Raw genomic sequence first — 68,505 nt, 5'->3', positions numbered from 1 at the left:
GTAGCTGCATCCCCAGGCACCGAGAGCTCCTCCGCCGCGCTCCCACCTTGGCTGCCCACCTGCCGGTAGCGGACGACCACGCGGTCTGCGTGACCCCGCAAGCCGTCCAGCGAGATCACGACGGTGTCAGGGGAGCTGGCCACAACCCGTGGCTTGGTGTGCGTCTGCCGCCCCCCATCCAGCTGGGAGTAGCCCTCGGAGTAGATGCTGCCCACCTCCCTGCCCAGGGGAAAGGCACTAGGGGCCCTCGTGGGCACTATGTCTGCCAGTCCCTCTGTGTGCTCGCTCAGGCGGCTGAACACCATGTCGCGGATATCCACGGGCTTCCTCCGCGTGAGGTAGAAGAAGATGGCCTGGGCCACGCTGGGGATGGTCTGGTTGCCACGGAGCGGGAAGCCTGTGGCTCGCAGGTAGCTCTCCAGGCGCTGCAAAAAGGTCCCGTTGTAGGGGGACAGCTTGGCTGTGATGTTCTGCACCACGGTGCGGAGGAAGACATGGCTGGACAGCGGGGAGGCGTCGGGAAAGGAGGGCCGGGGGCTGGACCGCACTGCTGGGGGGGCAGGGGCGGGTGGACGGGTGCGGGAGGCCTCAGGGCGCGTGGACTCAGGGGGTGGCCCCATGGGTGGGGGTGGGGCTGCCGTTGATGCTGCCGGGAGCAAATGTCAGTTCAGCTGTGAGAGAGGGGCCTCATAAGGCTTCCCCCCCACCCTGTCCCCAGCCTTGGACTGGACCAGCACCTCCATGAGGTGCCCATCTCCCACCCCCAGAGCCAGCTGGTGCCCCTGGGCAGGCATCCCCTGGAGGGGTCAGACCCCTTGCCCCTTCCCCCGCCACCTCCTCTGGTGCCTTCACCCCAGCTGCAAAGGGAAGAGGACTAGGTTATTTCTGGCTTCTCTGGAGGCAAGAGACCTGTGGACCCTAAACGGAGAGACGGCTGGATGAACACATGGCTAAGCAAGAAGGACGGATGACAGGGAGAGGGAGAGGGGGGTTGTCCTGGCTCGCCGACGGGCTGGTGGTGGGTGGTAAAGAGGAGAGGGAAACAATTCCTGGAACATATGAGCGAGAAAAAATGAAGGGCAGGATAAGGGCCAATCTCTAGATCCCCGAAAGAGCTGTGGACAAATGCACAGAAAGAGAGGTGGGCCAGTGGGGAGGCGGATGGATGGATAGACAGGTAAGCCAATGGAAAAATGGATGGATGTATACATGGGCCCATAAAAAAGGAGGATGGGCGTATGGATGGCCTGGTGGAGAGAAGGATGGACGCGTGGATGGATGCATGGAGAAATAGACCAATGAAAGCACATCTGGACAGACACAGTGGTGTTCTCGGCCCCCATGTATCCCTCCCTGCTCCCCGACTCCTCCCCACCCCACCCTGTGTGGGAGCACCCACCGGTGGCAGCGGTGACGATAGCGGGTGGGCTGGCCTCGCGGTCCCGATGGGCCTTCAGGGTGATGCGGTAGCGGGTGTCACTCTCCAGGCCACTCAGGGTGACATGCTGGCGGTCGGGGGGCAGGTCCAGATGGCTGGGCGGGCCCCTACCCACACGGCTGACAGGGGTGTACTGCAGGGTGTAGCGCTCAGGAGCAGCAGCCGGGGGGTCCCAGCGGAGGCTCAGCGAGGTGGGGGTGGTGCCTGTGGGGCGCAGGCCATGGGGTGCATCGATGCCTAGGGGAGGGAAGGGCAGGGATGAGAGGTGCCAGGGATGGGCCTCATCCATGTGTCCATGCCTCCATCCCGCCCTTCAGTGGTCTGCGCATCCACCTCTGTGTTGGCTCATCCATTCATCCAGCCACTTTTCTATTGGCCCTTCCACACATCTACCCCTCCCTCCACTGGCCCAGCCATATGCCCCTTCATCTCTCCACTGGCCCGACCATATGCCCAGCCGTTGCTTCTTTGGTCCATACATACACTCATATATACCCCCACTCTTTCCCCTGGGCCATTCAGCACAGAGACCTTCTCTTTCCCCAACATGGACACCTACCCCCAGAGCTGCCCCCCGCCCCAGCCCCGGTACCCCTCAGAACTCACGGGTGCCGACGGTTAGGGTGGTGGGGGGACCGAGGTGCTGGTCCCGCAGGGCCTGGACCGTGACGCTGAACTCCTGCCCTGGCACCAGGCCTGAGGGCGCGAAGACCGTGGCCGAGCCGGGCAGCTGGAGCAAGGACACCCCCTGGGGGTTGCCCTGGGGGAGGGAAGCAGGAGTCAGGACCCCTCCATTCTTCCCCTCTCCTCTTCCAGAACCCCGAGCCCCCCAAATGTGCCCCCACCCTTCCTGCTGCCCCTCCTGCACTATCTCCCTGCCCAGGAGGAGTGATTAATAACCCCCACCCCATCGAGGGGGATCCCTTTACCATAGGGACAAGGCGAATCTCATAGCCATCCACGGGAGTCTTGGGGCGACGCCACTCCAGCCGGAAGCTCGTCTCCTCCCTGCTCACCACGCGCACATCCACAGAAGGGATCTCTGATGGGGGCAAGATGGGGGGGGTGAGGCATTCGTCCCTGCCCCCTCCTGGATCCAGTCAGCACCTTCCCGTGGCCTGGAGCTGGTTTGGGATCGGTCCCCCCACCGCCCCCTGCTCCCCCCTCACCTCTCCCCACTCCCTGTTCTCTGCCTGCCTGAGGTCTTTGATGGGCATCCAGGCCGGGCGCGGTGGAAAGCAAACACTTTGGGGAACAGATGCAGCTCTGATCCACTGCCCCCTTCCCCCCCGCAGCAGCGCCTGGCCCCTGCAGCCACGATGAATGGGGCCGATTCTACAGGGGGTTACCCGAGCTGGCGTGGGCAGGGTGCCATGTGGATCTTGGCTGGGCTGGTGCAGGGATCGGGCAGGACTGAACAGGGGGTCTCTGTGCCCGAGGAAGTCCCCCCTTCACCTCCCCTACTGCTCCTGGCCCCACCCCGCTCCCAACGGCCCTGGCCTGGGGTCAAGACTGGATTAGGCAGCACAAAGGGCAGCTTCATCCCTGGGCTGCCCCATGTAGCAGGGAGGAATTGAGAAGGGGGAGATCCTAGCTCACCCCATGGCGGGGAGGCATATGGGGGCCCAGGGGGATTGTGGGTACTGAATGAGCTGTCCCCTGGGGCATTCTGAGTAGGCAAGGCACAGGAGGGAGTAGGACCGTGTGGCTTCATGCTTTTATGGGTTAGGAGCAGCTGAATACCGCGGGGGATTGTGGCCAGGTGGGATTATGGGCTAGGAGCAAATTGCCCAGGAGGACTGTGGATAGGGAGCAAGGGCAGTCCAGGAGGATTCTGGGTAGGGAGCCAGAAGGGCAAAAAGGGGGTCATTGAGAGGGGAGGCAAATGCCACTGAAGGTGAGTGTGGGTGGGCAGCGAGGGCAACTCAGGGGGATTGCGGGTAGGGGGCAAGAGAGGCACAAAGGGACTGTGGGTAGGGAGTGCGGATGGTCCAGGGGATGGTCCAGCTCTAGAGCATTGTGGGTAGGGAGTGAGGGTAGGCCAAGGGGACCAAGGGCTGGGGCATGAGCTAGTCCCAGGGGATTCTGGGTAGGTTAGCAAGCTAATCCCAGGGTACTGTGGGTAAATTAATACTCTGGCTCCAGGGGATTGTGGGTATTTTAGCAAGCCAGCCCAGGGTGATTGTAAGATAGCAAGCCAGGAAATGGCAGCTCAGCAAGCCAACACTGGGGGGTTGTGGGTAGGTTAGCAAGCCAGCCCCCCGGTACTGAGGGTAATTTAGGGAACCAGCCCCAAGGGACCGTGGCTAAATCAGTAAGCCAGCCTCAGGGGATTGTGGGTAAACTAGCAAGATGGCCCCCAGGGATTGTGGGTAAGCTAGTAACGTGGCCCCAGGGGACTGTGGGCAAGCTAGTGAGCTAGCTCTGGGGGACTGTGGATAAGCTAGCAGACCAGCCCTATGGGATTATGGGTAGGCTAGCAAGCTGGCCCCTGGCCATACCTAGAGCGCAGTCCTCGCCGGCATAGCCCGGGCGGCAGTGACACCGGCCTTGGCGGCACTCACCGCGGCCCCAACAGTCCCCGGGGCAGGCCCGGGTCCCGCAGTCGGGGCCACTGTAGCCAGGATGGCAGACACAGCGCCCAGCCACGCAGCGCCCGCGGGCCCGGCACCCCTGGGGGCAGGCGGGGGTCTCACAGGCAGGGCCTGAGTAGCCCTCGAAGCAGACACAGCGACCACCCAGGCACCGGCCCTGGTCGTTGCAGTCATCGGGGCAGGTGGGGACCTGGCAGTGCCCATCCACGCAGACCCCGGCTGGGCCACAACCACCTGGGCACTGGGGCTCAGCACACGTGGGGCCACCCCAGCCCTTCTCGCACACACAGCTACAGGCCGACAGGTCGAAAGTGCCGTGCTGGCTGCACAGGCTCCGCGTGTCCGTCTGGCCTGCATTGGGATGGGAGGGGAGGGGTTAATGCTTCACTCTGGCCCTGCCCCCGGCCCCTTTGTGTGGCTCCACCCACCCATTTAGCCCAACCCTCCTCCACCAAGACTCTACCCCTCCATGCCCACACCTCTTTTTGACCCCCTAGGTTGGCTTTTGGCCCTGCCCACCTATTTAGCCCTACCCTCTTCCCCAAAGCTCCACCCCCTGTGGCCACACCCCTCCCAACCACAGCCCCACCCCACCCCCTTGTCCTGCTCCACCTCCTTTTGACGCCCTTGGCTGGCTCCCAGCTCGACCCATGCATTTAGCCACACCCGTGTTCATACCCCTCCCTGCCACAGCCGCACCCCCTTCTCCAGCCCCCCACCTCTGGCACCCTGAACTGTTTTTTGGCACCACACGCCCAATCAGCCCCACCCCCACCCTGAAGTTCCTCCCATCACTCTAGCCACACCCTTTTCTGACACCCTTTGTTGGCTTCCGGCCTCAGCCAGTCATGTAGCTCTACCCACCCCCTGCCGAGGCTCCACCCCTTACTGCAGTCATGTCCCTTCTATGCCACCCCAACACCCCTTCTGCCCTGCCCCTTTTCAACAGCTTCAGCTGCTGCTGGGTCCCCACCTACTCATGTGGTTCCCCCCACCACACCAACCCCACCCAAGGCTCCAGCCCTTTCCATGGCCATGCCCCCTCCCTGCCGCCACCACACCCCTCCGGCCCACCCCTTTTTTACACCCCACCTGGAGCTGGGTTCCACCCCCATGCCCAGACTCCACCCACTCCTCTGCTTGCTCCACCCCTACTCCTCCCCGCACCCTGTCTCACCCGTGCCAGCTTGGGTAGTGGCAGCAGCAGTCGGGCTGCACTGGTCTCGCAGGGACCGGACCTGGGCCTCGAGGGCACGAAGCCGGGCGAGGACGTCCCTCAGGGCAGCAGTGTCAGCCTCACAGCCACAGCCGGGGCCGGCCAGGTTGATGCGGTGGGTCAGTACCACCTGCTTCTCGGCCTCCCCCATCCCTGGCTCTCCCATTGGGACTGCTGTGGCCGTCGACCCCTGCGCTTCCTGGGGGTCCCCGCAAGCTGAGCAGGGGGGTACGCGGATGTTGTAGACATGGGAGAAGATGGTGGCATTGGCTGGGGGAGGGAGTGGAGCAGCTCGGCGGGATCGGGGCCTGGGGGGCCTGGGTGATGCCCCCTGGAACAGTGGTAGGAGCAGCAGCAGCAGTGGCACCAGCACCTGGTGACCCATGGTGCAGTGGGGACCTGTGGGAGGGAGAGAGTGAGGGATGGATGGGGATCCTCCCCAGGTGGGGGTCCTCCCCTCCCCCTCCTCAGACGGACCCACTGGCCCCCCACAAGCAGCCAAGACCTCCCCTCCATAACAGAGCCCTCTCCCCTTCCCGGTACAGCCCAGCTCCCCTTAGTGAACTAGGCTCACCCCTCTCCCACTGCAGGATACCTGGGCTCTCTGGGAGGTGAGTAGGGCCTGGGGGGCAGAGAAGCCAGGGGCTGGGGGCCCAGATGCCTGGGTTTTACCCTGTCTCTGGGAAGGGAGTGGGGTGTGACGGGGGTTAGAGCAGGGGGGTGGGGGCCAGGATGCCTGGGTTCTCTGGGAGGGGAGTGGGGGCTGCTGGGATGGAGCCCGGATGCCTGGGCTCCCCAGGATGGGAGTGGGGTCCGGGGGGTTACAACCTGGGGTCTGGCACGCTAGTCGCCCAGGCTCTTTCCTAGGTCCGGGAGGGGAGTGAGGACTTGTGGGATGGAGCCTGGATGCCTGGGTTTGCTCCAGGCCTGGAAGGGGAGTGGGGGCTGGAGCAGGGGTGGCCGGGAGCCCGGATGCCTGTGCTCTCTCCAGCTCTGGAGGAGGAGTGGGGGCCGGGGGGCTGGAGCAGGGGTGGCTGGGAGCCCAGATGCCTGGGTTCGATCCTGTCTCTGGGAGGGGAGTGGGGTCTTAGGGGGTTAGAAAAAGTTGGCAGGGGGAGGGCGGGGGAGGACCAGATGTCTGGGTTCCTTCCTGGGTCTGGGAGGGGAGCAGGGTGCAAGGGGCCAGAGCCCAGGTGCCCGGGTCCCATCCTGGCTCTAGGAGGGGAGCTGGGGCTGGGGGTCAAAGCGGCTGTGGGGCCGATTCCGGGTGCCCGGGCTCTCTTCTGGCCCCAAGAGGCAGCTGGTGTGCCAGAGGCCGGGGTCTGCCCCGCCCTGTGAAGGGTGTGGGAGCCGGGGGGCCAGGGCAGACTGCCTGGGTTCTCCCAGCCCTGGCGTCGGCGCCCCACAGAAGAGTCGGCCTGTTCCCACATGCCCTGGGGAAGCCCCGGCAGCCTCCTGTTTTCACAGCTGGTGGCCTGAATTCCTGCTTCCTGGCATGCTCCCGGCACCCACTTCACCCGCCCCCCTCAGGCTGGGCCGGCTCAGGCAGCCTGCCAAGGTCTCTGTCCCTGCCAAGGCCAAGAATGGAGGGATGGACAGACAGAGAGATGGAGGGTGCATGTGGATGGGTGGGTGGATGTGCATGGGGAAGGAGGGCTAGATGGATGGATGTAGCTGGGGAGGGTTGGAGGGGTGGATAGAAGATGTGCGTGGAGATGGATGGATGGACAGCGAGATAGGCGGATACATTGCCAGGTAGATAGAGAGGCACAGGGGCAAGATGGATGTATGGGGGGAGGGACACAGAGACGGGGTGGAAATGGATGGATGGGAAAGGAGGGGTGGAAGATGTGTGTGGAGACAGATGGGTAGCTGAGTGGACAAGTGTAAGGGAAGATGGATGGATGGATGACATGGACGTGGGGGAAAGACGGAGAGGAGATGAGGTGAGAATGTCTCCATCTGTCCGTCTGTCCGTCCATCTAACCTGCCAGGGGGTCTAGGGGGTAGACGGCTGGGCAGCTGGCAGAAAGACAATGTACGGGGATAGAAAAAGAGAGAGACGGGGTGTGGGGATGGGGATGGACGGACACACAGAAGATAGATGGGCACGGGGACAGACGGCGATGGGAGCGGGAGGTGGGCTGCAGGGATGGAGGGACAGACAGACGGACAGAGGAGGTGCCTGGGGATAGCAAGATGGACAGACAGACGGACGGACGGATGGAAGGAGAGATGGATCTGTAATGGGGTGGCAGGAGACTCAGGAACATCAAGAAGCAGATAAGGCAGATCAGTCGGCAGGAGGTGGGGGTGGGGGGTGGAGGCAGGCGCGGACAGACAGACGGATGGACAGGAGGCTGGCTGGATTAACCCCATAGCAGGTCTGGCTTTGAACAGGGGTAAGCCCGTGGGTGCTGCTCTGGCCCTGGCAGCAGGGGGCTGGGGGGGGCTCGGTAACCCTTGTGAGGTCCTCTGCTGCCGGTGCCCCTCACTCCTGACCTACAGCCTCCTCCCCACCAGTGCCCCTGACTTCTGACCTGCAGCCCCCCGCTCCCGCCCCGCAGCCCGCCGTGCCCCCCGGGGCGCGGGAACAGGTGTCCGCGGGGCTGGAGGGCAGCCAGGCCTGGCCCAGCCCGGTGCTGTTTACTGCTCGAATTCCTTGGCGCAGAGATGGGAGTCCCACCCTGCGCCCCGTGCCTGGCTGCGGGGGAGGGACAGGCGGGGGGGCGGCCAGGGCCCTCTTGCCCCCGGTCCTCTTCGGCCACCCGTGCAGCGAGTTGCCTGGGTCTCAGCCCAGGCTCCGGGAGCCCACAAAGCCGCGGGTCTGGCTTCCCCCCCGGCACACACAGGGCCTCTGTCTGCCTTGCCCCTTCCCTTCCGCCCCGAGTCCCGGCCCCTGGCAGCCCAGCCTGCCCACCCCCCAGCTGCCTGCCACCTGAGTCCCCTGGCCTCCCCGTTTCCTGTCACCCCAGGCTGCCCAGCCACGCCAGGCCCTTCAATCCCTCGCCAGCCCAGTCCTCCCAGTCCCTCCAGTTCCCTGTCACCCCAGGTCCCTGTCAGCCCAGTCTGCCCAGTCCCTCCAGCTCCCTGTTACTCAGTCTGCTCAATCCCCGTCCCTCCAGCTCCCCCAGTCCCCAGTCATCCCAGGGCCCCCAGATCCTGCCATCCCAGCACCCCAGTCACACCAGCTCTCCCAGTCCCTCCAGTTCCCTGTTACCCCAGGTCCCTGTCAGCCCAGTCTGCCCAGTCCCTCCAGCTCCCTGTTACTCAGTCTGCTCAATCCCCCAGTCCCTCCAGCTCCCCCAGTCCCCAGTCATCCCAGGGCCCCCAGATCCTGCCATCCCAGCACCCCAGTCACACCAGCTCTCCCAGTCCCTCCAGTTCCCTGTTACCCCAGGTCCCTGTCAGCCCAGTCTGCCCAGTCCCTCCAGCTCCCTGTTACTCGGTCTGCTCAATCCCCCAGTCCCTCCAGCTCCCCCAGTCCCCAGTCATCCCAGGCCCCCCAGATCCTGCCATCCCAGCACCCCAGTCACACCAGCTCTCCCAGCCCCTCCAGTTCCCCATCATCCCAGTGCCCCAGTCCCCCGACAGCCCAGCTCTCCCACTGTCCCCAGTTCGCTGCCACTCCAGTCCCCCAAGTCCCATCGTTTCATCATGCCAGTTCTCCCCAGGTCCCTGCCGCCCATTTCCCATCATCCCAGTGTCTCAGTGCCCAGAGGTCCCTGGAATCCCAGTTCTCCCAGTTCCCCTTTACTCCAGTCTCCTGCCAGCCCGGTCCTCTCTTGCCGTCCAGTTTCCTGACAGCCCAGTTCTTCCTTTCCCCGCAGCTCCCCTGGTTGCTACCATCCCCATCATCCCAGTGCCCCCAGTTACCCACCACCCCAATGCCCCCAGTTACCAGCTTCCCATCATCCCAGCTCTTCCAGCAAACCCAGCTCTCCCAGTGCCCTGGTCTCCCACTGTTCTGGTTCTCCCAGTCCCTCCGGTCTCGACATCCCAGTTCTCCCAGTTTCTACAGTTCCTGGTCAGCCCAGCCCTCAGCCCACCCCTTCATCCCAGGTCCCTCACTCCTGCCAGCCCAGTCCCCCCGGGACCCCACTGTCCCAGTGCTCCCAGTCCCCCCAGTCCCCTGCTGCCCCAGCTCTCCCTTTCTCATCCGTCCCACTGGCTGCTAGTCCCCGTCCGTCCAGTGCCGCCACCCCTGCCGCCCAGCTCCCCCCGCTGCTACAGTACCCAGTCATCCTAATTTTCCCAGTTTCCCCAGTAACTCCAGTACTCCCAGTCTCCTAAAATTATCCCAGCCCCTGATCCCAGTGCCCCCAGCCCCGCCAGCCCAGGTCTCCCAGTTGGTACAATTCCAAGCCATTCTCGTTCCCCAGTAACCCCAGTTCCCCCAGTTCCCCAAGCCCTTCCGGTCTCCCCCCATCATCCCAGTGCCCCCAGCCCCCGCCAGCCCAGTTCCCCGTCATCCCAGGTCTCCCAGCACGCTGCCACCCCAGGCCCTGCACTAACCCCAGGTCTCCCCTGCCCCCAAGACCCAAGTTCTTCCAGCTCTCCCGCTGCCCCGCTGCCCGACACCCAGCTCCCCCGCTGCCCGCCGCTTGCCCCCGCCGCTTGCCCCCGCACCTCCGGACCCCACCACCCCGGGCCCCGCAGCCCCGCGAGACCCCCGGTCTCCCGCTGCCCGGAGCGCCCGCGGCCGCGCGGTACCTGCGGGCGGGCGGTGCGGGCGGGCGAGCGGCGCGGAGCGGGCGCGGGGCGGGCGCGGCGGCTCCGCGCTTACATAGCGGCTGCGCGCCCGCCCCGGGCTGCCGGCCAGGCCTGATGTCAGCGGCGGGGGGACGGGACGGGACGGGGCGGGGCGGGGCGGCCCCGACTCACCTGCGCGCCCCGGCACCTCCCTACCCGCCCATCGAGGCCCCTGCCTGCCCGCCTACCCACCCCCATCCACCTGCCTAGGTACCTGTCTGCCCAGGTCTTTGCCTGCCCACCTATCTACCCATCTGCCCACCTGTCCACCTCCCTACCTAGGTACCTACCTACACACCTACCCATCCACGCATCTACCTACCTACCTACCTAGACACCTACCTTCCCCCATCTACCAACCTGCCTACCCAGGTACAACCTGCCTACACACCTGTTTACCCTTCATCTACCTACCTGCCTACTAGGTAATTACCTACCCACCTACTTACCCCCTCATCTGCCTAGGTACCTACCTGCTAACGCACCTGCCTACTGACCAGTGTATCTAGCCAGGGGCTCCTGCAGGACCCCTCCCTTCCTCCAACCACCCCTGTATCCGGATGCCTGCGCACACCTCCCATTACCCATTTCCCCTCCCCCTTTCTTCATCCAACCCGCATACCTACCTTCCCATCCGTCCACCTACCTACTGGGGCTCCTGTATGTACCTCCCCATCCATCCATCCACCCACCCACACACTCCCTTACCTACTGACGTGTGTGCCCATCCCAGCATTCCCACACGCCCCCTTCAGCCATCCACCACCCAGCCGCCTACTCACCCCCCTTTCTACCCATCTTCCCATCCAGCCATCCCGCAGTACAGCCATCCCCATAGCCTTCCCTTCCCACATCCGTCTGTCCAGCTCCTCAAGCACTCCATGCCTCCATCCATCCACCCCTGCGTAGTCCACCCAGGTACCTACCTACTTTTTCACTGACCTACCTGCATCTCCCCCGTGCCCCGCCCCCACCACATGCTCCATGCATGCATCCGTCCCCTGCTTGCCCCTTCTATCCACCCACCTACTCGCTTACCTGTCTAGGGACCTCTCAAAGTGCCCGTGGGATCAGTCAGCCCTACAGCCCCTCTACCCCATACCTACCTACTACCCGTCTCTCTATGCAGCCAGCCACTTACCTGGCTATGTATCCATCCATCCCTCCATCTGCCCATGAGCCCATGGTGACTGTCCATCCATTGGGCCTGCCCCTGTATACACCTCTGTTCATCCGTCGTTTGTCCCCCACACCCCTCCATCCATCCATCCATCCATCCATCGGGTATCTGTCTCAGTACATCCATTCACCTACATACAGGTGCATCCATCCCTAACCACCTTACCTATCCATCCACCTACTTACCTATAGCATCCACCCATTCATCTCTGCACCCATCTCTACCCATCCATCCTTCCATCACTGTGCATATGCACCCTTCCCTCCCTCCCTCCCTCCTTCCACCCAGTGCTGGGTAGATCTCTATATGTTACTTGTAGCCACCACTGTGCACATCTGTCCGACATAAATGTCTGTCTGTCCATCTCCATGTATCCATCTCTCCCTCCCTCCCCATGTATACCCAGTGATCTCTCCGTCTCTCTCCATTTCTCTCTCCACCCACCTACCCACACACCCACCTTTATAAACATCCACCCACCCATCCACCTCCATCTCTCGCTCTCCATCCGTCCCTGTACACACCCATCTCCCTGTCTATCCATCTCCCTACCTGCCAGCCTACCGTACAGCAGACTCCCAGCACACCCCTCTCTACGCATTATCTACCTGTCCATCCATTCCCCCACCTACCCGTTGTCCCTCCTTCCTCATCCATCCACCCATCCACCCCAACTGCTATCCATTTCTCTCTCCAACCTTGCCCACGTGTACCTAATTATTGATCATCAGTCCCTCTCTCCATCCTTCCATCTATCCACCCATCCCTGTACATACCCATCTGTTCTCAGACCCTATAACAGCCTGGCTGGACATCACCCCCCGGTGCACAGCTCTTTACAGATCTCCCCGCCCACCCATGCCTAACTGCCTCCATTCATCTAGCCATCCTTCCCACCAGGTATCCGCAGTTCTCTCTTTCTTCGTCCATCCACCCCCCTTCTCATGCATCCGTTGCCCCTTCTTCTCCTCTAGCTCCCTCTCCCCATCTCTCAGCGTCCCCCAGTCTCCTCCGACCCCGGCAGCTCCCCCAGCAGCCCCCACAGGCGGCTGGCACCGGGCGGGGGGCACCGGGGACGCGGGGGCAGCTGCACCGGGGCGGGGGGGAAGGTCCCTGCTCTCGGCCAGGCCTTGAGCCCAAGGGTCGGGTCCGGGTCAAGCCGCCCCGGGAGGCAGTTCAGGCCGTCCTGTCCGGTGGGGCAAGGTACGAGCCAGCCTGGGAAATGCCCCGGGGCCAGGGGCCGGTGGCCCGGACAGCTGCGACCCCGCCGCCCGGCTCCACGGCGCGGCGCCGCAGGGGCTAGGGCGGGGGGGGGGTAGGGGCTGCAGTCCGCGAGGGTAAAACGCCGACGGGGGGGGTCGGGGCTGCGGGTCGGGCGTGAGGGGCACCAACAAGGCTGTGGCGGGGTAGGGGGTTGCGGGCCCGAAGTGTGGGGCACCGGCCGGGCTGGGGGGGGGGTCGGGGCTGCGGGTGGGGGTGAGGGACCCCGGCCGGGCTGGGGAGGGGGTCGGGGTTGCGGGCCCGAAGTGTGGGGCACCGGCCGGGCTCGGGGGGGGTCGGGGCTGCGGGTGGGGGTGAGGGACCCCGGCCGGGCTGGGGGGGGGGTCGGGGCTGCGGGTGGGGGTGAGGGACCCCGGCCGGGCTGGGGGGGGGGTCGGGGCTGCGGGTGGGGGGAGGCCCAGTCGAGGCCGGGCGGCGTTTGCTTTGGCCGGGCAGACACAGGGGCTCTGTGCGGCGGGGCGGGGGCCAGCGCCGGGGGGGGGGGCGCGGAGCAGGGGAGCGAGGACGGACCGAGGGAAAGCGGCGGGCGGGCGGGCGGGGGCTGCCCCGGGCCTCCTGCCCCCCCGGCCGGCCCCGGATCCAGCTGGATGGCGTCAGGCGCCGCGGCTGAGCTCATGGGTCAGGAATAGCGGAGCGAGCCCCCGGGGGCGGCGGCCGGAGTCGCCCCGGAGCTGGGGGGAGCCCAAGGCTGCGATGGAGCGGCCCGGGGGGGCCGCGGTGAGGGGCAGGGGCTGCAGGGCGGGCACTGCGGGGCGGGGGGCGCAGGCAGGCAGGGAGGGAGGGGCACGGGGGGGCCGGGGCCGCACGTGCCGCCGGGGGGCGGGGCCGCGCTCACAGTTTCGGCTCCGGGCGAGGAGGAGCGGGGCTCCGGCGGGCTGCGGGGCCTCTGCCCCCCCCCCCGGGCACACGCGGCCGGGCCCGGAGCCCCCTGCCCGCCGCCGAGAGCCCGGGGGCGCGGCGTGCCCCCGCTGTCCCCTGCCCCGGGTCGCTGCACAGGCCATGGGGGGGGGGGGCGGGGGGAAGCTCCTGCCATTGTTTACCCCTGGCGCGGCGGTCGCCGCAGCAACCAAACATCTGCATCCCCGCGCCAGATGTGGAGCATCCAGCTGCCATAGCCGAGTGATGAGGCAAGGCCAGCCCCGCACCCGAGGCCCTGTACTCCCGACCTGCAGCCCCCTGCGTCCCCCCAGCCATGCCGGTGCCCCGCACTCCCGACCAGCAGCCCCCCCCCCCCAGCTCTGCTGGCTCCCTCACTCCCAACCTGCAGCCCCCTCCAGCCCTGCCAATGCCTCTCACTCCTGACCCACAGCCTCCTGCCCCCCAAATCCCCCCAGTACTCCTCACCCCCAGGCCCCGCCCCCCGAACAGCGGTGACTCAGGGGGAGCAAGCAACAAACAGTCCCGTAAAAGCCGGGTCCCGCCTGGCGCTGGCCCCAATCCCAGCCTGGCTGGGGCAAGCGGGGCATGGAGCAGTAGCTCTGGGCCTCTGGCTCCAGCTGCTCCCGGGCAGCCACCATGGGGGGGACCAGTGTTTTGTCCAGCAACAATGGGTGTGGTGAGGGATGGGGGGGCCGGGGGGGGAGGAGGGAAACAAGCCTCTGGGTAGCCAAGGCCATTAGTGCAGGGCAATGCTGGGGGATGGGGGGGAGGGGAGGGGAGGGGGAGAGACACTGGAAGGAACTCGGGCATCCGGGAGCCAGGGCCTGCATTCATCAGTGCAGAGAGAAAGGTGGCTGGTGGGGGCACACACTGAAGAGAAGGCTGTCATTCGGGAAGCCAGGGCCTGGGCTAGTCCAGGAGAAGGTGGGGTGGGGGATTCACTGGCTGGAGAGCACCCAGGTGTCCTGGGAGCAGGGGACGGGGACTGGGACACACACTGGAGAGGACCCAGGTGTCGGGGAGCAGGGGATGGGGACTGGGGGACAACTGGAGAGTCCAGAGAAGAGCCACACATGATCAGAGGGCAGGAAAACAGACGTCACGATGACAGGCGGAGAGACATGGGGCTCTTTAGCCTGGAAAAGCCTAAGCTCAGGGGTGATCTGATGGCCACCTACAAGTTTATCAGGGGTGACCATCAGGATCTGGGGGAATGCTTGTTCACCAGAGCACCCCAAGGGATGACAAGGTCAAATGGTTATAAACTCCTCCAGGACAGTTTCAGGCTGGACATAAGGAAGAATTTCTTTACTGTCCGAGCCCCCAAGGTCTGGAACAGTCTGCCAGCGGAGGTGGTTCAAGCACCTACATTGAACACCTTCAAGAGCAAATTGGATGCTTATCTTGCTGGGATCCTATGACCCCAGCTGACTTCCTGCCCCTGAGGCAGGGGGCTGGACTCGACGATCTTCCGAGGTCCCTTCCAGCCCTAATGTCTATGAAATCTATAACCCAGGAGTCGGGGAGCAGGGGATGGGGACTGGGAGACACACTGGAGAGGACCCAGGAGTCGGGGAGCAGGGGATGGGGACTGGGGGACACACTGGAGAGGACCCAGGAGTCGGGGAGCAGGGGATGGGGACTGGGGGACACACTGGAGAGGACCCAGGAGTCGGGGAGGTATGGCTTGCACCTAGAGCAGGGGAAAGGGAATTGGGGGTTGGGGCAGGTTTGAGAGTACCCAGGTGTCCTGGAGCCAGGTCCTGGGTCCATTTGTGCCAGGGAAAAGGCGGGGGGAAGCTGGGGCAGATGGGCCGCAGGGAGAGGGTGAGAGGTCCACAAGCTGGAGAGACCCCAGGCGTCCCGGGAGCCAGAGCCCGGGTTTGGGCAGGGGGACAGGGTAGGGGGATCACAGGCTGGAGCAAGCCCTGATATTCTGGGAAGAGGAGGGGGCTGGGGACCGGGGACAGACACAGTGGAGAGTACCCCGGCACCTGGGGATGGGAGGGGGCTGGTGCGGGGACACATGCTGGAGGAAGTCCAGGTGTCTGGGGACCTAGGGGCTGGATCGTAGCGGGGAGAGGGTGGGAGGTCCACAAGCTGGAGAGGAGGCAAGCGCCGGGGCCGGGTTGGGGAAGGGGAAGCGCGTGTGAGGGCGTTACGGGCTGGAGAGACCGCGGGGAGCCGGGGAAGGGCTGGGGCGCGGGGGGCTGGAGCCCGGACACCCGCGGTCACGGCGCGGAGAGCGCGGGGCGCGCGCGGAGCGGGGCCGAGCCCGGGTGCCCGGGGCTGGCGGCAGGGCCGGCCGCAGCGGCGGTGGGGGCGGGTGAGTCACGCTTGGCCCCGGCCCCGCGCCTTGGCTCCGGCGCTCCTGTTGTTGCTGCGATGAGCGGAGCCCGTGCCCCCCCAGGCGCCTGCCCGGCTGCCGGGTCTCTCCCGTGCCGCGGGGGGCTGGGAGCCTGCACCCACCCGTCCCCGGGGGGGCTGGCGGTGGGAGCAGGGGTTCTGGGAGCCGGACACCCGGGACCTCCGCGGGCTCCGGAGGGCGGGTCCGGCGGGGCCGTGCGGGAGCGCAGGTGCTGAGGCTGGCCTGGCCCCTGGGGCGGCCCCGGCCCCGGGGGGGCGCGTGTTTGTTTCTTCACGGCTGACACTGTCCCGGGCTTTGACGCCCAGAGAGCGCAGGCGTCCGAGCCCCCAGCCCCCACTCCGTACCCAGAGACCCAGGTGTCCCGGCTCCCAGACCCCTCCTGCGCCTAAGCCCCCGAGCCCCTCTCAGCTCCCCGAGCTGGGGGCGACCCAGCCCCCCCCCCCAGCCAGCCCCAGCGCCCCTCCAGGGTGAGCAGAGAAGCCAGGGGGCTGCTCAGCCCCCATCCCCCAGGCCCCTCCCAAAGACCCCAGGTGTCCAGGCTCCCCGGGCCCCAACCCCCTGCACCCCAGTCGCCGTGGGGGCCCTGGTGGCTGCATCTGGACCTCATCGGCCTGGGGGCGCGGGGCGCACCGGGACTGAGCTCACGGAGCCCTGCTGAGTCACGCGGCCCCGCCCTCCGCTCCGGGATCGGGGCCAGCCCGCCTGCCTCGGCCCCCGCTCCTGCCCTGCCGGCCGGGGGGGCACCCCCTGCCGGGCCCCTGCACGCAGCACCCCTAGTGCCCCTGGGGGTGGGAGACGGGGTCAGAGCTACTGACCCGGGGCTGGCCGCGATGGTGCAAGCAAGTGCGCAGTGTGGGGAAAACAGCGCCGGCCATCCCATGGCACCCCCAGGTGCCCTCCCCCGTGCAGAGCGTCCCCTGCCGGAGCCCCAGCCGGGCTGTTGTGTCCTCAAGGCCAAGTACAGGGTTAACCCCCTGCCCCCCCCGTGGTGATGTCACCTCCTGGTTCTGTACCAGTTTCATTTTCGGCTGGGTGCTGGGTGACTTCCTCCACCTTGGGGAGGTGTCTCTGGCCTCTGGCCCCAGAGCCTCTGGTGTGAGAGCTCCCCTCCCTTGGGGGCGGGGGCAGCCGGGACCCCTGGGTCTCCCCGCCGGCGGGGGGGGGAGGGGGGGATGGCTTCCCTGCAGCACCTGTGCCTGGTGTGGCTGAGCCTCAGCCTGAGGCCGCCTGCGGCCTGGGCCGGCCTGGGTGAGTGCCCCCCGCCCCCTACTGCAGGGGCCGGTAGACCTGAGAGGGTGGGGGGCAGGGGCACCAGGGCAGCTTGGGGCAGCCAGGGGGAGGGGATGGGGTGTGGGGCGGGGGATCCAGCAGGGGGTGCCAAGCTGGAGGGACAGGAAGTGGGGCAAAAAGAGTTGCTGTGCTCCAGGGAGCAGAAGAGGGGGTCCAGCAGGGGGCATGGCGCTATGGGGGGGGTACTGTGCTATGGGGGGTTATGTGTGGGGGGGTCAGCGGGGAGAGAACCGGGTTCAGCGGGGAGTGCTGTGAGCGCAGATCAGGGGTCTGGCAGGGAGTGCTGTGCTGCAAGGCTAATCCCGGGTGCCACGCCATGCCAGGGTGGGGCCGGGCAGCGTGGGCCACGGGGCTGACGCTGGCCCCCACAGGTGCCGGGGTGGAGGAGTCGCATAGGCTGTGCTACCACTACACGGCCACCTACGACGCCGGCGGCCTGCGGGAGTTCTGGGCGGTGGGAGCGCTGGATGGGGCCCCTATCGACCGCTACGACCGCGCCGCCCGCGCCAAGCTGCCTGCCCAGCCCTGGATGCGGGACGGGCTGGAGCCGGACTACTGGCGCCAGGGCGGGCTCTCCCGTGCCGCCAAGGAGGCCTGGTTCCACGATGCCGTGGCCACGCTCCAGCGCCGCACCAACCGCTCCCAGGGTAGGTGGGCCCGGGCCCTGAATCTCCTAGCCTCTCCCCACCAGACCCCTTATGGCTCCAACCCCATCTCCCTGTGCCTCTGCCCTGCGTCCCGCTTTGGCCCAACCCCATCCCTTGGAGCCCGTCTCCCTGTGGCCTCCATATGTCCCTCCCGCCATGGCTTTGACCCCCATGTCTATGTCTCTGTCCCTGAGTGGCTCTGACCCCATCTCCCACCCCCATGTCTTTGCCTAGTGGCCCCCGTGGCTCTGCCCTCAAAGCCCTCCCCCCATGTCACTGACCCTGTGGCTCTGACCCTTTACCCCCCATGTTGCTCTATAACTCTGCCCCAAATCTTCCCCATGGCTCTGGCGTCCGTGGCTCTGGCCCCATGTCCCCCCACTCATGTCCCTGACCCCATGGCTCTGCCCTTATATCCCTTGTGGCCCTGACCCTGTGTCCCCCAGTGGCTCTGTCCCCCTGACCCATGGCCCTACCCTATGTCCTCCCATGGGCCTGCCCCTGTCTCTCCCCTGTGGTCCTGACCCCATGACTGACCCTTTGTCTCCCTGTGTCCTCCATGTCTCCGCCCCATATCTTTCCCCAGTTCTGACCTCCGAGGCTCTGGCCCACATCCCCCTGGCCGTGTCCCTGACCCCATGGCTCTGCCCATGTTTCCCCCATGACCGACTCCTTGGCTCTGGTCCCATATTCCCCCATGGCTTCTGACCCCCCCTCCATCTCCCCATATCCACCCACCCATGCCCCTGACCCCACGGCTCTGTCTTATATTCCCTCCATGGCCCTTACCGCGTGTCCTGCACTGGCTCTGTCCCCCTACCCTGCCCCATGACTGACCCCGCGGTCGTGGACTGCAGGCACGCTGCAGTGGAAGCACGGCTGCATGGTGGAGCCTGGCGGGCTGGTGCGGGGCTGGTTCCAGTTCGCCTATGACGGTGCCGACTTCCTCCTCTTTGACACCGACAACGAGCGCTGGCTGGCGGTGTCCCAGTGGGCCGAGGTCACACAGCGCCGCTGGGATGCCCAGCCTGACTTCAGCCGCCGTGTGCGGCGCTACCTGACTGATGCCTGCGTGGAGTGGCTGGGCCGTTTCCTCCACATCCGGCGTGCCTGGGCCAGCCGCCACGGTATGTGGGGGCATGGGGCTGGGGATTGGCCCCCGTGCCCAGACACCTTGGTTCGTGGCTGTCTTCCCAACGGTCATGGGTGCTCGCAGTGCCTGGGACCAGGGCATGGGGCAGGGAGAAGGGTTGAGGATCCCCCCCACAGCCCCGGCCTCCTGGGTCCTCTGCTCCCCTCCATGGCTGTGGGACACTGGCCGGTCTTCCCCGTGTGGGCCCAGGATGTGGGCGACGGGCAGCCGGGTGGATGGGGGATCTCACGCCCTCTTTCTCCTGCCCCAGCTGCCCCCCGGGTGCGAGTCTGGTCTCACCCGGCCCGGGAGCAGCCAGGGTGGCTGGCGCTGACCTGCCTGGCTGGGGGCTTCCCCACAGCAGCCGTGAGGCTGCGCTGGCATCGAGGCAACGGCACGCTGAAGGAGGTTGTAGCAGGGCCGGATGCGCTGCCCGCTGGTGACGGCAGCTTCCAGCGTTGGGACCAGCTGCTGGTGCCCGCCGAGCAGGCCCAGGGGGTGCGGTGCCAGGCCTGGCACGGGGACCTGGCGGCTCCACTTGAGGCTGCCTGGGGTAAGAGACATTTCCTCCTACCACCCTCCCCGCTCTGCCAGTTCCCCTCCCTCTTGACTTGCAGCCCCTTGCTCCCGCCCCAACCTGACTGGTGCCCCCTCACGCCTGACCTGCAGCCCAGTGCCCCACTCCCAGTCCCATCGATGCCCTCACTCCTGACCCACAGCCCCCCCCATACCTTGCCTCTTCCTGTAGACCCCGCTACCCTGCCCTGTGCTCCCAGGCTGCCCCTCTCCTGCTGCTGGGGTCTTACCTATTGCCCTGCCCTGGGACCCCATTGCCTTGTGGCCCCCACTGCTCCCTGCCAGGACCCCACCATCCTGCACTCCTTCCTCACCCCAGCTAGGCTACCCCCTGCCCTGCCCCAGCTTCTCACGCCTGCCTCTCTCTCCCTCCCCGCAAGAGCCCCCAGCACCCAGCACAGCCAGTGGCAGCCCCTGGGCCGTGGCAGGACTAGTGCTGGGGGTGCTGGTCGGGGTCTTGGTGCTAGGCGGAGCCCTGCTGCTCTGGAAGAGACGAGGTGAGGTCTGGGGGGCAGCTATGGAGACCTCCGCTTGGGCCCCGGGGCTGCAAGGGGTGACGGGCCTTGGGCGGTGGCTGGGGAGCCCTTTCCTTCCTGACCTTCCTCTGCAGCCCTGGAGCATGGGGGTGGCGTGGTGCAGACTGAGGGCACAGGCCTGCGACCCACCCAAAGATGGGCACCCTAGCTCTGGGGCTTATTAGGAGTGGGGGGAAGGGGGCTGAAAACAGCCACAACTTGTGTCTCACTCCCCTGCAGCCTTCAGAAGCAACATGAATTCCAGAGACGCCCTGGTATTTGGTAAGAGATGGGGACCCCCTGCTGCCTCGTCCCAGGACCCCTGTCCCCATCCTCTATGGGGGGGACATCCCCAGCCTGCCCCCATGAGACCCCCCACAAATCTCAGGCGGGGTGGGTCAGGGTGGGTCTCCGGACTAACCTGGGTTCTTCCCCTCCCAGACCCTGTGAAGGCCGGGCCCAGCTGAGCCAGGAGGCCGGTAAGTTCCCCCAGATGCCACCCCCCAGAGCTCCACAAATTCAAGCCATGGCCCACTTTTTTTGCATGGAGCAGGCCCGCCCCCTCGTGGCCACACTGGGTACTGCACCCCCACCAAGCCGCAGCTGTGCAGTCCTGCCCCGTGGCCAGTGCGGGGTGGGGGGCTGGCTGCCCGCCTGGGGGCCTCCTGGAGCACCCTCCATCCTATGTCTTTATTTTTTTCCCCCCTAACAGACCATCTTTTTTCCTAACTGGACTCCTGGGTGCAGTTTCTTTCCATTGACCTGTGGCTGCTGTTGTCCTTGCTTTGGTTGACAGGGTACCCCCTCCAAGGCCTTTTTGGAGGAAGGGGTCCCAGGTCACTCATCATTGCCCAGCTGTTGCCATGGCTTTGCTCTGGTGCTCCTGGCATCCACCTGTGTGGGGAGTGATGAGACTGACGTGAATTATAATGGATAATTAATTGAAATGAGGTGGGTGTGTCAGTCTGTCTGCGCCAGGGGACTTGAGAAGTCACTTCCCAGTAGGAAAACGCAATGGGGTGATAACAAGGGAGCCCCCCTTGGGGCTGGTTTGGGCTCCTAAGGGGAAAGACCCCTGCCCCTGGGGCCAGGCCCCTGCCCCACCAGGGCTCCATCTTGAGTCTCAACACGTTTGTGGCCAGTTCAGAGGTTTATTGCAGAGGGTGGAAGGAAATCCACAGCCCCTGCCAGTTGGCCTCTTCCTCCAGATCACCATCTGCACCAGCATCATAGGGTACGGGGAGGACTCGGATCTATTCACCTGGCAGATCTACCACTCCTGGGCCTCTCACTCCTCTGCTTGGCACCTGGGTCTGTATTGCAGCAAGCAGGGGCAGCTGCCTCATCATCTACCATGGGCTTCTGCCTCTTGGCAGACTCAGGCAGGGGGACATCAAATTTCCCGACCTTCCCAGGGCCACTGGAAATGAGATCTGAGGGTTCCTGCCCCGTGCCTCATTGCACCTGTTTTGGTGGGGAGACAGGCCCTGCTGCAGCTTGTGCAGGTATCGGGGATACCTGGGGCCAGGAGGGAGAGGGCTAAGAGAGGGGACAGAGCCCAAACCAGGGCCCTAGTTCCTGGGGATGGAGGGATGTGCAAGAGCATCAGGCCTAAGAGCCAGGACATGTGTCTAGAGTCCCAGGAAATACCCCGGTGCCCTCGTGCCCAGTCCCGCCCTCTCTTCCCCTAACCCCACTACTCCCCTGGAGCTGGGGGGAGGACCCAGGAGCCCTATGTCCCAACCCCATCCCTTGCTCCAAGCCAATCCCACCACTCCCTGGGACAGGGGGCAAGGCCACCCCTCCAGCCCACCCTCCCTTGCCACGATTCACAGCAGCTATTCCAGGGGGTGGTAGAAGTGGGTGTGTCCCTCTGGTGCCCCCCCCCATGGTCACATGGCTCCAAACAGCCACTCCCAGTGGTGTCCTTCTGGTACCCTGGTGACATCACAGCTCCCAGCAGCATTACTCTGGTGGTTCCTTGTGGCAGCACAGCTCATGGTGGCACCACTCCACAGCCCCTGGTGACATCACAGCTCGTTCTGATGTCATTCCACAGGAGACTGGTGCCAGCACGGCTCTCAGCGATATCATTCCAGCACCCATTGGTGACATCAAAGTTCATAGTGATGTCATTCTGGCACCCTCTGGTAGTAGTGCAGCTCATGGTGGTGTCATTCTGGTGTCCCAGGTGACATCATAGCTCCCAGCAGCATCATTCTAGTGCCCCCTTGTGGCAGCACAACTCATGGCAATGTCATTCCAAAGCCCCTGCTCTCATCATAGTTTACGGTGACATCATTTTAGCACCCTCTGGTGACATCACAGCCCATAGTGATCTAATCTTGGTGCTCTTTCGTGCCAGCAGAGCTCAGTGTCATTCTAGCCACTCCTGATGGCAACACAGCTCATAGCAATGTCAATCTAGCACCCCGTAGTGACATCACAGCTCATGGTGGTGTCATTCTGGTGCCCCAGGTGACATCATAGCTCCCAGCAGCATCATTCCAGCACCCCCTGGTGTCAGCACTGCTCCACGAGTAGCTGGTAGGGGCCAGGGCTGGCTCAGAGGGGGCGCTGGCGGGCATGCACGCGGAGGTGGGCCGTGAGGTGGGAGCTGTGGCGGAAGCGCTTGGGGCAGGTGGTGCAGGCAAAGGGCTTCTCGCCTGTGTGGATGCGCCGGTGCCCGGCCAGCGTGGAGCCTTTGCTGAAGGCCTTGCCGCACTGCGGGCAGGGGTAGGGCTTCTCGCCCGTGTGCACGCGCCTGTGCTGCAGCAGGTCAGAGCTCTGGGCAAAGCGCTTCCCACAGTCCGGGCAGGGGTAGGGGCGCTCGCCGCGGTGCAGGCGCCGGTGGGTGAGCAGGTTGGAGCTGCGGGAGAAGCCGCGCCCACAGTCAGGGCACACATAGGGCTTCTCCCCGGTGTGCACACGGCGGTGGGCGCCCAGGTCTGAAGCCTGGCTGAAGCGCCGGGGGCAGTCGGGGCAGCGGTGAGGGCGCTCACCTGTGTGGATGCGTTGGTGCTTCACCAGCACTGAGGTGTCCCCGAAGCGCTTGCCGCAGTCTGGGCAGGGATACGGGCGCTCGCCTGTGTGCAGGCGCCGGTGCGTGCGCAGGTTGGAGCCACGCAGGAACCCGCGTCCGCACTCAGGGCACCGGAAGGGCTTATCACCTGCATGAATGCGCTGGTGCGCCAGCAGGTTGGAGCGCCGCGAGAAGTGCTTCCCGCACGCTGGGCACAGGTATGGCTGTTCAGTGGCAGCCTCGGGTGGGGGTGGCTGGCTTGGATGGGGCCCTTCCACCCTCTCCTGCTCTGTGCGCTGCTGCTGACCCTGATGTTCTGCCCCTGGCTCCTCTGGCACCGTGCCCGACTCATTCTCCTCACTTTGTTTCTTCAGCTCTGTGCCCTGGTTCTGCCCCCATGGGTCTGTGCTCTGGTCCATCTGCTCCATCCCTGAGCCCTGGCTCTCCCTTTCTGGCTCTATGACCTGATCTAGACCCACTGGCTCCTGGCCCAGCTCATTTCCCTGCTTCCCCACGTCCGTCCCAGCTCCTGCTCCTGTCTCGGCCCCATCCTGATGCCCGCGGCAGTGCCGGGCGAGGGTGGAGCTGCGGGTAAAGGTGGCCCCGCAGCGGGGGCAGCGGTAGGGGCGCTCGCCTGTGTGGCCCTGCAAGTGGGTGACGAGGGTGGAAGCCAGGCTGAAGGTGGCATCGCAGTGCAGGCAATGGTATGGGCACTCCCCAGAGTGGCCGCGTTGGTGCTGCACCAGGTCGCAGCTGCGCCGGAAGCCCCGGCCACAATCGGGGCAGACGAAGGGGCGGTCGCCCACGTGGCGCCGGCTGCGGTGAGCTTCCAGCGTGGCGGCAGCTGCAAAGGCCTCCTGGCAGTCGGGGCAGGCGTAGGGCCTCTCGCCTGCGTGCAGGCGCCGGTGCTTGGCCAGAGACGAGCTCTGGGAGAAGCGGCGCCCACAGTCCCTGCAGCTGTAGGGCCTCTCACCCGTGTGTAGGCGGCGGTGGCGGGCCAGGGTGGAGCTGACGCGGAAGCTGCGCCCGCAGTCCCCACAGTCATAGGGCTTCTCACCCGTGTGCACCCGCCGGTGCGTCAGGTAGTTGGAGCTGGCGGCGAAGCGGCGCCCGCAGTCCCCGCAGGCGTAGGGCCTCTCACCCGTGTGCAGGCGCCGGTGCTGGGCCAGGTGCGAGCTCTGCCCAAAGGCCTTCCCGCAGTCTGGGCACGTGTGGGGCTGCTGGGGGGGCTTGGTCTGGCACAGTCCACCAGCACCATCCATCTTGATCTCCATCATGCCTGGGAGCAAGCAGAGGCAGCATGGGGCTCTATGGCTTCCCCTCTGCACCATGTCCCCCGTCCACCCCAGGGCTCCTTAAAGCTTCGCCTGTGTTTCCTCCTCTTTGTATTCTATTCCCACCCTGAGTTTTAGACCCATTCGTGGTCCAGAGCCACGTGGGGGTTTCTAATGCCCCAGCCTCTGCTCGTTCCCCCTTCCACAAGGACATCGAGGCTGGGGCAGACCCACGGTGCATCACCATCTTCGACTGTGGCAGGCGATGCTATAAAGGGAGAGCAGTGAGCTGGATCTATCTAACCCCATTCAAAACCCTCCTGGTACTTACTGCTTCTGGGGTGAGAGATGCCTGAGGAAACATCTCCAACCCTCTTGTTCAACAGCCATTAACAGATTGGTCCGCTATGAGTTCATCCAGGCCCTGGCTCCACTTTCCGCCTACACCCCCTCCCACATGCTAACGATGCGTTGCATATAAAAAAGTCCTTGTTCTTCTTAAGCTAAACTCTGTCTCTTGCTCGTTGCTGTGGGTGCCCCCTGGTTCTAGTCTTCTGGGGCTTGGGGAGCAACAGGTCCCTGCTCACCTGGTCCTCGCCCTCTATCATGTCATAGCGCTCTCTCTTCTCCCCCCTCAGTCTTCTCCTGGTCAGAGCTCATTAGTTTTGCTCAGAGGTCAGACAATGGGTTTGTCTGGGATGGTTTGCACCGGGGATGCTGGGGTTGGACTAGACATGACTTTTGCGGGTCCCTTCCAGCCCCACGTCGCTACGATATCTTCTTGCAAAGAACTCAGCCCGCGGCGGGGCAGAAGGACGCTAACCTCTAGGTTTCTATGGGCTGTCTGCCCCCCTCGCCATGCATGGAGCAGCACCCTTGAAAGGAGCCTGCGGCACCCCTAGGGGCTGAGGATCACCAAGCTGGAGATTGGGGTGGGTGGGTGGGTGCGGAGCCGTAACGATGGCTCCATTAGGGAAACCCGTGGGCATGGATCCCGGCACTTGTGTATTTGTCTGGAGCGGGGACAGACAGGCTACCGCCCCGGAACAGACAGACAGAGACAGGCTGGTCTCCCGGGATGGGGTCAGAGACAGGCTGGCATCTCGGGGTGGAATAAATCGACTGGCACCCGGGGGTGGGGATGGACAGACGGACAATCCCCGCGCGGGACAGAGAGACCCAGAGTCCAAGGATGGAGACAGACAGATGGGTGTTTTGGGAAGGGGGGGTAGACAGACAGCGCCCCCCATATCCCAAAGGGCACTGGGGGAGGGGGAAAGGACCCCAGATTAACCCCTTCCTCACCTGTGCCATTGTCTCTCAGGATGTTGGTGTCCCTGCAGCGCGGGGGCCCGGCTCAGCCCCCGGTTCCATCCTCAGGCTGCGCTAGGAGCGGGGCAGAGGAGGGGGCAGGTCAGAGCCGGAGACAGCAGCCCCTGCCCATGCACAGGGCGGCGGGGCTGGGGGGTGCGAGCCTGGGGGTTGCGGAGGACTGGGCGGGGGGGGAGGGACTGGGGCAGTAGGGAGGGGTGGGGCAGCAGGAGCCAGGGGTCCTGGAAGGGGGGGGTCTCCCCTGGGCTGTGGGTGGGGGGGGGGCCCGGTCGCCTGGGTTCTCTCCCTACTCGTGATGGGAGGGGGAGGGAGAGGCACCCCCCCTTCCCCCACCAATGGTATTATCCGCGGTGTCCCCAGAGGAGTGTGTGGGCCGTACCACCCTCTCGCTGGGGGGGGGGGGGGCCTTAGTGGGACCTCCCCGCAGAGAAGCCTGCGGACCATACCATACCCTTTAATTAGGGGGAAATTTTGCACCCCCTCCTATTGCTCCTCATGGTATTGTCCTCTAGGCCTGCGCAGAAGCGCGTGGGTCATACCATTCCTCCACCTCCAAGGGGGGTAGGTTCTCTTCTGAGCGCAATGGTGTGTGCCACTGGGCTTCCCGAGGAGCCTGCGGATCATACCATCTCTCTCCCTTGGAGGGGGGGACGGATTCTTCTCTTGCCCCTTCTCGGCAGGTCATACCATTCCTTCTCCAAGGGGGACAGATTCCCTCCCAGCTGTTTTCAGTGGTATTTTCCTCCCGGGCAGCACGTGGTTTAGCCCATCTCTCTCGCCCTCAGGGGGAATTATTCTCCCCCTCCCTTTTTCTCCTAATGGTATTTCCTTCCATCTCAGGCGGCTGAAGAACCTCTGGGTTATACCAACCCTTTTGTGGGGAGGGGTGGAATAATTCCCCTTGTCATTTCCTCTTAATGGTTTTTCCCTGTGCGCATAGGGAGCAGTAGGTGGGCCACACAGATCTTTCCCTGGGGGGGAGGGTGAGTCTCTCCCCCACTTTTGCTCCTTCGTTGTACCCTGCAGCTACAGAGCAAAGTGTGTGTGGGGGGGGCATTCCCTCCCTCCCCAATGGTTTTTCCTATGTGGTGACGGTATTTAAGGGTGGGCAGGGGTAGGGGACTGGCATAGCGGGATGGCTGAGCGGGTGGTGGGGTGCGGTGGGGGAGGGGCTTGCTTTCCTTCCCCCCCCCCCAGCATAGAGGGGCTCTCAAGGTGGGCGTGCTGTGAGACCTGTGATAAAGGGGATCCTGGTTTTCTCTGATTTAACCCCCCCCCCAATTTGTAGATTAAAAAACTAACCCCCAAATCCATGTTTTTCCATGATTCCTAATTTCTACGATTTCTGCTCTCTCAGAGCCTCCGGACCTATCCGGTCCTATTCTGTCCCGATCTCCCCTGCCTGGTCCCTGCCTCTCCTTTCAGACGGAGGCGCTGCCTTTCCCGCTCGCAAGCTCTGGCTGGGCGCCCGCTCTCCCTTCCCCTCCGTGCTCTGGGAGTCTCTTTTCAGCCCCGCTGAAGGAGCTCCCTCTGGCAGGTCCCCTCTCGTGCCTCTCAGCTCTGATGGCGATGCTTTCTCCGGCCGATCTCGGTCTCTAGCAGCTGCCTGCAGCACCGCATCTCTGGGTCTTGCCTAACTTCCAGCTTTCTTTTCCTTTACGAGATCTTAACCAGATCCTTTCTGGTCTACAGGCTTCACAAGCTGTTCTCGGCAGTGGCCCTTCCTGCCATGCACTTTGCAAACCAGTCCATCCGGTGAGTCTTGGTCTTTCACAGCTGCGCCATCTGTACTGGCCTTGCTTTCTACAATCCAGAAACAATCTGTCTCTCTCCACGTAGCCTGTCAGTCCTTACAACACACGCGCGATCCAGCAAGCTTCGTTCTAGGACGGAGAAAGCTCCCCCCGAAAGACTGTGACAGGGATTGCACACCACACACAATCCCTTCAGAAAAGCTCCCCTTTACTAAAAAAGGGACCCCTCAAACTATGCCTCTGCAGAGAAAAAAAACAAAATGTGCCTCTGATAAGCTCGCTTGTCTTCTTTTGCCCAGAGTAACTTGTGGGCACTGATCTCTGTTGACACAGCTGTACCCTGACGTTTCCCAAAACAAGCTGTTACACACTCCTGTAACAATCTCTTCTGGGCGTGAACGCCTCGTGCCTCCCAAGGCTGGGGGGGGGGCATGGTGACCGCCTGCAGGCAGCGGGGGCGAGTGGGGACCGCCTGCCGATGGCCCTGGTGACGTCGGTGGCGAGGGTGGGCTGAGCAGGGACCGCCCGCAGGCAGCCCCAGTGGTGGCGGCAGTGGCGGAGTGGTGGGGGGACGCTGGCGAGCGCAGACCTGCGATCCATCACCCACAGACGCTGCCGGCAGTATTGGCGGTGGCCAGCAGTGATTGGCGACTGCCTGCAGACACCGCTGATGGTGTCAATGGTGAAGGGGGAGTGGCCAATTTCAGGGGGTGCACGTGCACCTGCACCTGCGTGCAGGGGGGTGGCCAATCTCAGGGTGGACCTCCAATTTCAGGGGGTGCACGTGCACCTGCACCTGCATGCATTCCCTACGTGTCACCGATGCTTCTAGGCTCTTCACTGTTCCTGGGGGGGAAGCCAAGTTTTCCCTTTACTTCCAATCCCAAATTTTCTGCCACTGCCTGAGCAGATGTCTAGTAGCACACCCTGTCTCTTTCTGTGCCCTCTGCTGCCTCTATTCTCCAATGCACATGGGATCCCTAAGTATCTGTAACCAGTAATATGTCTCTTAACTGTCTGCGCTTTTTGAAGCTGCACTGCCTGGATAACACTGCCTTGCCATAACCGGCACCTGTAACGTACACCTTACACACTCCACAGCAAACACAAACCTACTCTTGTAACCATGCACAGAAGACTGTAACCCTTCTCAAGGACCCTAGAGTCAAAAGACCCTGTCCCTATTCGTTAACACAGTCTTTCCAGCAGAGAGATGACTTTCCCTGCTCTCTAGTTTCCTATTGCAAACACAACGGGAGGTTCTTACTTAATCCCAAGCGGACCACCATACGTACCTGTGTCCACTACACTGCCTGACCCAGACAAACAGTGTCTCCCAGTCAGCAGCAACAAACAACTTCTGCACAAAACTTACAACCCTAGTCACAATTGCCCTACAGCTCTACCTTACTACAAATCTTAGCTAACCCCTCTAGAAAGGGTCACTGTATATCAACAGATTCCCTGATTGGTCAGGTTACTGCCTTTGTGTCCCAGGACCTTTGTTTTGGGCGAGCACAACCCTCAGACTGACCACAACACCTGCCAGTTGATAATAGGTGAGTTTATTGATACAGTGATAACAGAAAAAAAACCCAACGATGCAAACAACCAAACAATTCTTTATCTTATATCTACCAATCCTAGGGCTGTCATCAGAGTCAAAGTACATCTGGCCAGGATGCAATCTTCACTTCTGAGGCTCTCTCTTAGGTGTCATCAGTCTGGAGATGGGATGCTGAGGCCCACCCCTCCCCTCCAGGGAGGTGCAGGAGAAGGGGTGCTGGTATGCCCTTTGTCCATGGTGACCTCAGGGACACTTCCCAGCAAACAGGGACCCCCAAGTCTTTGCTTCTGTCTTTTGCATAACAGCCATGTGCAAAGTTTCAACAGACAGCTGACACTGAGGATTTCTCAGCTGCTTAACCTGTTTCTCTAATTGTTAATAAATTCCTATACTTTTTACAACATTCTATTCAGATACCACCTCTATTTCCACGCTTTGAAGTCCACTTGCCTTAAGTTACACAAAATATCTTAAAATCCATGGTCACCAATAGCACAACACCTAAATTTCCCTTTCTAACCCTCGGGTACAGCTACAGACAAGGATTAGTGGCAGGAGCAGGGATCCTAAACTCCCTCCCTAGTTTCTCGGGTAATCTACAGCCAAAAGACCCATAAGCTTGTTTCCACAAGCTTGTTTATAACTCATTCTTTCTTTTTCCTAAACAAAAACATCTCTGAATCTCCCAATTGGTGAGAATCCGACTTCTCCCCTAAGCCTGGGGAATTCTACAGCCTGAGTCGTGTACACGACAAGAACAATAAACATGGAGCTTCCTCTATATCCCCACTCCCCTGCATTCTTCATGAATTAAATGTTGCACAAATTGCCAATTGCTCAAATCATGAGCAAGACCTTATGAGGGGGATAAGGCACAGTACTGCATTTATTGATTAAATTCTTAATACGCGCCAACACACACCCCACATTAATAACCCAATTTCTGTTCTGCGCTGGTATACGTTACCAGTCTTACCAGTGCTTGGATCAACTTAGTGGCCAGACAAATTGATTGTGAGTGGGAGCCAGGCTCCTGCCAGTCCATCTCATTAGACAAACCAATGTTCCAGGATGACATGCAGAACAAAACCCAAAATTAATGTCTCGCCCCATCTTTTATAGCCTTGTCAATTCACCCAGTTCTCTGGTCTTTTGCTGGGTTATCACTGTGTTCTTCCTTGAAGGTCAATTGCTGTTGTTCTCTTCCTGTTCTGGGGTGGATTCTTTCTGTTTGGTCTTTCATCTGTCTGCATTCTTCAGCCAGTTGCCAGCTGAGGTTTTCGTTTTCCACAGACATACTCTTACCCATTCTCTCACACATACAGCATACAAAGGTTAAGCACTTATCTCAAGCTGCAGAGCAATACAAAATGGAGTTTCTTAAGGCAATGCAAAACTCAAGACAATACATAAGATTAAGGCAATAGGCAAAAGTCCATCTCCATGTTATTTACCCAATATTAAGCTGGTATTTATGCCTTTTGCATAACGTTAGCGTATATAAATATATGTATAGGGAGACAGAGAGAAAGAGAAAGAGAGAGACAGAAAGAGAGAATATTAGTGGTGTTTCAGGGAATATTAGGGAATAACATTAGGGAATATATATAGGGAATATTAGAAGAGTTTCTGAGATGATGCACGTTGCTGAGTGTAGCTGCACATCAACAGGTTTGGTGTATGATGAGCAGTTGCAGAATGGTGTGTGGTTCTCTGCTGCAGGATATGAGATGGCAAGAGCTGACATCCTTAGAGTTGAGACTCTTGCATTCCATGATAACGCAGCCAGCTTGATAAGGATTTCTTAACTTTCATCGCTGTCTTTTTCAAGTGTTCATGCTAGCAAAACGTCCGGTCTAGCCTCATGCCAGATAGACGGGTTGTGCTTCGTAAGGGTGCTGCACCTATAAAGATTTCCTTGGTCTGTACTGATAGCTGATGATTAACCAACCATATTGGCCGCTGCCAAACCAATAAACAATATTTAGTAATGATGCAATGCATTTTAAAGTACTGACATAAACCTTGTTTATGTTTGTTTTGCATTTATCACCCCCTGCCTCCCCTCCTTTGCCTGCTCTGGCCCTTGATGAGGAAGGTGGTGTCCGCCTTATTTGCACGCACATCACCCCCTTGCCAATGGCTCCTAACTGCAGCCCTGCTCCCTGGGTAGCCCATGCTGCTGTTCCGGGTTGGTGGGGCAGACCTTTATGTGGATAGCAGTGCTGGGCATGTTTGGAGCCCCAGAGCGTGCCACTGTCTCAGCACTGGTTGGCCCCACACAGCTGAACTCCTGCAGCCACCAGGGAGAAGCCACTTTTGCGAAGGCACCTGGTGCCCGGGGAAACATAATGTCCCTCACATGGAGCCTTACCCCACCTGTGTGCAGCCCATCATCTCTATGGCAGCCCTGGTGCTCTGGCCCTGCTGCATGTGCAGCATTGCCGTGGTGGTGGCAGCAGGAGCCAGTAACAACCCCTTTGTTGCTGAGTGTGGCGCTCTGTGACCATTTCCTGGCACCCTCTCCCCCTCCTGCTGCTTGCCAGGACCTGTAGTCTGCTGTAGGCTGTGGCTGTTGATGGGGCACAGGAGCCAGACTATGCCCAGCAGCACAGGCAACTGGTAGGGGAGGCACATGCCCCATCCCTCCAGGATTGGCCCCTGAAAGTCTTGGGGGGGCCCGTTTTGTAGTATGAGCTGGTGGTGTGTTGGGGGGCACTAAGCTGTGATGTGTGGGGCTGGGCCCCTCTGGCCCCTGAGAGAGCGTTTAGTCTGCCCCTTGGCCTGCCCACAAATTGTGCTCCTCCAGACTCAGGAGACAGTAGTCACCCATGCCCACCAGGGTGGTCCAGGCACATGGCTGTAATTATTGGCTACAATAACCAAAAAAAGCTGATAGCTAATTACTTATACATTTCATCCTCACAGGCAACAACTACAGTTTCAATAACCAACACTTCCTCCAAACCATAGGCACAGCTATGGGCACCAAAATGGCCCCAAAATATGCCAAACTTTTTATGTCCCACCTGGAAGAATTACTCAAGAACTGCATCATCAAACTCATGCTATACCTAAGATATATTGATGACATCTTCATCATTTGGACCAAAAACCTGCAGTCTCTGATTCATTTCCATCAGAAATTCAATAACCATAATCCCTCCATCAGACTATGTCTTGAATACTCCAGCACCAACATCTCCTTTCTAGCTATGATTGTCACTATCCAGAATGGTAAAATATGAACCACCATATATAGGAAGCCCATGGGCCAACATACGTATCTGCATAAAGCCAGCAACACCCTAAACACATAAAGAAAGCTATAATTTACAGCCAAGCCTTCCAATACCACCAAACTGACACTAAGAATACCCGTAATACCTGCAATCACCACCTCACAAACCTCAAAAGGGATTTCACAAACTCGCAGTGTTCCTTAAGAAGCTCAGTTTGGACACTGTAGATATGGAAGTAGTTGTACATTTTGAAAATAATGCTCTCAATGTCAACAGCAAGTGTGTCTGCCCATCAGTTGTTTAAAATATATGCTGGGCAACCCACACCAATTAGAGTCTCCTTTTGCAATAACTCCTTTAAATTTGTGAACACGTTCCTGCCTTCTTTATCATGTTGGAGTCCTCTGAACGTTGTATTGCAGTCTTCACTGGCAAATGTGACACACTTCTCAAACAACCTTTTCTTTCCCAGAATTTCCTTGATATATTGTGCAATTGTATTTGCAGTCTCATTAGGTATGTTCTGAACCTGGATAAGTTTGATTGCTGTTCTTCCAATTGTGGCGGGATGCCGGGCTAGCGGTTCCGGCACCGCTTAGGGGAGCCGTGGGCTTTGCGGAGCTGTGCGAGCACGCGGCTTGTGGGGCGGGATTGAGGTAGCTTTATAGCCACCCTCGAGGTTCGCTGAGTTGGCACAAGTAGACGACTTAGAGTAAGTTGTTAGTGTTTCTTAATCTAGAGGGTGTCCGTTGGTTCACGAGGTTCCAGAGCCAGCCCTTGCTCTCCAACAGTGGAACTGGTCCAAAGCTAGGTGCGGCTGCCGGCCCCGTAGTCCCAGAACTGGTCAACAGCTCATGAATGGGATATAAAGTACAGAACTGTAACATGGTGAATCGTTGTAGCTGTTGGATTTTCGAGGCCTTTGTCTTCGCTGGGGTACGCCCAGGCGGGGAGGCTAGGAACCGGTCTAAAGGGTGATCAGGCCTATAGGGTCTTCCGGTCGTTGTCTCTGCTGCTTCGTGCTTTTTTGCCTCTTTTATAGATGTTCGTTGGACTGCCTCTATGGCACTAACTATGATATGAGTTACACATACAGGGATAGGATAATTTTCTTTTATATATTAATTACTAGGCAGGTTTTCTACACAACTTTCATTTCTACAAAGCTGACACTTTTAGATAAGGAATAAGATTTATAGGGTACAAGTGTAGGGCCTACTGCCAGCAAGAAGTAATACTAGGCACTTGCTTTGGTTAACAACAAAAGTCTCAAGGTTACATAAATGTGAGAGTGCCGCGCGGCAGTTATACAAAAAAAAAGAAAAGATAATATAAAATATATGCTTTTATATAAGGACAAAACAGTTACACCAATCAAAATACTGAATATTACTGGAAATATTTTCACACCACCATGATCGCTTCCATCTGTAGCAGTTCCACAGTAATGTATGTCGTGGTCTTCAGGTGCTTCCAGAGAAGTGTCAACAGCATGTGCAAGCACAGAGCTAACAATTGCTTCTGTCTTGATTCGAACACTTGGAATTGTTGGGGCTATCTCAGAATCAGGGAATGTCTTTTTCAGTACGTCAGATGTTCAATCCATTGACTTGAAACTATTACGATGCTTGACCGTGTGAAATGCGAGAATACCTTTTGCTGCAGTAACAGCAGCCACTGATTTGCTGCCTGGTTTAACAAAATAATTTGTTAACTTTGCTGCTGAGCTGTCCCCTCGAATGGCCTTCTTGCGTTTCTCAGAACGTACATGAGCTTGTAAATGAAAAGCACCTTTATTTACAGCAGAGGTATATGTACCAGCTCTGCATATCAAGCACTCGGCTTCTGATTCTACACGACCACCATGTAAACACAGACATTTTTGCTTTAGTTCTTCAGTAAATTTACGTCTTTGTTTTGGTATTGTGTTCCTTAATGTGTAACTTCCTTCAGCTTCAAAGTGTTCAAAATGAATCAAATTAAACAAATCAAGCATCAGAGGAACTTTTAAAATTTTGGTGTGTCATTTGTCCAACTAATTGTGTCACTCAGTGCATGAAGTAAATGCTGCAGTTGCACTCAGATGATGGACTGAGCTCCTGCTTTCTGCAATGTCTGCTCCTCCACTACAGTAAGCACCAAGTTTTCTCATTCTGTTTAAAAGAGAACCTGGGAAAACTCACAGCACTGGGCCTCTTTTCCACCTTGGGAGAGGGTGGGTGAATTCATCCCTCCCAGGAACAAAACATCAGCTTGAAGATGCTGGACTGGACCCTACAGGGACATGGATGGATCCTTCAGGGACCCCTCACTGCCCTTGGAAGGGGGATTTTGTTCATGGAAGGGAGCATGTGGGCACAGTTGCCTCTGGGAGGGTGGCAGAGCTGGCCTAGCACTCACCCTCTCTTTCCCTGGTGACCATCATGCCTCTGGAGGTGACTATAGAGCCCCTGAATCCCCTGGGCACCTCCAGCCAAGTCCTTAGGTTGGGACAGCTCTTCCATTGCCTTCTAACCCCTTTGGTTTCTCTCCTTCTGGGTCCAACAAAATGTCTGTAACATAGATGGCCTGGGGGTTTTAGGGGAGCTGGAAGCTGGGCATGGGGATAGGTCTCACTGGGTAAGGTTCCATCCAGCACCTTGCTGGGGGAAGGGGTCTCGGTCCATGCAGAGGCCTGTATGCCACCCCTCCTAGAAAGGGTTGTGGTTGCAGCTCCCCCCTGGAGCAGTTGCCTCATCACCTTTAGACCCAGGACTTCCCTTTTTACCATGCATGTGGCCACAGATGATGTATGCAAGATGCTTCAGAGTAATCCCACCCTGGTACTGAAAGGCATAGCCACTGGGATTGGTTGGGATGATCTAGTTGGGGCTGGTCCTTCTTTAAGCAGGGGGTTGGACTAGATGTGACCTCCTGAGGTCTTTTCCAACCCTCATTTTCTATGATGCTGTTGCTGGTAGCTAGAGAGGTGTGGAGACAAGCCTTGACCTTCTGCTTTGGGGTGCATAAAGTGTTGGGGTAGAGACTCCTCTTTGGCCTCCATGTCAGATCTAAGAGGTGGTGATACCTTACCTGTGAAGAGGGAATAGAAGAGCACTGGGAAGCATCTCTGTGTCTTGATTTGGAACCCAACCGGGACCACTGTTAGGGGAATTCTAATGGTCCCTTAATTGGGTACCTAATGTTGACCCTCTGATGGATGCTGAGAAATGAGAATGGCCTGGGATTTCCAACTTACGAGAACTAAGTTCTTGCACCTAAGATTATCTAGAGTTGTGATGACAAATTCAATACCAAAATAATGAGAAAAACATGACAGCAAAGGTACATGGAGCAACTGACTCAGTTTGACACAATGCACATTTATCGCCAGGCAGAACCATCTTCTTGATATTTGAAAGCAATTTAATTCTTATCATTGCCAAGTCCCCAAACCTTAGGAAGCCTCCAGCAGGTGGGCATCCCATTCGGGGAAAGGACCCATTCACTGAGTGTTGTTCTGAGGTCTCGGGGGTATGTTCTCGGGAGGTCTCTTGTGGTTGCCCCCAGCCTGTTGGGGCCTGGGTGTCTTGGAAGGCCAACACTAGCAGGCCGTCTTCCAGATTCCAAGCCAACATAGGAAACAAAATGTCCGGGATCTGTGTTTGAAGGTGCCAGCAGATTGAGGGAAGCGATTCTTCCTCTCTATTCAGCACTAGTGAGGCCACATCTGGAGTACAGTGTGCAGTTTTGGTCCTCCAACTGCAGAAAGGATGTGGGCAAATTGGACAGAGTCCAGTGTGGGCAGCAAAAATGGTTAGTGGGCTGGGGCACCGGACTTGTGAGGAGAGGCTGGGGGAACTGGGCTTGTTGAGACTGGAGAAGAGAAGACTAAGGAGGGATTTAATAAAAGCCTTCAAATACCTGAAGAGTGGGGGGAGGGGGGTGCAAAGAGGATGGAGCTGGATTGTTCTCAGTGGTGGCAGAAGACAGAACAAGGAGCAATGGACTCAAATTGCAGCAAGGGAGGTTTAGGGTGGATATTAGGAAAAAACTTTCTCACTAGGAGGGTGGTGAAGCACTGGAACAGGTTGCCCAGAGAGGTGTTGGACTCACCATTCTTGGAGGTTTTTAGACCCAGCTAGACAAAGCCTTGGCTGAACTGATCTAGTTAGGGCTAGTCCTGTTTTAAGCAGGGGGGTGGACTAGATGTGACCTCCTGAGGTCACTTCCAACCTGAATTTTATGTAATTCTATGAAAACTCAGAAACATTTGTGGTTCTTGGATGGTCCTGCAGCTGCTCAGAGGAATGGTCAGCCCGACTTGGTGAAGACTGTCCTTTACAGGTTGCAACAGTTCCATAGCCGAGTTAAGTTCAATGTAGAAAAGAGATGCTAGAGGGGGTGGGTGTGGCAGAAAGCCACCTTGGTTTCTCCCCAAAATCTCTGCCCTGTGACAAGGTGATCAAGATGGGCCAGTACAGAGGAGTCACACCTCAGTCTGTCTCTTTAGGTAACCTGAGGGGGCTGCAGTCCTGAGGGAGGGGGTACCTGCTCCCTCTGCCTATGGGACTGGCATCAGCCACCTGGGTGAGGGGCATCTACCTGGGGAGCTGGAATCTGCCCGGTAACAGGTGATGTATTTCAAATTTGTTGGCTGACAGCCAGCTGGGGCTGGCCTCCACTGGCCCAGGTGACTGAGGTCACAGGGGCTGTATAGGCTGGGAGGGGGAGGAGGCTCGCACTTCTCTCTTCAGCCATGAGGTGAAGCAGCAGCCAAGCAGGGGAGACAGAGGAGCCTTGCCATTGGGACCGAGCTCTCTCTCACCCCCAGACTCCAGAGGGGAAACGGGAGAACTCGGGAAGATGCTTGTGAGTAAGCTGGTCAATCGGATTAGATATCTAGCTGGCAGTAACACAGATGCGTGATCAAAAGGCTACCTCAGCCACACTGTTTGCTCTCTAGGATTTCTAAGATATTGCTCAATCCTGTACCCTAGTTTCCCCTACCCCTTGTAATCAATACAGCTCTCCTTTGTGACTGGTGCGGGAGACTTATTGAGGGGTGGGTCTAAATTATGCCTAAGAGACCCCTTAGGTCTGCGGACTAAGGGAGACTTTACTTTTTGCCCCCTGACTTGGGGAAGTGCCCCAAGTGCCCGTACTGGGTCGAGTACCCGTAGGACATTAGGCCTGTGTTTCCCCGAGGACACAGGGCCGGGAGTGAGTCCATTCTCGGGGTGGTGGCGGCAGGTTACCCCCAGACTAGCGAGCGTGCTCCGGGAGAGGGGTCGGCCCAGCATAAGGCGCCCCTAGGGAGGCATTGGGAGCCTGGAAGGTGGGCGGGTGCAGGGAGGTGGGCGGCTCAACACAGGAGCGCCCCCTACTGGCCCGCCACAGAGCCGTGAGTGGCCCCATCCTTATTCGGGAAGTGCAGCTCTGGCCCCATCCCTGCTGTCCACCCCAAGGCGCATGTGCCAAGCAAAATGCCTTCATGTGTTACACTCTTGCACCAATGCTGGGGGTCGCCTACATAGGCTGACATCCAAGTAGGGTGAGCTCACATCAACATGGGATTTCAAAATAATTTTTATTATTATGTAGATGGATATGTGAGGACCATTGTTCCAGATGGTTCCTGTTCTTTAGCACTAATTTTGGATCCAATGTTGAGTCCTTTTGTTATAAACTATGTATTTTTTGCAAAGCTATGTATTTTTAAATTTGTTTTTTATAATGCAGACAATAGGCATGTATGTTTCATAGGTGTGACCAATATTTTTTTCAAATTCTCTAAGATTTCTATCTAGTTAACCTTTATTTTGGAGATGTGTTGAAAAGTGTCTCAATTGAAGGTATGTGGGTGGGGAGGGGATAGGATTGTAATGTCGCCTATCATACCTCTGTACTTCTTCAAAAGACCTAAATCTATTTTATTTGAATAGTTTTCCAAAAATTATAATAGCGATATGTTCTCAGATATTAAACCTTTGTAATTAATTATTAGTATTTAAATTCAACCGTATTATATATGGTTGATAGAGTTGATGGTTATTTTTTTTATGCTTTATCCCAGGTTTTCATTGTGACTCTAATAAATGGGTGTTTTATATATTAGATTTGGCCTGGAAGATGTCTTTAGCCATGGTAATATGTTAAAGTTTGACTGTTGGATAGTTTGTTTCTTCTATCTGGAGCCAGCGTTTATTGTGAAATGGTGTTGTCTAATGTATCAGATTTAAGATGACTGGCTTGACAGTAATATTTAATATTTGGAATGATCGATTTCCCTCTTTTGCAGAGGTCTTTGTGGGGTGGAATTTCTGAATCTCGGTTTCTTATTTTGCAAAATACATTTATTTTTCATAGTCTGCATGCATCTAAGATTTGTTGGTACTAGTAGGTACTGCAGGTCTCCTGGACCCTCCACGCACTGGCTGTGTGCTGATGCCATGCTCCCTCCTGGCGCGGCTGGGGAACACAACCGCTTGCTCTTCCCTGTCCAATGAGTCATCTTTGGGCATTTCCGGGGCAACTGCTCTGCCCTGCTGGCCAGCTCTGCCAGCTCTTCTTTGCCCTCTTCTCCATCCTCATTGTTGCTGCCAGGCACACTGCCTTTTTTTTCTCTTTGGCCAGCGACGAACAAGCCTCTATCTTAGGGCTCCTCCAGAATGTCATAGGAAGACACCCCTCCGGCCAAATCAATCCCCAGCAAATACCCAAAACCGGAAAAGCCTATGATAGTCTAGTCCACTGCCGCCGCGAACTAGAAGCCGAGAGGGGAACTAAGAAAAGACTCTCTAATAAAACTGAACTTGCACCCGGTAAAGCAATAGAAGTTTTGTTGCGACACTTCATAAATGCCGTAGGAGCTGTGGGAGACTTGGAGTCACAGCTCCACACAGCATGCCGCAACGCCACAGAACTAGCAACCGCGAAGGCATCGGGCATACTAACCAACCCAGAAGAGAGCCCCAAGTGCTTGAAGGAGGTGGAGTTACTTCCATGCCTCCTCCCAACCGCTCCAGAATACACACCCACCGAATGCAAAGAACCACCCCCTTATTCGGAGCCCAACCCTCCAGCTATCGTCACCACCGTGAAGCCGCCCGACTCCCCAGCTGTCGCCATCGTACCGCCATCAGTCACCGCACTGCCAACAGCCACCGCACCGCCATCAGCAATTTATCCTTCATTGCCACTAGTAGTTCCGCCATCAACTGTTTTACCCGTCACTACCCGCAAAGTTACTACGGAGGAGGAAGAAGTAGACAGAGAAGACAACCAAAAGACAATGGAAGGGTCTGAAAAGACCACTATAGTCTTCCGAACACAAAATCGAAGTGAGTTAAGAGACCTTTATATGGATACCAGAAGACACTCGAAGGAAACACCCATCATTTGGCTTGGCAGACTTGTCCTAGAGCATGGAGCAGAGACCTTAGACAGAGCGGAGGCACACTACCTCATGCGACAATCCACGTGGAGTGGAGGAAGCTGCGTCGGCACAAGTCTACTTAATGATGAAAGAGAATTACCCCTATTCCCCCCTGCATCTTTAGCAGCGGGGGGAATTTTGCATTGCGTATACAGAGCGCATGAAGGGGATCCAACCGATCTCAGAAAGCCGCGAGTACTATGGTTAGTCTACGCAATGGTTGGTTGTTCTTTCTTACAATGGAACTCCCGGGAAAACCCCAACAACGGAGTCAAACTTGAAGATCCAGATGAAAAATGGCCACATAAACACTTAGTAGACCCTGGTAAAGTACCCATCACCCTTGAAGGAGTAGAAGAAGCATATCAAGTGTATGGAACGGCATTTGGACAAGCAGCACGTCTCGTCATGTTTGCTGTGGCCGGAAAGCCTAGCAGCATTGCATTAAACCTGCAACGACAATTTGGATCACCATCAGATCAAGAAACCGACTATCAAATGTTTCCAGTCGAAGTACCCCTTGACCATACAAATTCGCAAGTCCTCGTAACCCAGAAACAATGGGCACCAACTAACATACAGCAGCAACTACCAACTCAAGGGCCACCCACCCGAACACCTCTAGAATGAGCAAGATCCGTATTTTTATTAGGGCAATCTGGACTCGACAAGGCCACCCTCCAAAAGCTCTCAGAAGAACAGTTAACCCTTGCCATCAAGTTTGGATGGGACCCCAACCGCCAACCGAAGCCAAAAAACGAATAGCAGTTGCCGAGGCGGTAAGCTTTGGTGGCAACCTCCAGCAGTTCCGAGATCCGTGTCCCTGTGTCACCTTACCCATTAGAGACCCGTCTACACACACTAAAGCAAAAGAAATCAAAGTTTTTACTAGACACAGGGGCACAAATTTCTGTCATTCAACCGTCTACACCCCATATTCCACTCAACGGCAAAATTCACGTACAAGGCCTAAACTCCACCACCAACGTCTCCACAGCCCGTTGTGTACATCATTCAACAGGAAGATTGTTCACCGCCGCAATGGGAGATGTTAATCTACTTGGTGTTCCCAAAATTCTCAAATTCAACCTCAAACTTACGCTCTTACAAGCATTCCCAATTAGCCCCTGCAAAGCACCAAGCATCGCGCTTCACAGGCCGAAGATCGTCAATCACCTGTCGTGGCGTTACACACCTATCCCTACGAAGCCACATCTCCAAGACTCGCTCCAGAAACTTCTCGATGAATTACAAGCAGCAGGCCACATTTCTAAAATTTCACATGCTAAGTTTTTGTCACCTGCATGGGGTATTGCAAAACCCAGAGACCCTAATGAAGCCCAACTCGTAGTCGACTATTGCCGCGCCAACAAGCAAGTAGAATCTCTATCGCAGCCTAGCCCCAAGACACTACCACAGACTTTAAGTGAGATGATAGCCTACCAGGCGACTCCCTGGTTTGGGAGTACCCTAGATCTCAAAAACATGTTCTTTTCTATTCCCATCATTGATGACATCAGAATACTCAACATGTGTGTAAATGGACAAATGTTCAAATGGAACGTCTGCCCCCAAGGATACTGCAGTTCACCAGCGGTAGCCACAGCAGCCATCAACAGCACCCTTGAGGCCTTCCTTACACCTGGTGACGTCCAAATCTGGAGTTATGTAGATGACATGGCTATCATGGGCAGAACTCCAGAAGCAGTAACCCAAACTACATAAAAACTAATACATCACTTACAAGCCCACGGATAGACTGTAAACATGCAAAAATCTCAACTCACAGCAAAGCCACACCTTTCCTTCCTTGGTGAAGTATTCGATCGTGAAACTCGCAAAGCGACAACACACACAACTCCAACCATTCCCTGGGTCAAAGGTACTACCCCAATGAGAAAAGAAATTCAACAACTTCTAGGCCAACTAAACTGGCATAGAGCTCATGTCCCAACAAGTCATCTAGAAGTCATTGCATGTCTACATCAGCAACTACGCACTAAAACTAACACCCGAAGCATATGGGACCCCATCCACGACTGTGATAAGTTACAAGAACTCTTAAAGGCCACCTCAACTACAGTCCTCCACAGTATCAGCCCCAATGAGTCCATAACTGTTACCCCTGGACATACAAGTCAAATACTCTGGGCAACTGGCACTACCAGCATCAACAAACTAGTATTCTCAACCTACAAGGCTATGCAACCATCCCAATTTCGATATGGAGTCACAGGAACCCTTTTACTAGCATCCCAGCTCACCACAGCTGCCTATCCTAACATTTCTACAACTACCGGAACTCTCATCAGATCAGGCATCACACTACTTCCACTTCTTACTCCCGACCGACCGAACCCAACCTTTCACGGCCTAAGTACCACCTGGCAAGAATTAGTACAAGTCTTTCATTGTCACTTCCACCACTGGAAGATGAAAGAGGCGCCAGCAAGTTCAACACCTTCCCTTCATCATCAAAACCTTTCACTAATGTATGGCACTATTCCACCCACCTGGATAGCATCAGACAGAAGTACAGCCCATGGTGGAGCACATGGATTCTTCTGTAACCCATGCCAATATACTGAAGTAGAGGCTGCAGCCCCACCTCCAAATGCACAACTCGAAGAACTCCTTGCATTCAAAGGAGCCCTCCAACACTGCTTAGACACCCATAATGTCCGTGAACCTGTCCCTGTAATAGCTATTGACTCTCAATACATCTACAAAATATTAACTGGACAGGCACAAGCCACAGAAAACCAACCCCTTTGGAATACAATCTTCGCTATATTGCCTCGATTTAAAACATACCTCTGCTACAACACACCTGCTCTCACCGACCAGATACTGACCCAGTCCACGCCCACATCGATGCCGTGCTACAAGACCCAGAGAAGCGTGTAGAAGCCATCAAGAAAACAGCAAGCCGACCACAACAAGTTGCAGCAGCCATCCTCACTAAGACAAATGTCAATAACCAACACTTAGTGCAATGGCTGCATGAATTCTGGAGCCATCCCAGCCCCAACAAAGCCCATCTCAAATAGAAGTGAATAACCGCTGAAACACCACCATTTACCATCACACTTCAAGATTGGAAAGCATGGAGTCAAACCTGTAATATATGTAACAAAGTCAAGACTACGCCAACTGCGTCAGCCAAACAAGCATTTGACCCAAAGTACTTTTCCCCAGGAAAGACGTGGCAAGTTGATCTCATGGGACCACTCCCTGGAGTCAAGCGTCAGGCCAAGGCATTAGTCTTAGGCACCAGACAATTACAATGCATCCCTCTTATGAAGACTACCGCCAAAACCGTCTGCTCTGTGCTACTCCAGGCCATGAGCCTCTGGCAAGTGCCAAACAAGATCCAATCTGACGGAGGACCACCCTTCACGTCGAAAGCCCTAGCAACTTTCTGCAGTACTTACAACATCGTCTGGCACACCCACATCCCATATCACCCACAGTCAAATGGTGTCGTTGAACGCTTCATAGGCATCCTCAAAGAAAAGCTCCGTCTAACAGGAAACGGCACATATTTAAGTTGGACAAGCCGTCTACCACAAATTCTGATCCAACTAAATGAAAACAAGTCATTATAGACCGACGGAAAGCAAGAAACACCGGAACTGTGGGAGCCCCGATTCCAGCCAGAAGAACTCGTCTGGGTATATCACATGGGACAGCCATTCGGAAAACCCCTGTCACCCACCTTGTATACGCGCCTCGAATCCACAAGGTCAGCCTGTCCGAAAAAGTGGCCATACTCTCTAGCAACACGATACATCAGCGAGCCTGTTCATCGTTCTACTGACACTGTCCCCACGTGTAACCATCACGACCACTGTACTAAACCATCTACCACCTAAAAATACCTACAAATGAACCACAGCCATGAACTGACACCCATCATGCTATATCTATCATTACCAACACTCTTTGTTATCTTTTTCCTAGTTATCATACCTGTCCTTACTCCCTTTTCTTCACTTAATACTGTACTTCAACTTTTATCCCTATGGGCCAATGCAACCAGAGAAGAAGAAGAAGGAGAAGGGTTAACCGCCTGTTTAAAAATTCCCATGTCTGTTGAAGATTCAGTCCTTGATCCTTACCCCATACCCTTTAACATTAGCCAGTGGTTCGTTAACATTGCCCTAAATGCGGAGTCCATCATAAACGTCTCTGTCCCTCTTAGGAACAACAACTATTGCACAAACACCTATTCTTGGCCTCAAAATTTTTCTTTAGCAAACCTGATACCTCAATTCCCCCATCAGCCAATTGTAAGAAAATGATGCCTTGTATTCCTGCTCGCCATTCCATGGGGAATACACCCCCAAGGAAACGAATGGTCAAAGCCTGATATGTCACTAAAATGGAATCCAACTCTTATTACCCCACCTTGGTATATTAACTTAACCCCCCATAACTATAAAAGACCTCCACCAGATACAACAGTAATCAGAGACACACCCTTAGTATATTGGAATGAGTCTAGAGCCATAAATCTTTTTAAACCAGGCCCCTTTGGAAATAACTCCTGGTTTGCATTTTATTATCCCACGTTACGAGCAATACTATTAAGTACTATTAAGTTCTGAGGCATTTACCCCTGCACCAATAGGCTTAGCCTAGGCCTGCTCTAATGGAAAAATATACACGGCTTTACCTGCTACCCTCAGTGCTATACAATGCTTTTTAGCGTCCCTTGTATTTTGTCCACCCTTAAAAGCATCCACTTCTCATCCACCGAGCCCCCATATACGACATAGACAAGCCAAATCGCACACACCAGTTTGGAGTTCTCTAACCCATGGAGAAAAAATCACTTAAACTCTTAGTTAGGCCGCTGAAGGTCTATTTGTTTGGGGAATCAGTATAACAAAAGCCCGTATTGCTCTAGCCCAACTAGAAGAAGAACTATAACTATTAGCAAACTGCACAACTAATAGCCTTATTCTCTTAGACCAACAACTACAAGCCACATCCCAAATGACTATCCAAAACCGTCTTGCATTAGATGCTCTGTTACTCCAACATGGTGGCCTATGTCAATATCTTAACCTGTCTAAAGATCTATGCTGTATTGCAATTCCCAACGTTTCTGTTCCTCTTAACCACCAAATTAACGAAATTCGCAAAATAGCTATTCGTGTCAACGGTATTGCTGGCATAGGCAACAATTTCTTTTCTCAAATCTTTAATGCACTAGGCTTTAACATTTCATCTTGGCTATCTAACTTACTTTCAACACTTTTTATGTTATGTATACCCATAATAATTTTTTTATGTATTTGTTCTTGTGTTGTTAAATGTATTCAAAATCGCATTAATTCTATAAGTACCTTTGTCTATACCAAACTTCCCAATGAACCCAATGAAGAAAAAGAACTGTTTACCATTAACCCATTTTTAAATGAGACCACTACATAAATGTTCCACTGCCCCACGGCACGAGGGCATGTAACAGTTTTATATATTTTTTTCTCTTTTTTCTGTGTAACTGCCGCGCGGCACTCTCACATTTATGTGACCGTGAAGCCTTCACTGTTAAACAAAACAAGTGCCTGGTACTACTTTCTGCTGCCTTGAAGTCTTCACTGTTAATCAAAACAAGTGCCTGGTACTATTCTCTGCTGGCAGTAGGCCACACACCTGTATTCTGTAAATTTTACTTCTTATCTAAAAAGTGTCAATTTTGCAGAAACAAAACTTATGTAGAGAATCTGCCTAGTAACTATTATGTAAAAGAAATTATCCTATCCCTGTATGCTTAGCTTATATCATAGTTAGTGTCATAGAGGCAGTCCAACCAACATCTATAAAAGAGGCAAAGAAGCAGGAAACAGCAGAGACGACAACTGGAAAACTCTTGTAGGCCTGATCACCCTGTAGACCGGTTCTCAGCCTCCCCGCCTGGGCATATCCCAGCGAAGACAAAGGCCTTGAAAACCCGACAGTTGACAACGACTCACCGTGTTACAGTTTTGTACTCTACATCCCATTTATGAGCTGTTGACCAGTTCTGGGACTTAAGGAGCCGGCAGCCGCACCTAGCATTGGACTAGCTCCACTGTTGGAGAGCAAGGGCAGGCTCTGGAACCACGTAAACCAACAGACCCTCTTTGTATCCGGCATACTGTAACTGAAGAAACATCGGAGACTCCACTTCTCGACTGCCTCTCATCATAGCTGAGACAGCATATCTACGCTCGCTATACTTATATTTACTGCAGCTTCGTTCCAACCGGCCTCCCCTCTTACTCGTAAGAGGGTGAGGCCAGGTGAGTGAATAAAACCTTTTGTTTTACCTTATATCTACTCTGTAATAACTTCTACTACTAACATCCCATATCAATGAGCCGTTGACCAGTTCCGGGACTTAAGGAGTTGGCAGCCGCACCTAGCTTTGGATTGGTTCCAGTGTTGGAGAGCAAGGGCTGGCTCTGGAACCTCGTGAACCAACGGACACCCTATAGACTTATTACAAAGAAAACTAACAACTTACTCTAAGTCATCTACTTGTGCCAACTCGGCGAACCTTGAGGGCGGCTATAAAGCTACCTCCAATCCCACCCCACAAGCCGCACGCTCGCACAGCTTCGCAAAGCCCGCGGCTCCCCTAAGTGGTGCCGGAACCGCTAGCCTGGCATTATGCCACATTTATGTGCGGGAGAAGCACTCCTCCTTGAAGGCTTACATTGGCTCCAAAGAAGAGTGGCTCAAATCCCTCTGGGTCAAAATATGTGGGGGAGTGGGGGACAGCGCGGTGAGAGAGAACTAAGTGTAGGTGTATACTACAGACCACCAAACCATGGGGAGGAGTTTTATACAGAGTTCTCTCGAGAACTGGCAGAGGCTGCACATACATGGGACATGGTTATCACAGGCAATTTCAATTACCCAGACATCGCTAATGAGGAACACTCAGCTAATTTGGATTGGTCACCTTGCTTCCTGACCTATATTGAAGAGCTCTATCTGACTCAGGAAGTGCAAGGGACAACCAAGGGCAGTGTTCTCCTAGACTTGGTCTTGGCCAAAGGAGATGATCTGGTGAGTAACCTGAAAATACAGGATAGCTTGGGCGACAGTGACCACAAGATCATCACGTTCACTGTCCATCACATGGCAGACAAATTAGCTAGCATGGTGGAAGATTTGGACTTCAAAAAAATGAATTTCACCAGGCTCATGGCAATAGTAGGGGAAGTGATGTGGGACCAGGGGCCAAAGGTGAATGGAGTACATGAGGAGCAGTTGTTCCTCAAGGACATTATCCTTGAAGCACAGAAAAAGACCATTCCCATGTGGAGGAAAGGTAGCAGAAGGGCTGGCAAACACTCTTAGCTTAATAGGGATATCATGGTCCTCTAGAAAAATAAAAAAGAGGTATACAGACAATGGAAACTTTGGGACAGTCCACAAGGAGGACTATACAACAGTGGCCTGCACTCGTAGGGAGATTAGAAAAGCTAAGGCGGCGACTGAATTTCAGTTAGCAAGGGGAATCAAGGACAATAAAAAGGCCTTCTTTAGGTATGTAGGGAACAGAAGGAAAACACATGGAAATGTGAAGCCACTGCTTAATACCTCAGGACAACTGGTTACTGACACTCAAGGAAAAAATGAACTCCTGAATGACTACTTCTCTTCGGTATTTCACCGGACCAAGGGGAAAATCATGCAAGATAAGGTTCAGATTGGCTATGGTGGGATTGACCACCTTCCTACTATTGACGCTGAGCTGGTAGGTGGTCAGTTAGAAAAGTTAAACATTTATAAGTAATCAGGACCAGATGAACTTCACCCAAGAGTGCTGAAAGAGCTGGCTGAGGTTGTTGTGGAACCTCTGGCGAAACTCTTCCAAAACTCATGGCACTTGGGGGAGGTCCATGAAGACTGGAAAAGGGTCAATGTTGTGGCCATCTTCAACTGGGCAACTATAGGCCAATTAGCTTAACTTCAATCCGAGGGAAAATCCTGGAAAAATTCATCGAGGAGTCTATGTGCAATATACTTATGGAAGGTAGGTCTTGTTTTACCAATCACATCTCCTTCTATGACCAGGTATTTCACCACTTGGATAAGAGAGAAATGGTTGACATCATATACCCAGACTTCCAAAAGGCCTTTGATTTGGTGTCCCATGATGTTCTCATGGGAAAACTGGAGAATTGTGGGCTTAACTGCTGGTTAGGTAAGTGGGAAGCAGGCTGCGAGGAAGGACCCGGATAGTTCTTCTGAATGGATCTGTCGTCCTGGCGAGAAGTGGCCAGTGGTGTCCCGCAGAGGACGGTGCTCGGTCCAGTGCTTTTCAACACCTTTACCAATAATTGGACTATGAGGGTGGAGAGCTCATTGGCTAAGTTCGTGGATGACACCAAGCTATGGGGGAGCGTGGTCACACTTGAAGGTAAGCTGTAGATTCAGGTGGACCGAGACAGGCTGGCAAGCTGAGTGCATCAGAACCAGATGAAGTTCAACATTAAGAAGTGTAAAGTGCTGCACCTGGGGGGCAAACACTCCCCAACATGCTTACGGGCTCGGCGATGGCAATTTGACTAGCACCGGGACTGAGATGGACCTAGGCATTGAGACAAATGCTTTGTGCCTCTTGAGGTTGGGGGGACATGGCGACCGCTTGCAGTTGGTGGCAGAGGGGGCATGGTGGCAGTGAGTGGGAAGCACCCACAGGCAGCCATGGTGATGTTGGTGGTAAGGGTTGGCCATGCAGGGACTGCCCTCAGGTGGATGCAGCGGTGTTGACAGCGGGGCAGGGGGGTGGTGAGCAGTGAGCAGCGACCACCTGCAGACATCACCACCAGTATTGGTGGCGACCAATCCCATGGGGTGCACCACCAGTCTCAGGGGGTGCACATGCACCTGCATGCACTCTCCACATGTCACCAACGGACACAGGGGTAATAATAGGCCATAGCATGAACCTGAGGAGTCAGTGCGATGCTGTAGCCAGCAGAGCAAACAACCGATGCATCTCATGTCAAACCACGGAAGTGATTCTTCCACTTTACTCCGTGTTTGTAAGCCCGCAGCTGGAGCAGTGTGTCCAGTTCTGGGTGCTGCACTTCAACGAGGACTTGGACAAGCTTGAGAGAGTCCAGAAAAGAGTCACTGTATGATCAGGGACTCGCAAGGGAAGTCATATGAGGAAAGGCTGAGGGACTTGGGCCTCTTCAGCCTAAAAAAGAGAAGACTCAGAGGGGACTTAGTAGCAGCTTACCGCTGCATCAGGTGTGTACATCAAGGGCTTGGTGAGCGACTGTTCACCAGGGCACCCGAGGAAAAAACTGAAGTAATGGCCACAAACTCCTGGAAGATGCTTCAGGCTCAACTCTAGGAAAAAACCTCTTCAGGGCCAGGGTGTCCAGACTGTGGACTAAGCTCCCCCCAGAGGTGATGCAGTCACCTACCCTGGAAATCTTCAAGAGGAGACTGGACTGTCACATCGCTGGGGTCACCTCACCTTGAGTTGTCTTCCTGCTTAGAGCAGAGGGGCTGGACCTTATGATCTTGCAAGGTCCCTTCAGCCCTTGACAATCTATGAATTTATGAATTTCCTATGTATTATCAACTCTATTTTAGTCTATCTTAAATATATCTAGAGAGTATTTTTTCTAATGTATTTGCTAAGACTGATGAAAAAAATATTCTCTGTTTTAATAAAAAATACAGGTCATTATAAGGCACAAATAGGTATGCCCTTATTGGTTTTGGAAGTACCACCAGATATGTTTCTTTCCAGGCATCAGAAGTCCATTTTTATTATTCAACATCTCATTAAAAACTTCAGATAATAGGTGCACTAATACTGATACAAAACATTTATAAAACTCTGGAGGGAGCCCATTTGAGCCTGGAGATTTACTATTTTGAGAGACGCAGTTTTGATTAGGATCTCTTCTAGTGTAATGTCCTTTTCAAAACCCCCTTGGTCCTCAGGGTCTAGTCTAAGCAAATTTCCTTTCCTTAGGAATTTATGTACTTGTTCACAATTTGCTGGATCTAAAAAATAGAAATTTGTGTAATATGTTTCAAAGATTTCACGTATGACTTTTGTGCCAGGTAAATCATTTGGAGCTCACTAGACAGGAGTTATACATTTAATGTCACATTAAAAAAAAAAGTTTATGTAATAATAACTCATCCTTTTCTTTCCACTTTTTATCCCATAGCTATATTGTATAGCTACTTTTTTGGGGGAGGAGGAGGTTCTGTCCCTTTGGTTTCTATACCCATCTAATCCATTTTAGTTTCTACTACTTTTTTTTACTATACTTTGTGATTGATTGATCTGATATATATATTTTTTCTTTCTATCACAATGGTCATTCTTCATTTCCTCTCTTCTAATCTCTCTTGGGGAAGACTCCAGTTATTAGGGTGCCTCTGATTACTGCCTTTGTATGCATCCCATAAAATATTCTTTTAAAATTTTTATTCATATTATGCTCAGTGGAATAGTTTGAGTTCTTTTCTCTAGTGCAAAATCTTCCCTGGTTAGATGGAAGTGAGATATTCAGTTGCCCAGTTGTCAGTTGGGTGTCTTCTTCCAGTCTTGAATAAATAACCGTACCGGGACATGGTTTACAGGACTATACATTTACATGACTTTTAATAAGACCCTGCATATATGCACGTGCACACACACACACACACACAAATGTGTGTGTGTGTGTGTGTGTGTGTGTGTATGTATTATGTATTGACGCTGGACACTTCTTATTGACAGCTAAACCTGTTTACTGACATGTTGTACATAACATAAATGTAACTCCTCTGCCAGGCCGTGCCCTGCTGCCAGGCCCCAGTTGGAAGGGCTGGATTCCACTTCAGGGGTTCAACATCTCTGCCTGACATGTGCTTGTGCTTCAGAGTTGTTCTCCAGCAGCTTTGAGCTGCTGAGACTCCAAACTCCTGTTGCCGTACCCTCTGTGGTGGCTGTCGTCTTTCTTGGGTAAACAGAAGTGCAAAGGCACAACCCCTCCTGCTGTGTTGCATTTTTGCTTTCTGAGTCGAGATGAGTGAAGTCAGTCCCAAAGCTGCTGAGATGGATGCGGCACCTTATATGCTGTGCGTCATTGGTGATGCTTCGGGCAGTCTACACAGGATGTTTCTTGTGCAGCACACTGTTCGCTGTGTAGTAAAATGGCACCGTCTACACGTGTGACACTGTTAGGTCTCAGTAGACTAATAAATACTGCTGCAGGGTAGTCCTGCTAAACACAGTAACTACCCTGGGGTGGCCTGGTCTCATATGCCAGAGCGCACATGTAGATGGTGGCAGGGCTGGCTGAGGCAGGAGGATGCTTCAGGATGGGGCTGCCAACTAGATCCACGCTGAAGCACCTCCTGCCTCAGCCAGCCCCCTCCCTGCTGCACATGGAGCCCGGTCAGAGCAGTCTTGCCTGGCGGGATGCCCGCCGGTCCCCTTCATGCCCAGGCTGCGCCGGCTGAACTCCAGTGTGCTGCACACATTCACATGGCACACCCAGGAGCAAAACACTCCAGAGCAATAAGTTGTGTAGTTCATTCATGTACCTTGATTCATGCGTAGACCTGCCCAGAGTCAGCTTGTTGCTTCACCATGTTTCCTGTGATCTCCTTTGCAGGAGAAACCTTCTATAGATCAGTCTTCTTTATGTGCGGCTACCCTCTACCATTTAGGGGGAAATGTTTCTGAGTCTAAAAGGAAGAACCACGGCCTTTGCATTGTGTTGGATTCCCCCTAGAGCTCTGGCTTTAAGCAGCCCTCTCTCCCAGAGACATCATATACCCGCTGCTGCCCAGCTTGGCATTTTGGCGCTCTTTAATTTACATTTGTTGCCACTCCCCTTCCCCGCCATCCTCTTAGGATGCAAACAGATTACATTTATCTAACTGGGATACACTGTTTTGTCCTGGGACAAAGTGCAAGCCTGCAGATGTCCATGTCCGCTGCCCAGGATAAATCCTAACAAAGTTTCCTGGATAAGAGGTAGTAACATTTTATCCCAGGATATTGCCAAGTGCATCTGTACAGTTATCCTGGGGTGTCATCAATAATTCAATGATTGAAAAGCAGCACTGCATTCAGCCACTCACTAAACCCTGATTACACGAGTGAAGTCTGTACATGTCAATCCAGGATATTTTTATCCAAGGACAAACCCAAGCACAACCTATCCAGGGACCAATGCAACTTCTGTGCCTAGACTTAGAGGTTTATTTCATCACTGCATTTAACCCTGCCAGATTATGGCTCACTTTCTCACCTCTGTTACATTGTGGTTTTGAGGTACCCAGAAAGATGTCTTTGAGCAAACCCCAGCTTTCAGTCACATCCTCCACTTGAAACTGCTCTACACAAGCTGGTGACTTCAACAGCTGCATTAAGCCTTAGAAAATGGTCCCCTTAGAGCCCCCATCGCAGTGTGCACAGTCTTGGCTGTGCGGATACTGTCTCACAAGGGAAATGTAGGCAGGGAAAGCGCTCTGCTACCAAGCCTTCCTCTGCAGTTCGCTCCAGACAAGGCTTGCTGAGCAGCTCTGTTTTGGCTTCACTGCTGTGGTTGCCATTGAGGTACCTCAAGAATAGAGGACAGTTGCATTTATTGCATAGTGATTTTTTTTTTAAACTAAATTCAGTGCTAACTCCTAAGAACCACGTCTTTCGCTTGGGCATTTTGAATTAAGGGCAATGTCAAACTTACGTTGAAGAAAAAAGTTTAACAGCGGCAAGCAACAGCCATGACGTAAGGATGCCATTAGGAAGCATGGCAAATAGGAGCTGTGTTGGCATTCCCAGGACCAGTACACACACGGGATTAATTAAATGTCAACTATATTAACCAATGAAGACAATCTAAAGTTCAATTGCCAATCTAAAGGTTGGGTGCCTCAAGAGAAAAATAGAGGACATCGACGCTTCCAGTTTTGTATCAACAGAGCAGCAGAAAACAGGACTGTGCTCTATAAAAAAGGGTGACTGGCCACCCTATCACCACTCCTGGCCCCTCTCCAGGCTGAGGGCTGCTCCCCGATATGTGGCTTCGAGGCTCTGGGAGCTGCTCCCCGCCCCTCGCTGGGTTGGCGCCGGGGGCTCTCCAGGGTTGGTTTCCCGGTCCGTGCTCCCAGGAACCTGGGACGGGGGAAATAGGGGAGGAAATGGGGGACCAGGGCTCAGACTGGGGCAGGGACTTTCCAGTGGGTGCGGTGCCTGCTCTGGGTCTGCACCAATCACATGCACCAGAGCTGCATTGTCACCCGTTACCAGGCAGACCTGCTGCCAGGAGACCCCAAGGCTGGGCTCTGTCTGATTTCTGCGGCTGTGTCCTTGCCTGGGGGCTGCCGGCACTGGGGGGAGACGCTGCTCTGCGGGGGCACCAGTGTCCCTCCAGCTCCAAACAACCCAGAGCCTCCACATTGTGGTCAATGGGGTCCCAAGTGGCAGACTCTGCCAGGGGGGGCAGTCCCCCAGAGCTGGTTGCACAGGGACCCCTTTGCCCTGCTCCTCCTCCAGACCTGAACCTGCCAACGCTGCCCCCTCCCCACCACGAGTAGTGAATGCACTTCAGGGAAATATCCCCAGACAGCAGGTGCCATGCATGGGGCTCAGGGGAGATGGGACACGGGGCCCTGCCTTTCACCAGTCCCAGTCAGGTCCCAGGGACCAAAGCCCTGCAGCCCTGCACCCCTCTCTAGTCCCTCTGTGCACAGGGGGGTTGGGACTCCTCAATGCGCACCCATCCTGCCCGCCCTCAGCACCCAGTTGCACCTCTGTCTGCAGGGCTGGGTGGTTACAGCAGGCTGGGCAGAGGGGCAGGGGGAGCAGATGGGGGCACAGTCCTGAAGGTTGCCTGGGACTCGGGCGTGCGGATCCTGACCTTGCCCCAGATGCCCCGTGTACCGCACTGCGCAGCACTGCCCGGCTCTGGGGCTCAGCTCCCCGTGTGCCGTGGGGGGAACGGCCCTGTCTGGGGCACAGGGTGTGGGGGGAAGTGCAGAGGGGAGGGGAGAAGTCGGGGATTGGGAACCATCTGGGAGATGAGCTGAGGGAGCCCGGGGGTGGCTGAGCCCTGGAGACGGGGCTTCCCCCTGGGGTGGGGCCCCGGGAGCAAAACGTGCCCCTCTGTGGATGTGGGCCCTGGGCTCCCCTCCCTCCAGCACCCTCCAGCTGCCCCGGGGCAGGGCGGTGCGGGGGCAGGCACCGACTCTGCTGCAGCAGGGACAAGTGTGGCGCGGGGCCCCCTGAGCCCGGCTGCACCCGGCGACAGATGACGCTGCTCCGCCCCGATGCTGACTGGTCCCCGGGGTGGCGAGGGGCTGTCCCCGGGGTGGGGCAGCGTGGCGGGGCTGCTGCTCAGAGCGGGGCAGAGCACGTCTCACTGTCGGACATCGAGGGGTGGCAGCTCTGTTCTGCGCCGCGATGGGGGCCGCTGGGACACCGGGGGCCGCTGGGCGGGGGCTGTGCTGGCGACACTGGTGGTGCTGGGGACCCGCGTGGCCCATTGCACGGAGCCCCCTGGTGAGCAGGGCGCGGGGGGGGCCGGCAGGGCCCGGAGCTGCGCAGCTCGGGGCTTTTCTGCGCGGGGAAATGATCCCCGGGGCTAGGGGCAGGGGTGTCTGGGGGGTGCGGAGGGACCCGCAGTGCACGGCCGGGGCAGTGCTGGGGGCAGTGACACCCCCGATGGACACCGGGGGCTGCACGGGCAGTGGTCTGAGGTGGGGGTCACTGGTGGGGGCGGGGTGGGGGGGAGCCGGGCAGCCCGGGGGGGCGGGAGGGGGACAGATGGCGGGGGGCGGGGGGCGGTCCCAGAGCAGTGACTGCCCGGGCACTCTGCCCCCCGGGGGTCTGCGCTGGGGGGCCCTGACCCGCCTCGCGCTGTCCCCCGCCCCAGAGCACTTCCTCTACCCCCCACCGCAGAGAATTTCCTCCTCCAGGGCAAGCAGGAGTATCACTACACCAACGGCTCCGGGCGCGTGAGGTATCTGTCCCGGGACATCTGGGACCGGCAGCAGTACTCTCACTTCGACAGCGACGTGGGCGTGTGGGTGGCTGACACGGAGCTGGGGGAGGCGTGGGCCAAGTCCTGGAACAGCCAGAAGGAGGGGACGGAGTACCAACTGCGCGAAGTGGACAGGTTCTGCCGACACAACTACGGGGTGTTTGAGCAAGGCCTGGGGATCAGCCGCAGCGGTGAGTCCCCTGGGGCCGTCGCTGGGGGCAGAGGGGGTGGGGGCGGTGCGTGTGGTGGGGGGGCGGGGCCAGGCCCCGGGGTGCTCGCCCACAGCCCCTCCCCCTGCGGGCGCCGGGGACGTCATCACCGCGCGCCCGGCGGGGTCTGACCCCCGCCCGAGCAGGTCCGTGGCACTGGGTGCAGCGTGGTGTCACGGGGGTCGGGCGCCTTCCCCGGGGGCAGGGAGGCGGTGGGGGAGGGGCAGGGGCAGGAGCTGCAGCTGCCCCCACAGCCCCCCCACGCCGACAGGGCAGGGGCAGCGCTGCGTCGGTGCGCGGGCAGGGGAAGGGGCAGGTGTGACTGGGAGGGGAAAGAAATCACATGGGGGGGCACACGAGGAGGTGGGAGTGCAGATCCCGGGGGGGCAGGTGGTGGGTGCAGGGCTGTAATTAGGGGTCACACTGTCACACTGCAGGGTCACGGCCATGGGGCAGCTGCAGGGACACTCCTGGGCCCGGGGGCAGGCTGCGCAGCACCCACCAGGGACAGAGATCAGCGCTCCCTGCCCCAGACACCAGTCACTGCAAGGAGCTTTGCCCAAGGCCCTTCGGGGGCTCCAGGCAGGGGCACTTGCGCCACAGGCAGGACCCAGGGAGCTCAGCCCTGTGGAGCTTTTCCCCGGGGTGGGGGCAGGTCCCTGCTGTCTGGGAGGGGGCACCACAGCTGGGGGTTTCCTGGGGCCCAGACAGCTTTGCCTGCCCAGATCCTGGGGAACGTCCCATTTCCAGCAGGGCAGAAAACCAGAAGGGTCTCGCTCCTCTCCTAGAAGACAAGCTTGTTGCTCTGGGTGTGGGGCAAGTCGCTGCGTTCAGGGGATAACAGGAAACTCATCCTGATGAGCAGGGGTCCGGTTGTCCTGTGTTTAAAAATCCCAGCTTCTGTGATTAAAAAGCCCCGAATCCACATTTTTCCATGACTAAAATGAAACTCCCCTGTATATAGAGGTGTCAGCTGCACACAAGGGTTATTGAGATATTTACAGTTTTAAACCAATTTGGAAACCTCAGTCATTACAATAAAATACAATCTAAATACCTCTATATTTTGGTACTTGATTTTGGTACTGGAAAATCCGAGCTTCTCCTGCCCCCTTCACTCACCAGGATGTGGGTCCAGAGGCAGCCGCCCCCTCCTCACCTGTCCCTGCTGCTTTGTGCTGCTGAGCAGCCCTGACATGTCAGTACCCCTCACTACGAAACCACAACCCCCCCAGCCATGCTGTTCCCCCCGCCCCCTCAGGGACCACAGCCTGCACAGGGGGCCCATGGAGCGGGTGCCCCTGCCCTTTCCCCCCAGCACTTGCCCAGCCCAGCACGGGTGGGAGCTGGAGCATGGAGCGTTTGCAGTGAGGAAGAGGAGGAGTCTGCATCGCCCTCATTACTGCCATTCAGGCCACACCTAGAGCTACTCCCAGGGTCAGAGCATCCTGGGACCTACAAAAGCCTCCCCCCACCCGGAGGCTGCCAATGAGCCTCTAGAGAGGCCCTGGCCCCTGTCAGACCCCCCGTGGCCCTTCCCCAGGGCCGCTAGTCCCTGCCCCGTGCTGACGTCTCCCCTCTCTCCCCGCAGGGCTCCTCAGTTAGATCCTGCAGCGTCAGGGCCGGCCTTGCCCAGCGTGATTCTCCAGCCCCGCTCTCCTGGCGCCCGTCCCTGTATCTGGAGCTCTTCTCCCTTCCCTCCAGCCTCACCTGGACCCTGGGGCTGACTCCTCAGAATTAACCCTTTCTCTGCCTAAGCCTGCACTACATCTGCTCTCAGAAATGCTACTGCTTTTGGGGGCACCTTCAGGGGACTCTGATCTGAGACACGGGGAGCTGTGACAAGGCCGTTTCCACCAGTTGTCACAGCCCTTTGGATTGAGACTCCCGTGGGGCCCCAACTTAAACTAATATGCCCTGGAAAGGACCGGTATCACCCTCAGCCTGAGCGGTGGAAACATGTAATTAGGAAAGGACAGGTTGGAGAAGCCCAGTGATACCCAGGGAACACATGCTCTACCCTTGGGCCAGGGTGGTCCTGGGGCATCTCTGAGCTGGTAGCCACCTTGTTATGCAGTGTAGCCAAACTGGTGATCTTGAACCTTGCATGAAATGGGGGTTAACTCTGCCATTGCTTCACTATGCTCTTAGCTCCATGGGATCATGCCCAGGTTACAGCAGTTACATCACAACCACTTGTTTCCCTAGTAGTTGACACAGATACAGTTGTTGCATCTGCTGATGCCCCTAGGATACAGAGAAAGCTTCCCTGTGGATATGTCAACATGGGCAATTCATGTGTTTGAATTTTCTACACTGGAAATTCAGGTGTGTTTTATTTGCGCCCAGGCACACGTCCCAATGTGCATCTACAGCTGTTCAGTTCAGGGCTGCTTCTGCCTGGCCTCCCCCACTCCCCTCCCCAGAAGCAGCTGGGGGAGGTCCAGACTTCCCTGGGTGCCAGACCCGGGCTGGCAGGGGACACTTAGAGCATCCCCAGGCTGACACTTGGAGCAGCCCCACTGCCGGCACAGATCTGATGACTGGGCTCTGGAGCCCGGCGCAGCTGGTAGTAGCCAGCCTGGGCTCTGGGCAGTTGCAGCAGGCTGCACAGCCCTGGCATCAGCTCCATGTGGGCAGTGACTGCAGGTGCACCTCAGAGCGGACAGCAGGAGGGATGTGCTGCCTCAGACCCTATCCCCTCCATCTGCTCCGAGGTGCGTATGCATCCACAGGTATGGAGCTGATGCCGGGGCCCGGAGCAGGTGTTTCAGCCTCCCAACTGCAGCCGGCCCAGGCTCTGGGAGCTGCTGCCAACCACGGAGCCCAGGCTGCTTGCAGCAGGGCTTGCAGCTCAGCCCACCTGACTCCCACCCACTCTGAGCCCAGCCCCGGCCCAGCCCCATGCCAGGATGAGGCTGGCGCTGCCCGTTGCCAAGAGTTTAGTTGTGCGGGGTGGGTGCGTGGTTGAGCTCATGGGCAGACTCGGGGCTGGCTGCGGCCTGGGGGCTGGCTCCCTGGAGAAGCACAGGGGCTCCAGCGGTACCAGGGCATTGTTAGGTCAGACTTTGTCCTGCAGCCATGGAGCCCAGCTCCATGCACCCATGCATCTGGTTCTGTGTGTCTGTGTGCACACACATGTCTGGTTCTGGATGTGTGTGTGCATGTGTCTGGTGTGGGTGTGTTCTGGGTCTGTGTGTTTGTGCACATGGTTCTCTGTGTGCGTGTGTCTGGTTCTCTCTCTGCTCTCCTTTTTCTTTCTGTCTCTTCCCTTTCTCTTATTTCCCTACATACCCACCATGTTACCCCGGGTGGGGTCGGGGATATGGTGGCAGCAACTGTGCTGGCCCCAGCAGCCTGTCATGGGGGCGAGGGAAGCTGTAGCCAGTTGTCAGCCAGAGTGTGGCTTGGGCCACCAATCTCTGGTTATTCATGCTGCCTGCACGTGCACCATGCTGCTTGTTTTCTGTGCAGGATTTTTTGACCCGAGGAAATCCCCTGTGCCCTCCTCCCCCAAGCAACAAGGTGCAAGAAATGCCTGAATGTGCAGTACGTGGCACAGCAGATAAGTCTGTAGCACCACATACTGCACAGCAGCGCTCCTCTAGACACAGCCTAAGGCAGGGGTCGGCAGGATTTTTGGGCAGAGTGCCAAAAACATCCACAACTGCAACTTGTACGTGTTGGTGTGCCAGGGACACGCAGTGGAGGAGCCTGTGGCAGAAAGCCACCTTGGTTTCTCCCCAAAATCTCTGCCCTGTGACTATGTGATTAGATGGGCCAGCACAGAGGATTCACACCTCAGCCTGTCCCTTTAGGTAACCTGAGCTGGCTGCAGTCCTGAGGGAGGGGGGAACCTGCTCCCTCTGCCTACGTGACTGGCAGATCTATCAAGTCAATGTCCCGGGTACTTGGCAGGGCTCTCTGCTTTGGGGTTGGCTTGCCCCTGGGCTTTCCCAGTATCTAGCACCATCCAGACACTGCTATCCAGCACCATCCAGGCGCTGCTTTGGTGTTAGAGTTGGTGCTGGGGGAGCCCTTTTAGAGAGGAGGTTCAGGCTGGACATCTTTCAGGCCCAAGACAGGCCTAACCTGAGGAGGCCTCTGGGAGGAGGCCAACCTGACACCCTGAAGGCTGGGGGTGAGTTTCGTGGAACTGGGGGGCCATGACCTAATGCATCTGCTGCAGCTTGCTAATAAAGAAGAGAAAAGGGGAACTGCCCTAAACCAAGTATAGCAGGATGGCATCCTAGGGTCACCGTGCTGCCCCTAGGCCCTCTCTCTGTACCGTGCCAAGTGTGCTCCAAGCACCCTCAGAATCTCGTCCGCCACGTCTTTGATCTTATAATTTGATCATAGGGAGGCTGCCCTTCATCCTCATGGCTACCATTCTTGCTGTCTGCCAGACCGGTGTTCGGTATGGGTGTTCAGGTACCCCCCCCGACTCTTGGGCCATGCATGGCTCCTACCCCTGTACCACACCCCCAGCCTTGCTGATGGACTGGACATTCATCTGTCTCTCCTGCCCACTCTCTGTGGCTTCTCAGCAATGCTGCCTCCTCTCTCTGGGGCTGGGGTCCCCACTCCGACGTGGTTCCCCTGTAAGGCCTCCCCATCCCATTATAGCCTCACCCGAACCTCCAGTATATCAACACAACAAAACACAAGCCTCTGTGTTATAACTCATATTCAGGCCTCACGGCTAAAACATCCTCTGAGCCACACCACAAGTGCTCCCTCTCACCCGTATCACCAGCTACACCCACATTCAGGCCTTTCTTCTTTTTCACTCAGGGCAGAGCTCCCTTCTCCTTTGGTCGCAGGCAGCGCCCTCCCGCCTGGCCTCAGCTTGGGAGTTATATAGGAGCCAGGCCCTGCCCCTTCCGGTCAGCTGACTCCCACTGTTTGCCCTAGCAACTAGCAGCTGGGCTGCTTACTTACTATCCCACAAATAGTAGGCAGCTCAGTGCCCTGCTGCACCAACCCTCTGCCCTGGAAAGTCCCAGGCCTAGCAGGGTGCAAAGATAGCAACTCTAAATTTGAAAAATAATAGCTTCCAAAGTGAGATAACAGCTTGGCTTTAATCCCAGAAAAGGCAGTGAAGCTGAAAGTGAACTCCCCCCTCCTGGGGAAGGTAACAGGGGAGGAAAAGTACTTAAGATGAGTAGAGTTGGGTCCCAAGTGGAATTACTTTGGGGAGGACAAGGCTGAGGACCTGATAAAGGAGGTAGTCTTGCCACCCTGGATGCAGGGTGGGGTTCCCGAGACCTATCGGGTAATAACAGGGGATAGGGTGTGGAGTGCCTTTCCTCCAGCCCGACGCTCTTGCAGCTCAGAGGCTTGTTGTAATGATTTCTGTGTCTATTATTGATTTTTCTTCATAATAAAGAGTGGCACTTGGGTTTTATGTGGCGTGTAACTTGTGGGTTAATCACCTACCTCTTTTGGGAAGGGAGGGAGCCCCTAACAATATCAGAAGACATTACTTTACAGTTCGGGCTGTCAAGCTCTGGAATGGACTCCCAAGGGAGGTGGTGCTCTCTCCTACCCTGGGCATCTTCAAAAGGAGGCTGGACATATATTTTTCTGGGGTGTTATGACCCCACACTCATTCCTGCCTGGGGCAGGGAGTTGGACTTGATCTGTTTAGGTATCTTCCCATCCTAAGCACTATGAAACTATGACACACCCCAGACACTGGTATTTTGAGACAGCAGGAAAAAGCATGTGGTGGAGTCTTTCTGAGCCTGGCTCTGCCTGGTGACAGATGATGCTACCCATTCTCATTTTTAAGTGGTCCCCTTGGCAGGGGCTGTCCCATCCCCAGGGCTGGGTTAGTATCTTGGGGAGTTGATGCTCAGATCTGGGCAGAGAAGTTCTCATTTGGGGGGGAACTGATGTTTTTTCAGCTCTGTTTCCTGCACAGTGATGGGGACAGGTGAGAGGCTGGGGGCTGGAAGCTGTTGGGCTGGGGCTGTGCTGGTGACACTAGTGATGCTGAGAACCCACATGGCTCATTGCATGGAATCCCCAGGTGAGCAGAGACTTGTGACCCCCATGGAGCCTTGTCTTGGGCAGGGGTTGGAGAGTGCTGGGGGGATGGGTACCCACAGACCATGTTGTGGAGGCACCAAAGGGGGAGGAGGTGATGTGGACTAGTGGGTTCGCCCTGGTGGAGCAGAGGCAGAGGACAGATGGGTGGGGGAAGTGTTACTTAAATTGCTAATTGCTCAAATCATGAGTGAGACTTTATAAAGGGGGATAAGGCAAGGTGCCATGTTTATTGATTACCTGAGTTAGACATAGAGGTTCAGACACACCAGTCATACAAACACACCCAAATCATCATACACATCATTACACACAGGCATACACATACAAAAAACAACCATTCCATCTACACATACACTAGATATAGTTACTAGCAATAGTTGCTCAATGTTTTGCCCAGGGTGGCCAACCTGGACTTATTGAATAGACAATGATGATTTGAAGATAGCAGATTTGAAGGTAACAGTTGGAGCAGGGTGAACAGTGGCATCTGTGCTCCAATGAAAAAGCAGTATAGAAAGAGACTTACCCAACTTGGCATTTTCAAAGTGCTTTTTTATAGGGATTGGCATCCTTTGTTTCAGTGCTTTGGGGTTTTTCCATATCCAGCTTCTGTTTTTGTGGTTCTTCTTCTTTTGTCTTCAGCTTATCTCAGCCTTGAAGTGTTCTTGCTGGCTATCTGGCAGGGTGGGTGCATTCCTTCTCATTATCTTCTTTGTGCCCTAGGCCTAAAAAGAAAAATTTCAGCCATTTATTAGTTTACTAACTGGTAACTTACATTTAGTGCCTTGTTGCTTACATAAGCATTTACATCTTCTTCTTCCATCTGTATGCCATTCTCTCACCATTCACCCTTTTACCCACCCTCATACATAAAAGGTATGCAAAGTTCATTCACTTATGTCAAGCAAAAGGATGCAAAATGAAGTTTTCAAGTTGCTTACAGGACAAGACTAACATGGTTACATTTCACTACTATTACACTCTATGTTAACATCAGCTAACTTAGTTTAGTTCATGGTACACCAGTAGGGTCTCCGATGTGGTAGGGAAGGAGGTGGCCATGGGCAGCAGGATCACAACACTGTTGCAGGGGCAGGAGCAAGAGGTGGCGGGGAAGGGCAGAAGCTGGGCAGAGACAGCAGATCCCCCTGGTTTGGGTTCAAGAGGTAGCAGAGATTGATGGGAGTGGATGGGAGCATCAGGGTCTCTTGGGTGGGGAAGCAGCCAGCATCACGGCAGTGCAGGGGGCAGCAGGAAGGGGAAGCAGGGCTGCTTCAGAGAAGGGCAGTAGACAGGTGGGGAGCAGTGAGGTCTCCCCTGGAGAGATGACTGCTTCCTGGGTACGCTGCAGCTGGGGTGGGAGGGTTCAGTGGTGGCGGTCAGAGATGGGAGGGAGTAGCAGGGCCATGCCAAGGTGTGGGGCAGGAGGGGTTGGATCCTGCCAGAAGCAGACAGTGGAGTCACCGCAGGGGGGCCTGGAGATGCCCCACACAACTTTGTCCCTATGCCCAGTAGGAGCCACGCTGTGGCTGGGGAAGTTCCTGACCTGTGTCTTGTCTGCACCCCGCTTCTCCCCAGAGCATTTCCTGTTGCAGGGGAAGGCTGAGTGTCTCTACACAAATGGGTCCCAGCGGGTGAGGTTTGTGGTGAAGTTCATGTGGGACCAGCAGCAGTACGTTCACTTCGACAGCGATGTTGGTGTGTTTGTGGCTGACACTGTGTTGGGTCAGCCTGATGCCACGCACTGGAACAGCCAGAAGGAGGAGTTGGAGTACACCCGGGGTGCAGTGGACAGCCTCTGCCGGCGCAACTATGGGGTGGCTGAGCAAGTCCACGTGCTTGGCCGCAGAGGTGAGTCCCTGGATTCCTGGGGTCTTTGTTGTCCTCATAGAGGTTGGGGGATACAGCCAAAACTCATGCTGTAGCTCCCCACAGTCCCCTGCTCACTGTGGTCTTGGGCTGTGCCCAGAGACACCCACTTCCACCTACACAGGTGACAGGGGCAAGGCACATGGGGGATGGGGGAGATATGGACACCTTTATTCGGTGCCCTTTTCCTTATTTAAAGTCTTCGGGGGATCCTTATCTTTTAATTTTAGCATCTTAGGAAGCATCAGTCCAGATGGATTTTGAAATTCCAAATAAATATGAAGATTGGTTTTCAGAAAGCAAATCTTCATCCATGAGAAAATGGAGTAAAAACACTGGATTTAAATAAAGATAATAGAACAGGCTTTATCCCTTTGCTCCAAGTCTAACAGCCCTTGTCTCTGCTCTCACTGGGAGCAACCAGAACCTGATTTCCCTTTTTTTGCTTTCTGGCAAGATCCTGCGTAGAGTGACAACAGTCCGAGGTGGAGATAATTTGGAGGGTGGGATGGGGAGGGGATGGGGAAACGGCCTTTGTTTAAGGGAGGGTTTCCCTTTCCCAGATCCTTCCCTCCTTCTATCTGTCTTTCCTCTGCCCCAGTGAAGCCCAAGGTGAAAGTCTCCCCAGCAAAATCAGAGGCCCAGGCCCACCCGGATGCACTGATTTGCTCTGTGACGGGGTTTTACCCCGGCGGGATCGAGGTCAAATGGTTGAAGAATGGGCAGGAGCAGACGGCCGGAGTGGTGTCCACGGAGCTGATGCAGAACGGAGACTGGACCTTCCAAATCCAGGTGATGCTGGAAATGCCCCCCCGGAGCGGGGACGTCTACACCTGCCAGGTGGAGCACAGCAGCCTGCCGGGCCCCATCACCGTGCTCTGGGGTAAGGAACGGGGAGCCTGGGGCAGCCTTTGATCCCCTCTGCCCTTTTCCATGTCTGCGGTCCCTAAGGGGCGGTTCCAGGTGACAGCCTCTTCCCCCTGAGGGCAGAGGGCAGGGGTGTGAGCAGGGGCAGGAGCTCAGACTGAGCCCCTCCCCACCCCCTAATCTCTGGTTCCCCCAGAGGCGCAGTTGGACTCAGGCAGGAGCAAGATGCTGACCGGGGTCGGGGGCTTTGTGCTGGGGCTGATCTTCCTGGCTCTGGGACTCCTCGTCTACTTGAGGAAAAAAAACGGTGAGAGGGACATGGACGGGGCAGCAGCACTGGGGCCATGGCCTTACACCAAGGCCTGGTGTGTGGGGTTGCCCTACATCTATGGGGAAGAGCAGCTCTTTTTGGTTTCTAGGCAAGACAGGGGTTGCAGCTCTGACCCTGCAGGACCCTTTTTCCTCATCCCAGTCTCTGTCCATGTTTCCCTTTGGTTTTCCTGGAGCCTTGTCCCCAGCCTGCAGGTCATTTGATCCCCACACTCCCCCTGGTAGATCCCCCTTTTCCCACACACACTGAGAAGAGGTGTTGCAGGGTGCCTGTCAAGTGGATGATCCAGTCCTGAGGTTCCTGGCACCTCCCAGATAATGTAATCTCTACCCACTCTCTTTGCAGGGCTCCTGAGATAGATCTGGAGGCTCTGGGGCCTGCGTCTAGCATCATTCTCCAGCTAGAGTCTCCTGGGATCTCTCCTACATCTTGGGATCACCCCAGCACCCCCTGCCCTGGCCCAGCTGCCAAATCCCTGGCATGAGGTCCTTTCATATCCCTGTCTCTTTTTTGTGCTCTCACCACCTCTGTCCTGGGCTGCCCCTTCCCATGGGAGAGGGAAGATGCCCTCCACATCTGTGTTCCCTGGGGTGACTCTATGGATCCAGCCCAACTGCAGATCCTTTCCTGCCCCAGCCCAACTGCAGATCTGTACTCGAAATCCCTCTGTCCACTCCCTGCAGTGCAGCCATGTGGTGTTTGGGGATTGAAGTAGGCAGGGAGGCTGCAGTGAAGCTGGTGGCTGTGATAACTACTGACCTGTCTCACCACTCTTCCTGGACACCCTTCTTGTCCAGGGGCTCCAGCCAGAAGCGGGACAGAGAGGAGGAAAGTGTAGCTAGCATTTCTCAGCCAACCCATGCCCAATGCCCTTGCAAAGGGTTTCCTGATGAAGCTGTGCTGGGCCCTGAGAAGGACTGAAGACTTGATTCAAGAACAGAAGAAGCCAGTGAATAAACTGTGAGGTTCAGGGCAGAATGGGACCCCAGGCTTTGTTTCAGTGCCCAGCCAACTGACACTGTGATGGGCTGATGGTGGATGCAGGTTCTTGCCTCATTGGGATCTAAGTATGTCTTTGTAATGACCAAGCTTGTGGCTGCATTGTGGGGGACCAGGAGCCATCACATAGAGAAATGGACTTTGCTGTCATGGAAGTTGTCACTGCTGTGTGCTCACTACCAAGGCTGTGTTGATCACCCTCTTGCTCCTTGCCAGGACTCTGAGCCTTATTAAAGTCTTCTGCTGCAGCAACCTCCCAACTCCTTGTATGCCAGAGGCAGGAGCCATGAGCTTGTACCCCATTTGCCCCCACCTGGGACCACTGAGTCTCTCAGGGTCTTAGGGCAGGTGTGCCTGGCAATTTCAGGCAGGTGCCAGTCTGGAGGATGTGCAGTAGGAAGGCTGCACACCCTCCCTCCCCCACCCTTTCAGACTGAACCATGACACTGGAAACTCTTGGGACTTACTGAAAGCCCCCAAAGCAGGTAAGACTCCCCTCCATGCTGTTACATCCTCTCCCCTACCTCATCTGCTGCTGCTGCTTTCACTCCTGTCCCAGAGTGTGGGATGTTTTAGAGATGCTCTGCCAGCTTCAGCTGGGACACATGGGGGTTGGTCTCAGCTTGGGCAGTGTGATGGGTGGGGAGATCCTCCTTCTCACACCTGTTTCCACTGGGCCAGGCAGCAGGGGGAACCCAACACCCAGGCCACTGCTGCTGTTGTCCCATTTGAGCACAGCCCTGCTGTAGTGGGCAGAAGTGGCTGCAAAGCTTCCCTCAATCCAGGGAAAATGGGGAAAGCAGCAGCTGTGAATGGGAAAGGTGGGAAAGGGAGGGGAGAGGACCTGGCTGTGGTCATGGAGGGGAAGTAGGGTTTCTAACCTGCTCTGGGGGTGTTAAAATGTCCTTTAAGGCTCCCACAGCTTGGTCTTCTCCCACCAGGGAGTGGGGAAGCATGGAAGCAGCTGGGATCCAAGGTGCACCCACCCCTGCAGCTCAGTTTGCTGCTCTGCCTTTGCCATAGGGGATTGGCTGGACTCAAACCCAGAGGGTCCTGCCTAGAGGGTCTTGTCCCTCCACTCAGCTACACAGTGATGCTTTTTGGGGACAGGAAGGAATTTTGCCTCATACTCAGGTTGGTATGGACTGGGGGGCAGTGGTTTGCACTCCTCTATACAGGGAACATGGCCTCTGTCTGGGATATTTGGAGCGTATATTAACAACTTGTTATAGAAGCAGGGCGTTGGCTGCCGTGGTTCTCCTGCTTTCTTTGGAGCAGGCCAGAGCTGACTGCCTCCTTTTGCTGAAATGTCTGATAATGGATTTGTCTAGGTTGGTTTAGACAGGGCTGGTCCTGCCTCAGGCAGGGGCTTGGACTAAAGGTGACCTCTGATGATCCCTTCCAGCTCCACTTCTCTGTGATTCTGAAACCTTGGCTCTGCTCCTCTTAGGTTGTTCTGTCTTCCCACTTCCATTGTAATCCCACTGTAGAGGACCTAGACCTGGCACCCCCCTGCCCCATACAGTATCTGTATCCTTTCCCTGGTTTGGTGCCTAGAAGCAAGTCATGGACTGTGTGTGTGTGTGTGTGTGTGTGTGTGTGTGTGTGTGTGTGTGTGTGTGACATAACTACCTCTTCCTTGTGCAGACAGCAGAGGGGTGAGGGGAGTCTTGGCCAATTGGACAAATCCTTGGGGCTGACTAATCTGTAATCAAGGAGTGCAGCAGCACAGAGCAATGCCTGGAGGAGATAGGAAAACTCAGGAACCTGCTGTTGGCACTGGATTTAAGGCCCAGTACTGATGCCCACATTTTTCCCACTGTGGAAGAAATCAAACTTCGCTTTGTGGTTGAATCAGAACTGACAGAGGCAACTTTTCTTTAATTAGGGCTATACTGTGATCACAGGGAGAATTCCATACAGCAAGAGGAATCACTCACTTGTTTGTTCAAAGGAATCCTCCCACTCAGTTTACAAGCATATTTATACGTAAGACAGAGAAAGAGAAAAAAAATAAGACCTTGGAGAAACCAAAACGATAATAAATTACACACAGACATGCAGGCAGTTTACTTAAAGGAAACATTTGTACACAGGGTAATAAGGCATGCAGGATTCCTTATCTCAGAACATGTAACTGAAGTAAGCAGTATCAGCGCTTCTGGTCTTTGTCTGTTTTCCTAGTCAAGCAGGCCAGAAGCTGGAGTAAATTTACTACCATGTTCCCTCCTTTTTTTTTTTTTCTAACAAGTTAGATATTTATAGCAATTAGCTCTTCAACTTCTAGTTTTTCTTTCTCTTTACTTTCTGCTATTTCAACATACAAATTATATACTTCATTTCTGGTTGATGGGCTATTCCACATTTGCTTGGCAGCACAACTTAAGCAACATCTCATTTCCAATTCATCTCTAAATTTCTGGGGTTCCTCCCTGATGTTGGGAAATTGTTTAATAAGGTTTAGGAGACCTCCTGGGGTCCAGGGGACAGGGACTGTGCTTGTAGTTTCCCCATTTGGACCTTGCCCTGGAAGGTGGCGTAAAGGCATAAGCTGAGCCTTTTTTGATTTTAAAGAAGGGGTTGGACCATACTGGGTACCAGACCTTAAACAAGATGAGGGGGTTGAGATTTCAGGAGACAGACACCATGCCACTGGTGGACGTGGGCATGCCCTGGGGGCAGGTGACGGTTGTTGAGTGATAGTTTCCTGGTGAGGAGGGCTAATCCTGCTGGAAGAGTCTATTTGGTTACTTTGGACTTCTTCAGGTTCAGATTGTGCTTGGGACTCATATGGGAGTGGCACATTAAGAAAATCAATTCTGTCTTCTGCAGATTCATTCTCAGTTATTTGTGGATCAAGTTGTGTTGGTGCTGATGATACTATTGATGGGGGGCCCCTTTTGGTGCACTTTTCCATTTTAATTCCTTTATCTGAGATTTCAGTTTCTCTTGGGAGTCCTTAAGTCTCCAAACTTGAGATTCTTGATGTCTTTGGAAAGCTTCTTCATACCAACCAAAAAATGTGTCTCACTGAGTCTGTGGTATATTTTATTATGCTGAGATGAACAATTTTACTTAAATCAAATGTTCCCTCCAGGGGCAACTGCGGGCTAAAATAATCTCTGGTATATCACTTCCATTTGTATAGAAACTTCTAACTTTTATGGCCATAGTGTGTGTACATGTACAATGCTGGAGTCCCTTTTGGTGGAGCCAGTATGTCTTTTAGACTCTCCACTCCCCATATCTTTAAACTCAATTCATGCGGGTCTTTCATACAGGAATGGCTTATTCAGTGTGTCCAGTCAGGTTGTGAGATTTGGTAGTGGCACAGAGATGCTGTGGCTAATGTCCAAAGGCAAGACTCCCCTCCAATATCAGCACACAATACAGTTTCTCATGGTAAGACACGGCTCATTAATGAAGGTGGGGAAAGGGTAAACCTGTCCACTGGGTCACGAGGTTCCAGTTGGGCTCCCTTGCGTTTAAAACTGCCCTTCCGGACAGCCTTGGGGTGGCTGAATCCAACATTAGTCTCAGACCTGGTCAGTGGCTCATACTTCTCAATTCATACTCTCAATTCACACAAGGGAATTTCTGCGTTGAGGCACGAGGTTCAAGAGCATTTCTTTAGTCTCAGCCTTGGTCAATGCTTATCATGGAAAACACTCACACTCGAAGAG

At 56.0% G+C, this 68,505-nt stretch overlaps 4 protein-coding genes across 7 annotated transcripts in view; 2 read left to right on the top strand and 2 right to left on the bottom strand.

Annotated features, from left to right (window-relative positions):
• Nucleotides 1-10,030, bottom strand: part of TNXB (tenascin XB) — a 74,099-nt gene extending 64,069 nt beyond the window's left edge. Inside the window, exons 1-7 of the mRNA XM_090028148.1 lie at nt 9,962-10,030; nt 5,210-5,647; nt 3,940-4,383; nt 2,368-2,480; nt 2,045-2,198; nt 1,400-1,675; nt 1-646 (exon numbers count right to left, since the gene is read on the bottom strand). The exon at nt 1-646 is cut by the window's left edge and continues 104 nt beyond it. Of these exons, the coding sequence (XP_089884274.1) occupies nt 1-646; nt 1,400-1,675; nt 2,045-2,198; nt 2,368-2,480; nt 3,940-4,383; nt 5,210-5,633 (2,057 nt within the window). The 5' untranslated portion in view covers nt 5,634-5,647; nt 9,962-10,030. The remainder of the gene's footprint in view (nt 647-1,399; nt 1,676-2,044; nt 2,199-2,367; nt 2,481-3,939; nt 4,384-5,209; nt 5,648-9,961) is intronic.
• On the top strand, nt 7,153-20,815 carry LOC149852858 (class I histocompatibility antigen, F10 alpha chain-like). Its single transcript, XM_090028431.1, has 12 exons — nt 7,153-7,194; nt 7,816-8,036; nt 9,787-9,974; nt 12,176-12,383; nt 15,479-15,666; nt 17,370-17,645; nt 18,503-18,772; nt 19,049-19,330; nt 19,734-19,850; nt 20,109-20,150; nt 20,310-20,348; nt 20,580-20,815. Exons 1-11 carry the CDS (start codon nt 7,153-7,155, stop codon nt 20,333-20,335), a joined length of 1,860 nt encoding a protein of 619 aa, XP_089884557.1. The 3' UTR covers nt 20,336-20,348; nt 20,580-20,815.
• Nucleotides 20,816-20,999: 184 nt separating this feature from the next.
• Nucleotides 21,000-25,907, bottom strand: LOC149852857 (uncharacterized). 3 transcript variants are annotated; one of them, XM_090028179.1, is made up of 2 exons: nt 25,470-25,907; nt 21,000-24,169 (listed from the first exon to the last, which is right to left on the bottom strand). In XM_090028179.1, the coding sequence occupies exon 2, from the start codon at nt 24,165-24,167 to the stop codon at nt 22,434-22,436; it is 1,734 nt and encodes a 577-aa protein (XP_089884305.1). In that variant the 5' UTR covers nt 24,168-24,169; nt 25,470-25,907; the 3' UTR covers nt 21,000-22,433. The 3 variants fall into 3 exon arrangements, with proteins under 3 accessions (XP_089884305.1, XP_089884306.1, XP_089884307.1); XM_090028180.1 differs by lacking the exon at nt 25,470-25,907 and adding an exon at nt 24,752-25,459; XM_090028181.1 differs by lacking the exon at nt 25,470-25,907 and adding an exon at nt 24,496-24,698.
• Nucleotides 25,908-53,515: 27,608 nt separating this feature from the next.
• LOC149852856 (H-2 class II histocompatibility antigen, E-S beta chain-like) lies at nt 53,516-65,042 on the top strand. 2 transcript variants are annotated; one of them, XM_090028202.1, is made up of 6 exons: nt 53,516-54,012; nt 54,429-54,684; nt 62,335-62,607; nt 63,227-63,508; nt 63,689-63,799; nt 64,169-65,042. In XM_090028202.1, the coding sequence occupies exons 1-6, from the start codon at nt 53,914-53,916 to the stop codon at nt 64,180-64,182; spliced, it is 1,035 nt and encodes a 344-aa protein (XP_089884328.1). In that variant the 5' UTR covers nt 53,516-53,913; the 3' UTR covers nt 64,183-65,042. The 2 variants fall into 2 exon arrangements, with proteins under 2 accessions (XP_089884328.1, XP_089884330.1); XM_090028204.1 differs by lacking the exon at nt 63,689-63,799.
• The last annotated feature ends 3,463 nt before the right edge of the window (nt 65,043-68,505 follow it).

This window comes from Crocodylus siamensis, chromosome 15 (assembly GCF_052110815.1).
Source record: "Crocodylus siamensis isolate JL-2025a chromosome 15, ASM5211081v1, whole genome shotgun sequence".
Taxonomy (NCBI): domain Eukaryota; kingdom Metazoa; phylum Chordata; order Crocodylia; family Crocodylidae; genus Crocodylus; species Crocodylus siamensis.
Note: the sequence above shows the minus strand (reverse complement) of the source record. Positions and strands in the feature narration are given on the sequence as shown.

Bases quoted from the DNA above. Each gene is read 5' to 3' on its own strand.
- LOC149852857 (XM_090028179.1), bottom strand. From the start codon at position 24,167: ATGATGGAGATCAAGATGGATGGTGCTGGTGGACTGTGCCAGACCAAG.
- LOC149852856 (XM_090028202.1), top strand. From the start codon at position 53,914: ATGGGGGCCGCTGGGACACCGGGGGCCGCTGGGCGGGGGCTGTGCTGG. The intron at 54,013-54,428 runs GTGAGCAGGGCG...TTCCTCCTCCAG, and splicing joins CCATTGCACGGAGCCCCCTG to GGCAAGCAGGAGTATCACTA. The intron at 54,685-62,334 runs GTGAGTCCCCTG...GCTTCTCCCCAG, and splicing joins CCTGGGGATCAGCCGCAGCG to AGCATTTCCTGTTGCAGGGG.
- LOC149852858 (XM_090028431.1), top strand. From the start codon at position 7,153: ATGGATGACATGGACGTGGGGGAAAGACGGAGAGGAGATGAG. The intron at 7,195-7,815 runs GTGAGAATGTCT...CCCGCCCCGCAG, and splicing joins AAAGACGGAGAGGAGATGAG to CCCGCCGTGCCCCCCGGGGC. The intron at 18,773-19,048 runs GTATGTGGGGGC...CTCCTGCCCCAG, and splicing joins TGCCTGGGCCAGCCGCCACG to CTGCCCCCCGGGTGCGAGTC.